Source organism: Herpailurus yagouaroundi, unplaced genomic scaffold (assembly GCF_014898765.1).
Source record: "Herpailurus yagouaroundi ecotype Mexico unplaced genomic scaffold, PumYag 182, whole genome shotgun sequence".
NCBI classification, from domain to species: domain Eukaryota; kingdom Metazoa; phylum Chordata; class Mammalia; order Carnivora; family Felidae; genus Herpailurus; species Herpailurus yagouaroundi.
In genome coordinates, this window is record NW_024412413.1 from 24,961,077 (window position 1) to 25,032,786 (window position 71,710).

At 41.3% G+C, this 71,710-nt stretch overlaps 2 protein-coding genes, 1 non-coding gene and 1 pseudogene across 4 annotated transcripts in view; 3 read left to right on the forward strand and 1 right to left on the reverse strand.

The window, feature by feature from the left end:
* Window positions 1-8,443: 8,443 nt before the first annotated feature.
* On the forward strand, window positions 8,444-12,114 carry LOC121040050 (40S ribosomal protein S24-like; annotated as a pseudogene).
* Window positions 12,115-23,348: 11,234 nt separating this feature from the next.
* On the reverse strand, window positions 23,349-23,420 carry TRNAD-GUC (transfer RNA aspartic acid (anticodon GUC)). The gene has a single exon. It is a non-coding gene; the product is annotated as a tRNA-Asp (tRNA).
* A 422-nt stretch (window positions 23,421-23,842) lies between these two features.
* LTA4H (leukotriene A4 hydrolase) lies at window positions 23,843-59,397 on the forward strand. Of its 2 annotated transcripts, XM_040491165.1 has the most exons (19): window positions 23,847-24,089; window positions 30,735-30,865; window positions 32,826-32,946; window positions 35,877-35,945; window positions 37,575-37,679; window positions 38,953-39,005; window positions 40,886-40,958; window positions 41,475-41,615; window positions 42,396-42,419; window positions 43,114-43,184; window positions 43,860-43,971; window positions 44,521-44,665; window positions 45,773-45,876; window positions 46,231-46,301; window positions 48,437-48,491; window positions 55,329-55,424; window positions 57,368-57,450; window positions 58,129-58,233; window positions 59,169-59,397. In XM_040491165.1, the coding sequence occupies exons 1-19, from the start codon at window positions 23,931-23,933 to the stop codon at window positions 59,284-59,286; spliced, it is 1,836 nt and encodes a 611-aa protein (XP_040347099.1). In that variant the 5' UTR covers window positions 23,847-23,930; the 3' UTR covers window positions 59,287-59,397. The 2 variants fall into 2 exon arrangements, with proteins under 2 accessions (XP_040347100.1, XP_040347099.1); XM_040491166.1 differs by lacking the exon at window positions 57,368-57,450 and having other exon boundaries at window positions 23,843-24,089; window positions 59,169-59,264.
* Window positions 59,398-66,088: 6,691 nt separating this feature from the next.
* Window positions 66,089-71,710, forward strand: part of HAL (histidine ammonia-lyase) — a 27,175-nt gene continuing 21,553 nt past the window's right edge. Inside the window, exons 1-8 of the mRNA XM_040491167.1 lie at window positions 66,089-66,397; window positions 67,000-67,060; window positions 67,168-67,195; window positions 67,530-67,604; window positions 67,698-67,770; window positions 67,863-67,929; window positions 68,238-68,275; window positions 68,870-68,995. Of these exons, the coding sequence (XP_040347101.1) occupies window positions 66,151-66,397; window positions 67,000-67,060; window positions 67,168-67,195; window positions 67,530-67,604; window positions 67,698-67,770; window positions 67,863-67,929; window positions 68,238-68,275; window positions 68,870-68,995 (715 nt within the window). The 5' untranslated portion in view covers window positions 66,089-66,150. The remainder of the gene's footprint in view (window positions 66,398-66,999; window positions 67,061-67,167; window positions 67,196-67,529; window positions 67,605-67,697; window positions 67,771-67,862; window positions 67,930-68,237; window positions 68,276-68,869; window positions 68,996-71,710) is intronic.

Consider the following 71,710-nt stretch of genomic DNA (forward strand, 5'->3'; position numbering starts at 1 on the left):
TGCTGCAGCTCACAGCCTACACAATTCCCCGTGGCAGTCCTACTCTTGACTGCTTGGAAGCTGAGTCTCTTATTCGATTTCATTCTACCTGCTCAAAGTGGCTCTTCTAGTTTCCAACCAGGAAGCATTTTCAGGGGCAATGCTCTCCGTATCCTCATTTCCTCAAGGGACTGACTGGTAGTGTATGTTTTTCCAACATATTCACCTCCAGCAAAGAAATCTCACAGATTCAGATTAACTTGAAAGTGGATAGAAAATAAGGAAGAAGGCCATAGAAGTTAACCAAAAAACATCTGAGTACTTATAATGACATGTAATATCTTTATGCTTGAGTACATAAAGGGAATTAATTAGGACAGGGCTATATTTTTTTTTTAAGTTTAAATAGTTTAAATGATATTGAGAATTTACTATGTTGCTTAACAAGAAGTCTTGTGGTAGGGCAGAAGCGAAGTTAGTTAATTTAATGCTTCAACAATATCTAGAAAGATGGGTTTTTTTTTTTTTACAACCATCCCATACCATTCTCACTTGGAAGGTCAGCTTTGTCCCTCTGGCTACCTTACCTCATGGTAACAAGATGGCATTCATGGTTCCAGACATTCTGCACAAACCCCACATCGTCTTTTGGACAGTCATTTCCTGTGTGTGTGCAGGTGTGTGTGTGCGTGTGTGTAGGTACACGTGTGTCTTTTATCAGAGCGGAAAAGCTTAGTCAGAAGCACTCCATATTAGAATACAAGTCAAGCTGCTAAAACAGAAAGTCTCAAAAACATGATGGTTTGAATAAGAGAGAAGCGTGTTTATCTCTCATGTACCAATCCCAATACGAGTAAGTCTGTCTTACTACTCTTGAAGTCACGCTGTGTCTTCAAGTTGAATCACCAATATCACCTCCCAGTCTGCGGGAAGTGGAAAGGAGAAAAAGTGAAGCACAGCAATCCCCTTTTAAACACACGATCTGGAAATGAGACTCAACACTTCTTCTCATATCCCCTTGGCCAAAACAGCCACATGGCCATACCCTGCAGCAAGGGAGGCTGAGCAGTATGGTTTTGTGGATGGGCATATGCCTAGCTCACACTGAAGGGGTGTTACTACTAAAAAGGAAAAATGAATAAGGGCAGGTAATCAATATTCTCTGCCCCATTCCCCTCATGGATTTCTGCTCATGTCTTATTGACCAGAATTACTTCACATGATCGGATCTAAAGCACTCACTGCGTGAGAAATGGAAACGCCGCGATTGGCTTCGACCAGGGTTTCCCAACCTCAGCACCGCTGACATTTTGGATTTGATGATTCGTTATTGTAGGAAGCTATCCTAGGCTCTGCAAAATGTTTAGCAGAATCTCTGAGCTTTACCCACTAGATGTCAGAAGCACAACCGTCCCCCTATTATGACAACCAAGAGTGTCTCCAGACACTGCCAAACGACAGTTACTTGAAAATCCCTGGCTTAGAGCAGGAATAGGATGCCTCTTCCTTGAGTCATATTTGAGCAAGATGGACACAAAATCAGAGCTATTCCAATGGGAGTGATGGAAGAAATAGCAACTGACAGTGCCTGTGATTATCAGTAACACAACAAATGTCAAACAACATGTTACCAAATGGATGTCCTGTCAGATCATTTTAATTAAATAATTTATTTATACTACATATATATGTTTTAAGAGCATACATGGTGGCAAAGTGTTCCAGGTACATTCTTGGCTCTGGAAATACAGTAATAACAAAGCAAAGTATAAAATCCCTGCCTTTGTGGATCTTGAATTTTAGCACATAGCTACCTAATAGTTACAAGTCAGCTCTGGGGGCAGTATAGGGTAGTATGGCATTGGAATTAAACACTCCTGCACCCAAATTCTGATTCTGCCACTTATCAGATACGTGACCCTGGTCAAGTTACTTTCAGCCCCCTGAGTTTCACTTTAGAAGAGACTTATACTATCACCTCTTAGCATTATTTGGAGGATTAGTTGAGATATACTTTGTAGCCCAGCACCTAACACAAGTCTTAGATGTGTGATAGCAGAAGAGCACTGGACTGGGAGTCAGAAGTGTTTCATTCAACAAACATTTATTGAGCAGCTACTATATGCCAAGCTCAGTTCTAGATACGGGGCATTCTGAGAGTCAGGTAGCTAAGACATACACTCTGTGCTTAAAGGGCCCTCCAGGTTTAGTACCTACTGGGATGACACGGTGGGGGTGGTGGTGGTAAGAGGATGAATATAACCTGTTTATAGGTCCCAGTTTAATCAGACCATTTTCTTTCTAGCACCTGGAGCAATGCTTGGCACATAGGAGGTGCTCAATAAAATATTTATTAAATGAAAAAATGAATGAATGTCTCTATACAGTGAGAACAAAAATTCTTACTCGCAGAAATGTTTTGTAGACTTACAAAGTCCAACGTAAATATCAGTGAAGTCAGGAACCTTGATAATCATTTGTCATTATCAAAGTAAATGACTTACATGCAAATTGAAAATGTCAAAGCTTTTTCAAGTACTTGGAAGCCATTTGACTTCTTAAATAGATTGAAATCATATTTATATTATTTTCCTAGTAAACCCTTTCCCCCAGTAACTGGAAAAGTAAACTTTAAACCAACTCGTATCCAAATCATGGCAAACATGGGCGAAATCCAAATGAATGAGATTTCACTACATAATTTATCTGGATTTGAAAGTTTTAAAAAATGATCATGTTAAATTCATTGACTTCATCTATAAAAATACATTCAAATGTGCTTAGAACTTGTTTTGGCTGGAGATGTGGAAACAGAGAGTAATAACAAATGACACCCTACAAATTCTAAAAATTATTGGTGACAAAATTGAGTCTGTTCTTCCAATTTGCTTATAATTATTTTACTCTGATTTTTATTATTTTTTCTTTAGAGAATCAAGCTGTTTCCACTTAGATTACCTCTAAGTCTTCAAATGTAGGTATATTTAATATAAATCAGGGGGCAATTCCAAAGTTTGAGTGAAAACAGAGGTCCAAATTAATGTCATGCTGTGGGGAAGGGCTGCAGGAACTGTTATCACATGCTTCATTTCTCTAAAACATTGTATTTAAATCTACACAATTAAAAAGGTAAGGTGTTTGTTGGCTGGGGGCAGAGGTGGAAAAAGAAAAGATAAGGTTTACAGAGAACTAAAGTTGGCAGGAAATTGCAAGATGAGATTCAGCTTGAAATATAAATTTATTTACCAAGAAGGAAACTATGAAAAGATCAAAGTACCCACGTCCCCTTGCACATTCCCCCAATTGATTCTAGGTATGACTTGCAAGGTCAGGGTAGCCACTACCTATGCACTATATTAAAACTAGAGACACTTGAAATATTCCCCTTGCTACTTTGCTTGAAATATGGGTCACTGCCCCAAGGTGCACGGAGGTACTCAGCTTACAGCTTTGGCCAATGAGCTAAGCTTTTGCATGCATGGATAACTGCATTTCTTTTTATACCCTATAATCCATTTATATATATATTTTTCCACTAAAAGGATGTATTGAAATAAGAAGCATAAGTCATAATCACTAAAGGCATTTTTACATATGCAAGACAAAGAATAGGCTAGAACAAGAATGAAAGACATAAAAATAAGGGAGTCTAATGGAGAACCTTCCTCATTAACTCTAATATTGTCTGATTTGACCTCAGAGATTGAGGAATTCATTGTGAATCTTTTCTTAGGGACAAAAGAATTCTTTGCCGTCAGAGCTTACTGTACCTAACAGACACCTTTGGGAGATGTGCCCAACCCACAGCCCAGCCCATGTGGCCTCAGCTTCTTCTTGGGTGTCTTCTCCATGGCTCTAGTGCTGCCGGTCTTCAGTGATGCCCTTCTTTCTTCCATGCCCTTCAGGCCTCAGGATGGTACTGGTTTCCTGCTGTTGTTAATCTCTTGGTGCTTCTCCATCACTTTGTGGTGCCCTTGACCTCCATAAAACCATTACTTACAGTCTGTTCATGTGCCACTTGTGTCTCTCAGGGACCCAGACAACCACACTCCTTGTATAAGTAGTTCCTATTGCTAAAAAAGTACCACAAGGTTGGTGGTTTGAAAAAATGTATTATCTCACAGTTCCGGAGGTCAGAAGTCCCAAATGGGCTTGACTTGGCTAAAATCAAGATGTTGGCATGGCTTCATTCTTCTGGAGGCTCTGGGGGAGAATTTTCCTTGGTTCATGGCTCCTTCCTCCCTCTTCAAAGCCACAGTGTACCATCTTCAAATCTCTCTTTTTCTGACCTCTGCTTCTGTCATCCTCTTGGCTTCTCTGACTCTCCCTCTCCTGCCTCCCTCTTTCCCTTATAAGGCCCCCTGAGCCTAGACTGGGTCCACCCAAATAATCCAGGATAATCTCTCTAACTCAAGATCCTTCATTTACCAAATCCCTTTTGTAGTGTAATTTACTCACAGTTCCAGGGATTGGGACATGGATGTCTCTGGAGGGTGGGTGGGTATTACTCTGTCTACCACACCTTCTTTCAAGGCAAAGGATTCTTCTGTTTCCTTCCTGGACTCTCTGTTCTCCCATGCTCTATTTTACCCACCTCCCTTGTGGCATTCCATTAAATTTTGTGTGTCCACTGCTAGGAATTTACCCAAGGGCTACAGGAGTACTGATGCATAGGGGCACTTGTACCCCAATGTTTATAGCAGCACTCTCAACAATAGCCAAATTATGGAAAGAGCCTAAATGTCCATCAACTGATGAATGGATAAAAAAAATTGTGGTTTATATACACAATGGAGTACTATGTGGCAATGAGAAAGAATGAAATATGGCCCTTTGTAGTAAGATGGATGGAACTGGAGAGTGTTATGCTAAGTGAAATAAGCCATACGGAGAAAGAGAGATACCATATGGTTTCACTCTTATGTGGATCCTGAGAAACTTAACAGAAACCCATGGGGGAGGGGAAGGAAAAAAAAAAAAAAGAGGTTAGAGTGGAAGAGAGCCAAAGCATAAGAGACTCTTAAAAACTGAGAACAAACTGAGGGTTGATGGGGGGTGGGAGGGAGGGAAGGGTGGGTGATGGGTATTGAGGAGGGCACCTTTTGGGATGAGCACTGGGTGTTGTATGGAAACCAATTTAACAATAAACTTCATATATTGAAAAAAAAATTTTTGCGTGTCCATTATCCCTTTCTGTCTCAACCTTGAGAGGTCAGATAGCATGAGGAATTACCTAGTACCAAGAGTTCCATGGTTATAATGGATTTTTGTGTTGCCCCTCCCACATTGTGTTTACATTTTAACCAGATCTCTACTGCCCCAAAGAAGGGAATAATCATGGGGTTTCCAGGTATTCAATGAAGAGATTATACAGTTTGTGTTTTACAGCCCATTTGACTGTCCTTCAAAGCCCAATACAAGGGGTGGTCTTGCCTGGAGATTATGGACTTTTGGAGGAATAAGATCTTATTATACAGTTAGTGGTTAAGCTTAGGCTTTGGATTATTGTACAATTAGCTTGGGTTCTAGATTCAAATCATTACCTGAGTTAAAATCCTTTTGCTGTCATTTATTACCTTTGTGATCTTGGGCATGTTACTTAACTTCTCCATTTTAGTGAAAGAACATGCTAAGATGCTGTAATAAAGACACCCAAACTATAGTGATTCAAACAAGACAACTTTACTTCTTATTCACATGATAATCTAAAGATAGATTTAGGGTCAGCATGTACATGGCTTTGTCCCATAAGCTCGTGTACAGACCAGGTTCCTTCTATGTCGTTGCTCTTCTTCATCCTATGGTCCTTGTTTCCATGGTCAAAGCTGGCTCACTACTGTCCAAGCATGGGGACAAGGAAAAGAGGACGAAGAGAGCAAGAAGCTTCCTTTCAAGGATGGAACACTGAAATTGCAGCCTTTTCTATTCACATCCAACTGGCCCAGATTAAGTAATGTGGCCACATCAAACCGCAAGGGAGGCTGAGAAATGTGGCCATTCTTGGGCACCCCTGGGTCTAGCCAAAATCCATCAGCTTCAATTACTTAAAGAAAAATAGAGAAGACAGAAATTAGGGAACAATTAGGAGTCTCTGCCCGTTGTCTACAGCTTAGTTTTCTCATCTAGAAAATGAGAGCATAGTTTTGATGATTAAATGTAATACGCAGAGAGAATTAGAACCGTGTGCAGCGCATGGTAAGTGTTCAATAAATGCTAGTTTGCATTACAATACTACATGTCTCCTCTTCCCTTCCCTGCCTGGGTCCTAATGTCTGTACAAGGGAAAGGCAGACAGTGAGTGATCCAAGGACTGTTGGAGGCTCATTCCATTGGGTGTTGTCCTGCTGGGTGTGGATGGACTGGCTGGTTAAAGGTGCAAGGGTAGGGTGCACCATTTGGTATCCACAAGACAGCCTGGCCCTAAGGTACTGAATAATGTGTGTTGTGATGAATTAATCTCTTTATGAACATGGAGCAGGTTCAGCTTAAAGAGGAGAGTAAGGAAGGAGAGAAGCTGAAGCAACAATGATGAGGATAGGAACACAGTGGAGGGGGCCAGCACCTTTGTGTGAATTTAAAAAAGACTCCTCTTCTTCAAGACATCTTACTGCCATCTGCCTCAATGCTGTCGTAATATGCAAATGTACGCTATGATACGAATGATGCCCCCTAGAGTTGTTCAGCTACAACCTGTACAAGTCCTAGAAAAGCCATATAAAGATTCAAGGATGGGTGAATAACAGGAAGTAAGAAAGAAAAGCTACATTAGTAAGAAGTATGAGAACAGAGTTTATAAATAAAAGTGGTATTATGGACTGAATTGGGTCTCCCCAAACTCATATGCTGAAGTCTTAATACCCAATGTGATTGTACTTGGAGATAGGTCTTTAGGGAAGTATTTAAGGTTAAGTGAAATCATAAGGGTAGGGCCCTAATCTAATATGGACTGGTGACCTTACTAGAAGAGGAAGAAATACCAAAGCGCTCTCTCTGCATGTGCCTAGGGAAGAATCACATTAGGATATAGTGAGAAGGTAGCCATCTACAAGCCAAGAGAGGGGCCTCACCCAAACCAACCCTGAAGATATCTTGATCTTGAACTTCTAGCCTCCAAAACTGTGAGAAAATGTCTGCTGTTTAAGCCATCCAGTCTTTTGTACGGTAGCCCTAGCAGGCTAATACACGGGTGGGGCGGGGGGCAAGGGGAAGGAAAGGTTTATCACAGTAGAGAGAGGGCAGATATTAGAGGAAAAGGAAGGACAGAAGAGGAAAGGGGTTCAGTTCTTCATACCGCATCTGGGACTTCATGAAGGAGGGAGTTTCCCCGACTCCAATGAAGTCTTCTGGTGGTTTGGTTAGTCCTTATAAGTGAGGCACTACTGCCACCTGGTGGCAACACACTTAATCCAGTCCTTACTCTCTCAAACTTCTTTTGAGCACCTGCTCTGTGCAAAGAAGGTTGCCAAGAAGAGGGAATAATATTAGTAAATGTTGATTGACACCTGCTATGTGCTGATCTCTGTCCTATGTGCTTTACACACACACACACACACACACACACACACACACACACACACACAATTTAAGATTCACCACAACCCACCACAATAATATAGCAATATTATTATTGCTATTTTACAGAGGAGGAAACTGAGATACTAAGAAATTCAGTAAGTTGCCTAAGAGCCTACAGCTAATAAGTGAGAGAGTCAGATCTTAAACCAGGAAGTCTGGCTCCAGAACTCTTTACAGGCATCTTTCCTGCTCTTATAGTTTCTCCCTAATAAGAAGTAAATAACCAGCTAAGGGAGTTGTGTAAAATACTAACAATTTGAAATGATAGCATACCATTTTATTTTTTATGTTTCTGAGTCATGATCAAGAATCCTCAGGGTGCCTGGGTGGCTCAGTCGGTTAAGCCTCCGACTTCGGCTCAGGTCATGATCTCGCAGTTTGTGAGTTCAAGCCCCACGTCGGGCTCTGTGCTGACAGCTCGGAGCCTGGAGCCTGCTTCAGATTCTGTGTCTCCCTCTCTCTGGCCCTCCCCCTCTCACGCTCTGTCTCACTCTCTCTCAAAAATAAATAAACATTTAAAAAAAAAGAATCCTCCTCTTTAGCTAAAAGACTGACTGACTCATTGTGCATCCACTGGGTTAGGGCACTGGCCCAGAATGTGAAAGTCCATATCCCACAGAAGCTATTTCAGCAGAAGGGAGAGGGACGGGTGAAGAAATAGGTCGAAGAGGCAAACCAAGAGAGAGGAGAGAGAAAGAAACTATAGAGCTGTGCTATCCAATACGGCAACCACTGGTACTTGTTTAAATTTTCATTTTAAAAATTAAATTAAATTAAAAATTTTAATGCTTCAATTGCACTAGCCATCAATTCATCTCAAGTGCCCAGTAGCCACTGTGGCTGATGCTGTCATAATGTACTGCATACAGAACATTTTCATCATCACAGAATGGACCATCTGTACTGCTATAGATCCTTTATCCCGGAGAATGGAGTCTTCTCCATGGCTGATCTGGGCATAAGTTATCCAGAATCCACCTTGCAGCTGGCAGTCTGCAGGTCAGTGACAAAGTAGGAGGCCAAAAGTACAATAATCCCAGAGCAAAACGGATGGTACCTCCCTTGCCCTCTGGCCTGTCCCGGGGCAGGCTGAGAGTGAAGATGAGGCTAAGTAGGACTTAGCTCCTTTTTTAGGTGAGCTGATGGGAAGCAAAGAGGCGCCTTGTTCCTCCCTTCCGCTGGGTCCTGGAGCTGGCTGTAGGGTGCTGTTGCACATAACTCTCAGGGTCTCTTACTGGATGTCCTCTTAGCTGGTGGTTAGGGAAGGCAAGGACAACTTCACCACCCAGTTTCCATTTTACTCAGGGCCTTTGCTCTCAGCTGACGCTCCATTACATTGTCCAGGAGCTGCCTATCACCACTCGCTGAGTTGTATGGGCCTCTCAACTCCCAATCCTATCCCTAGGAAGACCTGAATGTTGTTTAATAAAGCTCCTTTTTTTGTGATAATCACGGTTATTGGCTCATACGTGAGCCTCTGTCTAACATTATTTTTTCTACTGTGACAAACTGGCAGAGATGGGTAATTTAGACAGGCAATAACCAGCTAGCAATATGAAATTTAATTTAGTTGGCTGCTCAAGAGAAGTCTACTAAAACACACACAGAATGGTACGTAAATACACAGAATGGGGTAGCACGCGAGCTTCAATGTAACTATTGTGCACCCCATTCTGTACCACTGCCTGGTTCATTCTTTGATTCCTGTCCCTTTTCTTCAATCCCACACTCCAGTCCCTTGATTATATTTTGTACCAGCTAAGTTCATCAGCCTCCATACAGGTGTCCCTGCTCTAGGCTCAGTTCCCTCCAAAACACTCCTCAGCTAAATTCATTCAACAAATATTTATTCAGCATCTGCCGCCCCCAAAGAATTATGGTCTAGTTCACATTGGTACAGTCAAATAGTTATAGATACATGGTAGAATACATCTACTGGTTAGTATTCCTCTGGTCGCAAATGACTGAAAATTCCATCTGGAGTAAGCTGAAAAAGGGAAGTCTAGTTCATCAAGTCCAAAGGTGTATCTTGAATTTAGGTGGGGTTTGACCCAGAGGTTCAAACAATGTCTCCAGCAGGCTTTTTCACTCTCCTTCCTTTCTCCCTGTCTTCAGTTTGGCTTCATTCTCGGGCACAGTGTGAAGACAGAAGGCTGCCGGCAGCTCTAGACTTAAAATGGAACCATGTGTTTCTCTCCACCAGCTCCTGTCATGTCCCAGGATTCACTTGGATTAGACCAACCTGGTTGACATGGTTGCCTCTGAATTGTGGCATTAAGGAAAGCCTCAGGTCACACGGACCACCTCCCATGGGGGAGAGGTGCATCACAGAACTGGTAACAGAGAAGGTAGACGAGAAGCCGAGTAGATTAAAAAATAGCCCATGTCTCAATAAAATGATCAAAGCATATTAAGAACACAAAGAAATAGGTGCATAAATCTTTATGACTTCCAAGTCATGGAAGGCTTCATAGTAGAGGGTAAACATGAATTGACTCTTAGGGAAAAAAAAAAGCGTAGAAATTGCTGGTCAGGCAAGAGAAGGGGTGAGAATGGGAGGGAGGGGATGCTAGTGGCAAGAACGACCTATGAGATCACAAAAGAGAATGACCTAGGCATCCATATTTTGTTCCAGGCAAAAAGCTTGACTAAAAGCCAGGCTCTGCAGCTCTAGTGCCTGGTTGGAACCCGGTCTCAATTCTGAAACTTACTAGCTGTGTAATCTTGGCTGGTTACTTAACCTTAGGTTATTTTGTAACTTGTGTAATGTGGAACTTAACCAGGACAGCACTTGTGCCCCAGGTTCCCCGTCTGTAAAATGGGAAAAGTAATCATACCTACCTCTCAGGGTCGTTGTCAGGATTAATAGAAATATGTAAAACAGTAAAGGTCATCTATGATAAGCCCACAGCTAACATCCTACTCAATGGTGAAAAGCTGGAAGCTTTTCATTTAAGATCAGGAATGAGACAAGGATGACCATTCTAACCACTTTTATTCAACATAGTATCAGAATTAAAATCTTTGAAACCTCTGTACTGTCCAAGGCAAGCTACAAATTCAATGCAATCCCCATCAAAATTCCAATTGTATTTTTCATAGAAACAGAACAAACTATTCTAAAATTTGCATGGAACCACAAAAGACTCCACGTTAGCCAAAGCAATCTTCAGAGAGACGAACAAAACTGGGGGCATCATGCTCCCTGATTTCAAACTACATCACAAAGTATAGTAATCAAAATAGTATGGCACTGGCACAAAAACAGACACATAGATCAATGGAACAGAATGAAGACCTAGAAGTGAGCCCAAGTACATATGGTCAATTAATTTGTGGCAAAAGGAGCCAAGAATGTTCAATGAGGAATGGACAGTCTCTTCAATAAATGGTATTGGGAAAACTGAACAGCCACATGCAAAAGAAGGAAACTGGACCACCATCTTATACCATATACAAAAATAAACTCAAAATGGATTAGACTTAAGTGTAGAACCTGAAACCATGAACTCCTAGAAGAAAGCATAGGCGATTAGCTCCTTGACTTCAGTCCTGGTGATGATTTTTTTTTAATTGGACACCAAAAGCAAAGACAACAAAAGCAAAAATAAACAAGTAGGACTATACCAAACAAAAAAGCTCCTGCACAGCAAAGGAAACCATCACCAAGATGAAAAGGCAACCTGCCAGATGGGAGAAAATATTTGCAAATCATGTATCTGATAAGAGGTTAATATCCAAAATATATAAAGAATGTATTCAACTCAATAGCAAAAAAAAAAAAAAAATCTGACTAAAAAAATGGGCAAAGGATCTGAAAATACGTTTTTCCAAGGAAGACATGCTGATGGCCAGCAGACACATGAAAAAACACTTAACATCACTAATCATCAGAGAAATGCAAATCAAAATCAAAATCAAATGCAAATCAAAACCAGAATGAGATATTACCTTACACCTGTTAGAATGGCTATTATCAAAAAGACAAGACATAACAAGTGTTGGTGAGGATGTGAAGAAGAGGGAAACCTTGTGCACCGTTGGTGGGAATATAAATATGATGCAGCCATATGGAACACAGTCTGGAGGATCCTCAAAAAACTAAAGATAGAACTACCATATAGTCATTCTCTTTTCCTCCCTGGCTGCTTGAAGCTCAGCCACCATCAAGAAGGACGCAGTACCTATCTGGGCCAGGAAGTTCATGACCAACCAACTACTTCAGAGGAAACAACTGCTCATTGATGTTCTTCACCCTGGAAAGGCAACAGTACTTAAGACAGAAATTCAGGGAAAACTAGCCAGAACGGACAAGACCACACCAGATGCCATCTTTGTATTTGGATTCAGAACACATTTTGGTGGTGGCGAGACAACTGGCTTAAGCATAATTTATTGTTCCTTGGATGATGCACAGAAAAATGAACCCAGGCATAGACTTGCAAGACATGGCCTGTATGAGAAGAAACAGACCTCCAGAAAATAGGGAAAGGACCATAAGAACAGAATGAAGAAGTCAGGGGGACTGCAGAAGCCAATGTTGGTATGGGCAACAAGTGAGCCGGAGATTGGAAAACAGAAGGAATAAAGGTTCTGCAGTGACTTTATCTGTGGTGATGGTGCAGATTTTTCATGAGAGGATTAATCAGCTAAGAACTTAAAAATATATATGGGGCGCCTGGGTGGCTCAGTCGGTTAAGCACCTGACTTTGGCTCAGGTCATGATCTCATGGTTCAGATAGTAAGTTTGAGCCCCACATCAGGCTCTGTGCTGACAGCTCAGAGCCTGGAGCCTGCTTTGAATTCTGTGCCTCCTTCTCTCTCTGCCCCTCCCCTGCTCTCTCTCTCTCTCTCTCTCTCTCTCAAAAATAAATAAACATTTAAAAAAAAAAAGAACTTAAAAAAAATAGAACTACCATATGATCCAGCAATTCCACTCTGGGTATTTATCTGAAGAAAATGAAAACACTACCTTGAAAAGATATATGTACCCCCATGTGCATTACAGCATTATTTATAATAGCCAGGATATGAAAACAACCCAAATGTCCATCAATGGAAGAATGAAAAAGAAAATATGATGTGTATGTCTGTGTGTGTATATGTATACATACAGTTATACACACATATATACACATATACCTACCTTTACACACACACACACACACACACACACACACACACACACGGTTCAGCCATAAAAACAATCCTGCCATTTGCAACAACAGGAATGGACCTTGAGGGCATTATGATAAGTGAACTAAGTCAGGAAGAGAAAGATAAGTATATACCTACATACCATATGATCTCACTTATATATAGAATTAAAAACAAAACCAACCTGAGAGTTACAGAGAACAGATTGGTGGTTGCCAGAGGTTGGAGGCAGGAGGAGTGGACAGAATACATGAAGAGGGTCAAAAGGTACAAACTTCCAGTCATAAATAAATAAGTCACGGAAATATAATGTGCAGCGTGGTGACTGCAGTTAATAATACTCTTGCATATTTTAAAGTTGCTAAAAGAGCACATCTTAAAAGTTCTCATCACAAGAAAATAAAATCTGTAGGTATGGTGACAGATGTTAACTAGACTTATTGTGGTGATCATTTCGCAATATACACAAATATCAAATCTTTATGCTGTATGCCTCAAACTGTTGTAAAAAAGAAGTTTAAAAATTATGTTAATATGTCTAAAGCACTTAGAATAGGGCCTGACATAGAGAAAATGCTAACATAAATTACTAAATAAAACAAAATGTGTTTATTGATGAATGCCGTGCCATATCTAGTTTAAAATGATGGCCTACAATTTAGCGCAACTACAGATTTGGTTAAGAAAAGATCATAACAAAAGAACAACAAAACTTTACCTTTCTCATGATCATTTATACAGATAACATTAAACATCATATATAGTCCTACTCCTTCTCACACATAGATCGCCCTCTATCCAGTCATACTGTTGGCAAGATGTTATCCAATAGTTCCACTTTTTATAGGAAATGTAGTTTCTCTTTCCAGCTTTTGTTTCCTAAGGTCTAATATTGCAGACTTATTTTAGCAAAATGTTGCTCAATTTAGCCCACCCAGACTCGTGAGACAACCTGACCGAAACAACCAGGAAGGGAGAAATGGAACAGGATGTACACACAACCCACTACCTTGTGATCATTTTGTAAATGTCAGATTCTGAAATCGGGTCAATGGTCTTGTTATTCTCAGTCTCTGGATGACATTTTCTTAGTTAATTAATTAACGTGTACATGTTAGGGACTTTGGCCAGATATTCTCATTGTATTTCCTTCTTTGGAAACCCTCCAACCTCCACCCTTAAGAAACAATGACTTTTGAAATGGTCTAAGCAAAAGGAAATCTATCTCATTTGCAATGTTTCATGCAGTGGGGTGAAGAAAGGAAGTTAGAAAAAGGCCTGCGGTGAGATCAGGCTACAGTGCTGTGCTCAAAAAGGATGTGCTCTGGGGTCACACTCCCTGGTTGGAACCCACAGTCTGCTTTTTCCAAGCTAGTGACTTGAGCAAATTACTTATTTATCAGACCCTCGGTTTTTTCCTTTGTAAAATGGGGATGATAATAATGCCTACCTCGTGGCAGTAGCCAGCTCCAACAAGGCTCCCAATGTCCTCTACCTCCTGGTATTCATGTCTTTGTGTAGTTCCCTCCTATGGTATCAGGGTTGGTCTTGTGTGACCAATCAAATATGGCAGAGGTGATGGTACGTCACTTTTCAAGGCTCAGTGATGCTAGTTTAACCTGGAAAGGTAAGTTTCCAGTGGCTGTGATTTCTTCCGGTTCTAGGGGACAGAAAACCTCAATGAATCCCTGCCCTGATCACTAGGCCAGGGTGGAATGCACAGCCCCAGTGCACATAGGCATCACAAGTAAAATGTGATGGATTCGTCCTTTGGAAATACATCTGGGGGTTCAAGAAGTGTGAGCTATTTTTCTGAATTTGCATTTGGTATCTGACTATGCTCTTAACCATTAATGTCTTAGGAATTACTGTCCCTTTCAATTACCCATCCAAACCTTACACATTCACTCAGGAGAGGTTTCCAAAGCAGGATAGACAATGCATGCAGCAATCATTTGGGTACAGGCAGGAAATACTAAACCTCTAATTTTATTTATGAAAGTGGTCTGCTTCACAGATACAACTTGTGAGATGTAATCATAAACAACTGTATTTTGTTCTTCTACTGTCCCTTTAACTTTTCTCGGTGGGTTGGCATTATTTCTGTTGCCCCTGGCCAAACCCCTATGCAGGCTCATGACTTTTCTGGAGGCTCAGGTAATTGGAAATGCTATGCTTAGGTTTCACAGATTGCAGCCTCAGTGCAGAAGTTACCGTGTAAGTATAAGTAAGCAAACGAAAATGGCAGAACTTATGCTTCTATTCCAAGATAAGGTAGGTTACCTCGATTTAACGAACAAAATGAAACAATGATGATCAAATCAAATCTGACAGGAAGGTAGCTCTATACGATGCAAAGCAAAATTATGAAGATGATTATTTAAAATTAAGGATTTATATTCACTATCATTGACCATGACCCTTCCTCCAATGTATTTTGTGCCATGAGATATTCATTAGTTACATTAGCACATGTAAAGAATTTATAAACAAGCAAAGAAACCCACATTTTTTGAGGGTGTGCCCCCCTAAATTTTTATTGATATTGGTTAGCAATTTAAAAAAAATGAGACCTCTGCTTTATGTTTCCATGCATGCCTCACTGCTTCCAGAAAGATGCCCACAGACCTCTCCACTGAACTCCTACAGCATTTGTGGACTGGTCCACCTGAATACCCTTTAATTATTCAGTCACCCACTCTGTTCTCTAGCGGTTTCATTTTATGGTCTTCATTTGCCCAATAAGGTAATGAACTTCCCAAGGACAAGCCAATATCCATGCTGCTTGCTACCCATGAAAGGTGTCTGGTAATATCTCAGAGTTGTATTTAAGCCTGCCTTGAGTACAGTTCCTTTGGCCTAGAGTTGGGGAATTATAGGGCTTTCCTGCTCCAAGTGAACAACAACGGGTGAAGAGTGGGTAGAAGGAGGAAAAGGAAACATTTTTTTAAAATTCCAAAGAATCTGGAAGATTTGCTCTGTGTGATTCCTTAAAGAGCAGAAATAAAAGCCAAAGCTATCACAAAATAGCACTCAATTTCTAATTTTATGTTATTCTAGTTCAATGATTCCTCTCGGAAATAAAGAGGAAGCATTTGAGGACTGTGAAATTCCGGGAATCCAAGCTCTCTTTGACAAGCAATAATCTCAGCTTCCACTGTTCTTCCCCCCCCCCCCCACCCCCACCCCTCCTTCCTTTGTCCCATCCTCCCTCCCCTCCTTCTTGGATTCCTTTCCCATCTACTGAGGACCCACCTACCACATTGTACTGAGCTGGGTGCTCTGAGAGAGTAAGGTATCCCCAGGGAAAGCTTGCCACCTTAACTGCTTTGGGAACAGAGAGAGGTTGAAAGAAACAAATGTGAACTGACTGGAAGGGCAAGAATATGTACAGTTGACTCTCCTTACTTGCTGTGGTTGTGCTCTATATAAAGTTGCAGTGAGCACTGAATTAGTGAAACCTGAACCACTGCTCCCAGGGGAAACACAGTGGGGTTCTGTGAACTTTTGGTGGCATTTTTCAATCAATACATAACTTGTTTTAATTTTTTTTAATGTTTATTTTTGAGAGAGAGAGGGACGGGGGGAGAGTGCAAGTAGGGGAGGGGCAGAGAGAGAGAGGGAGACACAGGATCTGAAGCAGGCTCCAGGCTCTGAGCTGTCAGCACAGAGCCCGACACGGGGCTCAAACCCATGAACCATGGGATCATGACGTGAGCTGAAGTTGGACGCTTAACTGACTGAGCTACCCAGGAGCGCCTTAATACATAACCTTGTTTTATGTGTGCTTCTGTCCAAAGACACCTTATCTAATACAGGGTTGATTCATTAACATCAAACTCATAGCCCCCAGCAATGTGAGTCAGGCCTGAACGAAGCTTCTCTAACACATGTATGTTCTCCATGGGGCATATCATAGCCTTCCTGTGCTTAGGAAAACAAGACAGCACTTCAGCATTTGCTTGGAGGACATTTAGAACAGTGAAATGACCCCCCCCAAAAGCACAAAAATGTGAAAAACATGACACTAAACACCACAAAAAGGACACTTGTTTACAGTGTAAGTTGTAGGCAGAAACAAGAAGGCTCAGCTTTGCCTTGTTCAGCTTCAGCTGAGAATGTGAGCCTCAGGCAACTCAATTTTTTCCCTGCTCTGCATGTGTCCACAAAGGACCATGAAAGGGCTTCAAGTATTGATTTGGGGTAACAACTAAATTTTAGTGAGTGGATGAACTCACAAATATGAAATCTGCAAATAATGAGGGTTAACTCTGTGTGTGTGTGTGTGTGTGTGTGTGTGTGTGTGTGTATAAAGTTCCTATTCAGAAAACTTCAGGACCAACAAGGGAAGGACAATACATTGGGAAGATATTTCTGGAGAAGGGGGCCAGCAAACAGGGGAGAGAGGAGTGAGCAGGGAATCAGTCCAGCACCTTGGCCTGGGGGAGAACAGTGGGGTGCACCCCTGGGAAAGAGAAGAGTCTGTCTGGAGAAGGGTCTGTGTTGGATGCCCGGAGGAGGCAGCACTTGGAAGGGAAGTGGAAAGCAGGGTGGGGGGAGGTGAGGGGACGTGCATGGCTCAGCTGGAGAAGTACTAAGGCACACACCTGCCGGAGAACATGAGAAGTCAACTATATGAGCCTCTTACTTGGGTTTGCTCAATTCCAAATACAAAGCACAAGAGGCCTTTTATAAGAAATGACAAAATACTAGTTAGTTCTTCAAACACAAATTTGTAAAGGAGAAGAATGTTTAGAAGGAAAGACTTTTAGGTAGGTCTTTGCTGCAAACGTATTTTACAAGCAAATAGCAATCACCCCTGCTCTGCAGGCAAACAAGAGAAACTGGGCTCAACGCCAACCAACCTGAGACAGAAATACTGTTTTTGAAATACTGTTTTGAAATCAAACCCCACACATGCTTTAAGCCATCAGAACAAAAGGTGTAAGTACCTACTTTGATGAAATACCACTGGCTACTTAGCAGGAAAAATGTAAGTAGAGCCGGAATCTCTGAGTCAGAAAAAACCCCAGTGAGGCTGAATCTTGCAATCAGGTGCACCTAGAAAAGAAACAGTAGGGACTGAGAAGAAAATAAAGTATGATTTAGATCAGCATTTGGGAAGAATTTTTTTAAGTTTATTTATTTATTTTTGAGAGGGGGAGAGAGCGAGCAAGAGCACACACTGGGGAGAGGCAGAGAGAGAGGGAGAGACAATCCCAAGCAGGCTCTGTGCTATCAGTGCAGAGCCCCGTGCAGGGCTTGAACTCATGTGAGGCTTAAACTCATGTGAGGCTTGAACTCATGCGGGGCTTGAACCCAAGAACCGTGAGATCATGACCAGAGCTGAAACCAAGAGCCAGCTTAACTGACTAAGCCACCCAGGCGTCCCTGTGAAGAAAATTTTTTTCTCGTAACTTGAAAACAGCCTCCCTTCCTGCTTGATCCACCTTTCCCTACTCCAGCTGGGAGCTTGTTGGGTTTGAGTCCATAATGAGAGAGCCTGGGTTGCTGCAATGAATGAGTTTTGGCTTATTGCAGAGGTCTCAAAGGAATGGGACCTGGCATGGGTCAAAGCAGCACATCCAAACCTGGCTGCAATATGTCCACCAAAAGACATGTTCTGGAATGTGCTATAGCAGCACCATTCACAGTAATGCAGAACTGAAAATTATCCTAATGTCCATCCACACTAGGACAGATAAATATATCGTGGTCTACCCACACATGTAACACTACACAGCAATGAGGACACATAACCCAGAACTATACATAACAATATGGAAGAATCTTACAAATATAAGAGCTAAAGAATCCAGGCATGAGAGTACCTACTGTACATTTCTTTTTAAGTAAAGGAAATATAAATAACAAAACAGGTAGAAATAATATGTTGTTAGCAATCAAGCAGTGATTACCTCCAGGGAGCGAGGCTTATAAAGAATAGGAGAGAATTTGAGGGGGCCATCTAGTGGGGTGGTGGTGATGCTCTGTATCTAATCTGGGTACTGATTGCACTGGTGTGTGTTCAGTTTATAAAGCTCAGTGAGCTATGCACTTATGATATGTGCACTTTTATGAGTAGATACTATGGTTCAATGAAAATGTTTGTAAAGGGTTTACCATTTACAAGAGGACAGTAAGTGCATTTTCTGTTGCAAGCAAACATATTGCCTGGTGACATCAGAGGACAAGAAAGATTTCAAGAAGCAGCTTTTTCTTTGCTTCAAAGCCAACAAAGAGTAAAGCACTGAATAAAAGTATCCCTGGAACCTCATATGAAAGCCTCATTCATTTGTACGTTTATTCATCCATCCAACAAACATGCTCAGAGATGGAAAATATACCACCTGGAAATTCAGGACACTCCATCGAGTGGGGGAAAAGGACAAATAAACTGATATTTATGCTGTATTGGGGATGACATTAGAGTATTAGAGGAGTACCGATTTGAGGATCCAGGGCCAGGACTCCAAGAGAAGGAGTTCTGATATGTTTGATAACTCTTGAACTGAATTTCCTCCAATCCCAAAAGTATCCTTTGAGTCTCTAAGGCAGTGGTTTAATTTAATATTCATAGTGATCCCTGGGAGTATCTTATTAAGATGCAGATTCTGAGCCAGCAAGCTAGGGCCAGGGCCTGAGATCTGTATTTCTGGTGAGGCTTTTAAGAGACACTGATACTACTGGTCTTGGAACCCTACTTGGTGTGGGGGAAACAGAGAAGGTCATGTGACCAGCAGTCCCACCCAGCACAGCTTGACAATCTATCCTGTTCTGGCCAGTCCCTCCTGTGGGCACAAACAGAGAAGCAAATGGCAAATCTGTGTGAGAGGCTCTCCAGACCCAGCCTGCTTTCAACCAGGGATAGGGGCCGGGGAGGGGGAGAGAGGAGGTAGAAGGAGTCAGGGCAGGTGGAGAGGGTCGCTTATGCTATTTTACTAACTGGGAAGAACTTTGTCTTGTGCTCCCTTCATTTCTGGCCTCCCCAGCTGCCCTCACCTTTTCTTGGCATGACCAGACTAGAGATGTGAATATTAAGTATAAAATTCTTGAACACACAAAAACAGATTTCATAGAAAAATGCAGAAATGGGTCAGGGCTGCCTCAACCATTTTGTGAACTAAACATGAAAAAAAAAAGTAGCTAAAATAATTTCTTCCACTTTCTCACCCATTGGAAGGAGAACAGGAAGGGCGTCACGTACACTTCTGTTCTGTCAGGAAAAGAGATTCTGCTAGACTCCTGTCCAGACGAGAGGGACGGGAGAGAGCTCCTGGGAGAGAACTCTTTCTAGGAGCCCTGGGGACTGGGTGGAGGTTAAGTCTTAAGGAAGAGCTCCAGAGAGCTGAGATCTTTCTTGCACAAGCTACTCTGAGCTTGGCTGAAGTTTGGCGTGTGAAGGTGACCCTGAAGAGCTCGACGTGATGGAAATAGGAAGTCATGTGTTAATACACCTATTGCGATTTCCCAAATTTCCTAAATGTAAATATATTTCAAAAACAGGTGATCATCACTAATGTTGGGAACTCTCTTTAGAGGTCTCTTTTAGCACTATCTGCTGATTTCCCATGTCTTGGTTGCTTCTCATTTTCCAGGTCTTCCTAAAAACTCTTGCTAACAAAATAAGGAAAAACACATATTAACATGACCAAAATGGACAAAATAAAAACCACTAAAAATAATAGCAGCAAACATGTAACAAATGATCACTATGCCAAGTACAATGCTTAGCACTTCACATGCATTATTTCATTTCATCCTTCCAACAACCCCATGAGGCACAGGTATCTCAATTTTCCCGAAAGGATTGAGGATTCTAGGGATTAAGTAATTTTTCCAGGTGAGCAGTAGAGCTAAAATACTCCCTGTTCAAATGGCTCTGTAAATATATTTACTACTTCTTTTAATAAAATTTTACATTTCATCCTTAATAAAGTCTCCTTTTGTATATCATTCTTATTGTTATCATTCTTTTATAGAAGCAATGGAAAAGTTCATGTTTTTATTTTTTTAATGTTTATTTATTTTTGAGAGAGAGAGAGAGAGAGCGTGAGTGGGGTAGGGGCAGAAAGAGAAGGAGACACAGAATCCAAAGCAGGCTCCAGGCTCTGAGCTGTCGGCACAGAGCCCAACGCAGGGCCGAAACCCATGAACCATGAGATCGTGACCTGAGCTAAAGCTGGATGCATAACTGACTGAGCCACCCACGTGGCCCAAGCTTCATGTTTTTAAACCTTCCCAATCCACCACTGGATATGAAGAAAACTTCTATTGTTTGTGAATTGCTAATTTTGGACACTGTATTTGGGGTCAGTGGTATCTTAGAAGGTAATTGCGACTGAATATCTATCTTTTGACTAATCTATTAATCAATTTGAGGAATTCATTTGTGGTTGCCTGTGACTCCCTCTTTTTGCACACATTGGCATAAACCCTGTGGGCTCTTGGTAATTGATAATAGAAGATGATGATATTGACATTCTTTTATTAAAACAAACTATCCTTTCTCCATGAGGAAGATCATTTGATCTTCAAATGTATGCAAATGTCAAAAAATGCAAATCTCAAAAAATGTGTGCAAATGTCAACTATGTCACGGATTCTTAGGTCCTATGAAATTCAGACTTTTGCACGTGTAAAATATTGGATTTCATAGTTTTGGATGTTTTTATTTTATTTTGTTTTCCTTTGGCTTGCTTAAGCCAACAACAACCACACTTGGTGGTGTGACTTGCTTAAGCCACAACCTCCCACACTTTTTAAATCTTCAATTTCTTCTTCTCTAGAAACCCGTTCACATCTATATCTAAGCATGTTAAGGAATCTCTTTCCCTAAAAAAATAAAACACGCTCTCAATGCCACATTCTTCTCCATTCCTCTTTTGTCTTCCTTTCTCAACTTGGCCAAACGTCTTGACATGTTCTATCTCCCGGTTCTCTTTTATTGCTCAACCTATTGCTCTCCGGCATCCACCTTCCACGAAATTACAAACCTCAATAAAACCACCATCCTGCCTACTTCCACCCCATTGCTGAATCCAAAGGAGGCTTTTTATTTTTTATTTTAATGGCCCTCCAGGCTGCATTTGACATTGCTGGTTGGCTCTTCCTAGTTTGTTTCCTGAGTTCTTACTGTCCTTGACCCTTTTTTAAAATTTCAGCTTTATTGAGATATAATTGACAAATAAAACTGTAATATATTTAAAGTGTACATTGTGGGGGCGCCTGGGTGGCGCAGTCGGTTAAGCGTCCGACTTCAGCCAGGTCACAATCTCGCGGTCCGTGAGTTCGAGCCCCGCGTCAGGCTCTGGGCTGATGGCTCGGAGCCTGGAGCCTGGAGCCTGTTTCCGATTCTGTGTCTCCCTCTCTCTCTGCCCTTCCCCCGTTCATGCTCTGTCTCTCTCTGTCCCAAAAATAAATAAACGTTGAAAAAAAAAAAAAGTGTACATTGTGGTGATTTGATATATGCATACATTATGAAAGGATTCCCTCCTTCCTTTAGCGTTTTTTTGTTAAAACCTGCTGTTCTCCCAGCTTTCAACCTGTTTTCACTGCTGTTCCCTTTACACACTCTACTTGGACTGAGCTCATTCACTGCCAGAGCTTCACCTGCCACATTCCCGGATGTTCTGATATCTGCTATAAACTTCCCCAGATCTATGGATTTAAATATCCAAGTGATTCACAGACATCTCCACTTTGACTCCTATACATTCTAAAACTCTGAGTGTCCAAAATTAAAATTAGATCATCCCGCCTAAATCTGTCCTCTTAATATGGTTGCTCACCTGAATGATTGCTCACACACTGAAGCCAAAAATCTGAGAAACACTTTAGGCTGCTTCTTAGTCTGTGAATCCGCTTATCTCTTAAGTATTCCTTCTTTTCCATCTTTACTTATTCTCTTTTGTTAGGCCCCCTGCATCCTCTTCCTGGACTATTCTAATAGTTTCCTAACTCACCTGCCTCTGTTTTTGATAACTCATAGCCATTCTCTGAATAACCACCAGCGTTCTCTCCATGACGTGAATCTGACCATGTCCCTCACTTGTTTAAAATTCTTCAATGCCCCGCCTCCCCCACCCCAGCCCCCCACCCCCACCCCGCTCCATGAATTCAGGATTAAAGAACCAGCTATTTAAAGGACTCTGAATCCTGTCCTCTCCCCGTTTTTCCAGCTTCAACTCTGAGGTCCCATCCCAAAGGAAATCATCCTTCAATCTTTCCTCACCTTCTGGAAGAGCCCCAGAGCCGAGCTAGATGTCCCAGCTCCAAATTCCAATCTTGTGGCCAGCACATACTCAACATCACAGAATTCTCTCATTACAGTATATTGAAATGACCTTCCTAAATTTCTAAAACGGGAATATTGGCTTATTCTGTTTTTGCTCTCCAGGGCTTGGAAATGGACCTAAGCACTAAAGAAAATCCTGTTGAACTGATGCAATATTTAGCTCACGTGTATTGGGTTGCCGACACGGCAAGCCAGCAACCAAACAACTCTTAAAAAGTAACGCTTACAGGTAATTCGACATTGGTTATTTCTTCCGTACTAACTTTTAAAATATTTGAAGGTGCACTTTTATCACAGTTGTGTAAAGGGAATAAAAGAAAACGTAAAAACCTCCTTGTGCCTCCCCGTCGGGGAATCGAACCCCGGTCTCCCGCGTGACAGGCGGGGATACTCACCACTATACTAACGAGGAACTGCACGAAGGCAGGCCTTCTAGTAGGCCTCTTATTGCTTCTGACCCTGCCCTGTCTTTACTGCCCGCTACTACTAATAGGTCTGACACTCTTCAATTGCCATTGCAATTTCTACCGAAGTTGGACGAAACTAAAATGGAAGCATTCACTTGATCTCCCCGTTACACTTGGGATCATTTCCGTCGGCCCACCCCTCCACCGGCTGCTCCCACTCCCCTCCTCTTCCTCCTCCTCTCCTTTCAGGAATGTCCCCAGTCCTTTCAGCACCCCCCCCCCCCCCACACACTCCCAGGGAGCATAGCGCACGCCTCCTCGCTCTGCATCACGGAACTTGTAGTTCCAGCCACGGGGCAACCTACTCTTCTCTCACTTTGAGAAACTTCCCTTCCCGGCGGGCGCCACGAGTCCTTCAGCTCTTCTTTACCTCCCTCCCTCCTCTCACTCAGTCGAGTAGTCTGGCAGCTGGGTTTTGGGGTGCAGATCGGCGTGCGGAGGGACTCCCCAGAGCCATGCCCGAGGTAGTGGATACGTGCTCCTTGGCCTCTCCGGCTTCGGTCTGCCGGACCAAGCACCTGCACCTACGCTGCAGCGTCGACTTTACCCGCCGGGTGTTGACCGGCACCGCCGCGCTCACGGTGCAGTCTCAGGAGGACCATCTGCGCAGCCTGGTACGGTGGGACGAGCGCCCAGTGTCCGCCTCTCTCCGGCCGCCCGCGTCGCGTCCCTTTCCCGGCTGCCGCCCCTTCCCAGCCCCGCACCTCGGTCCGTCTGCAGCCCTCAACTCATATTCCACACCTCCCCTTCAGCCCTCACTCATTTCTCAGCCTCCCCTTCTTCAGCCCCCACTCACCCTATATCTCCTCCTCCCAAACCCACTTATGTCTCTGCATCCCTCCGTCAGCCCCTGAATATACCTAAGTGTCTCTTCCTGCGCCTCTCTCCCCAGACTCCTCTTCCCAGTCCCTGGGCACATCCTAGCGCCCCATCCACGCCCTGCTCCTCACCCAGCGCTCAGGCTTCATTTTAGCACGAACCCTCCCTCCCCTGTAATCCTAGTTTCTGGCGCTAACCCCCTTGTGGCCTCCCCATTTCCTCGGCCTGCAGCCCAGAACTCCCTCCTCGGGCCCCAGATTTCTTCCAGTCCCCCAGCGCACCTTCCTCAGTCCACAGTCTCATCTAGGTCTCACACCCAATGTCCTGCGGATGCTGATCCTTTGCTCCCAGGCACCTTATTTCAACCTGCACGTCTGCAGGACGGGACCCATCGACCTATCGTAGTCTTTCCTCAGCCTCCCTACCAGTGTTTCTCAAATCCCTTAGGATTTCCAGCTCCAGACCCGTCTTTCCCTACTGCTTTGGTATTTCCAGTCTCTGCTAACTCTAGATGCAGCTCTTTTTCTCCGGGGTCATGGTCCTTCTACCTTTGATTCTTATTGCCCTTCTCTTCAAATAATTTAAGGACCGTTGGGCCATTCAGGCTTTCCAAGCGTATCTCAATGCAGTGTATTATATAGTTGGTTCCAAGGAGCGAGTAATTATTGCGCTTCTTAGAAAGTAATGTACTTTCACAAGATCGCTAGCCACTTGAGTGATGAAAAGTTTGTTTAGATTTATGGAGCATGATTAAATTATTTTATGTGTACAACATAACTTGTTTTCAGTGTTCTTACTCAAAGTGATAGTATTTGGATTGTACCTTCCACCTGAAGAATTTCATAGGTGAGCATTTTAGAAATAAGAGGGACAGGGGCGCCTGGGTGGCGCAGTTGGTTAAGCGTCCGACTTCAGCCAGGTCACGATCTCGCGGTCTGTGAGTTCGAGCCCCGCGTCAGGCTCTGGGCTGATGGCTCAGAACCTGGAGCCTGTTTCCGATTCTGTGTCTCCCTCTCTCTCTGACCCTCCCCCATTCATGCTCTGTCTCTCTCTGTCCCAAAAATAAATAAACGTTGAAAAAAAAAATTTAAAAAAAAAAGAAATAAGAGGGACAAGGGTTTAAAATGCCAGGCCCAGTGTATTTTGCATAGAGTATTGTGGCATCTACTAAAGCACAGCATTAAGCAACCTGATCACCATACGTTGTAGGCTTGATGGTGGGAAATTAGTGGGGCCAATTAGTTGGGTATAATTATAAGTTTAGATAAGAATTGGTGGTTCTCATGACTCCTGTTTGTGTAATAGGCCTGTGTTTTGAGTTTATTAATATGAACTAATGTAGCAGGTAACCTACTCTTTGCCCTTTACCATCTTGCTAGACTAATTCTGATTTGAAAAGTAGGTGGACTCCTCTATATATTGATATTTAGTCACCAAAAATACTACAAGGAAGAAAATTAATATCACAGGCAAGAAGATATCTATTTCCTTGTAGGTTGTACTTTGTTCTGCCTGAAGTACCATGCTATCTTTTATTGCAGGCAGCTTTGCCCTGGTAGGATTGGCCACTTCAATGCAATCTCTCTTTTTATTAAAAGAAAGTAGATTTTGATAGTTTATCACTGCTTAATACGACCTTGCACTCTCACCTGTTTTGTAAAAATAAAGACTGAACTCTGATCCTTGAGGAAGCACAAGACAGGATGCTTCAATTTGGAAAAGAATGTACATTCAGTGTTCCAATCTAAAAACTTGCCCATTGTTTTCTTCATTCCCCAAATCTTGAGAGAAGTAAGGTTTTTAAATCAGGATGTCTGGCTGGCATGTCTGTTTAGTAAATTAGAGCCGAGAATTATAATGTTAGATTTTATGCAAGGAAGTCTAGTTGTATACAGTGGCATCTGTATGTAATTTGCTTATTTATCACAACAACTTGAGGCCAAGAGTTTGGTTTTATTTATTCAACATTAGCATCTTTCCTCCGCTAGATTACAGGCTCTTGAAGGTAGTTCTGTGTTTCATGGCTCTTTGTATCTCAGGTTCTTAGTATAGCACCTGGCAGGTAGAGGACGTGTTGTTAGTTTGATGAACTAATGGATGAATTCAATTAGAAAGCAGTGCCTAAAGTTTACATGGGCTGCACTAAAAATGTGCTAAGTGTATCTTGAAGGTGAGAGGACCTCAGCCTCACCACCACCAATAGAGAGGACCCAGTGGCAGTGCTGGGTGAGGACATCAAGTGTCCTTTCTCACTTCATTCTCGGAGTCCTTGATGCTGGGAATGTTGAAGGAACCCCGCTAGGACTAAATCCCAGCTTTTCTGAAAGTTCTTCTGAAGTTTTGGGTTATTTGCACTGAAGTGTAATACTCATTTGTGATAACTCCCAAGCATTTGTTTCTTGTATTAAAATTTTCAATTTTTTTAGGTGTTCTGTCAGTTGATGGCTCAAAGAGTTTTTAATGTCTTGACCAAGATCATTCACTAGTAAGTTGCAGAAGCCAGGATGTGAACACAGATCTTTCTGACTGCAAACCCTCCTGTCTTCACTAAGTAAATAGCTGAGCTGGGAATCAAATCAAGGTGTTGTTTTAGTTTTGATTTTAACAATAACCCCATGCTTTTTTCGTTATAGCATCCTGCAAGTAACAAATAGAAAATGTAGAGACATAATACTGAGGCATAAAGCTTTTTAACTTAATTTTTTTCATGTTTATTCATTTTTGAGAGAGAGAAAGAACATGTGCGTGAGCAGGGGAAGGGAAGAGAGAGAGAGAGAGACACAGAATCCAAAGCAGCCTCTGAACTGTTAGCAGAGAGCCTGCTGCGGGGCTCAAATCCACAAACTATGAGATCATGACCTGAGCCAAAGTCCGGTGCTTAACCAACTGAGCCACCCAGGTGCCCCATAAAGCTTTTTAATTTAGAGCCATGCTTTGTTGAAGAAAGAATTTGAGCTTGCTTTAAAAAAACATATACAATATTATAAGATTAAAAATACTTTAAGAATTTGGAGGAAGAGAGGGGCACATGGGTGGCTCAGTTAGTTAAGCATGAGACTTCAGCTCAGGTCATGATCTCGCGGTTTGTAGTTTTGGGCCCCCCCATCGGGCTGTGTGCTGACAGCTCAGAGCCTGAAGCCTGCTTTGGATTCTGTGTCTCCCTCTCTCTCTGCCCCTTCCCCACTCACGCTCTGTCTCTCTCTCTCAAATAAACAAACATTAAAAAAAATTTTTTTTAAAGAATTTGGAGGAAGAGAGAATAAGGGTAGGGAAACCAAATGTATGGCACAAAGTCCTAAAAAAAGAGAAGTGGGTTGCGAGGTTTAACATGGAGCTTCCCAGCAGCCTGTGCAAAAGGGAATTGGTTATATATTCCATGGCATCTAGCCAGCTGGTTTTCGGGGTGTTATTCAAAGAGGATACTGTGAGATATAGTAAATTAGTAACTTCCTAGTAACTTCCTACCATTAGTAGGTCTGTTTCTTACAACTCTATGTGGGTATCTTGGTCTTATACACAGTTGGTGTTCAGTAAGACTTTATTGAAAAGTACTATTTCCAGCTTTTCAACTATCCAGTTTCCTTTTTTTCCCTATTACTATTTTTGATCAATTGTTTAATAACGTTTACTAGTGAAATTTGAAGGGGAATTTCTTAATTTGAGAATGATAGCTGAGGTTAAGACTTGAGATAGATAGCTTAACCGCTGCGTTTTCTGTTGTCTCTTGGCTCAGCACTTGCTTCATGCTGATATCAACTGATACCTACTACTTTTCAGGTACTGTGCTGAACTCTGGGAATGCAAACCTAAGAAGGTTTCTGTCTTTTTAAGAACCCTCAAGCTAGTAGAGAAAACATAGCAATATAATATGGTACAATAAATGCTATAGGAGAGATTTGGACCAACTACTGTATTAAGTTCAGAGGATATGAAAAAGATTAAAAAAATAGTCATAACAGTAATCTGACTCTCTGATTCTGAATAGATTTGAAAAGTTTAGGCGATACAGACAATAGAATATGTTCCTCTGGGAAATGAGCCAGTTGAGTCATCCTTTTGGTTATGAAAGTCGTGTAAACATGAGTAGTTATATACATAGATATTCAAATTAAGTTTTTAAAATAAATCAGATAGCCAGAAATGGGTACTGGAATAGGAAGGCACAAAGGAGTAACCCTCTCATTCTCAATAAGATATAAATCTAATAAAACCAAATATTCTGAATATGCAAGTGCAAGAAGATAAGTCAGTTCTACTAATTTAGAGTAAGAGCGATGGTTGAGGTGCCCCCAGAAGAAAGTAACCCAAAAGGAATAATTACCTATTAGCAGGAAAACAGGTGGCTCCCCTAACAAATATGGCTGCTTTAAAAAAAGATCAAACCAGAATGGAGATTTTTTTCCAACCAAGTATCATTGACTCTAGAGAGGTAGGAGTCAAATTAACGACTGCCCTTGTGACTTTTCCTGAGTTTATAGTTCAGTTAACCAACTTGAAAGCGAAGCAGCTGGTCCTCTAACTCCCCCTGCTACTACTGCAGCCAGATTTCAGTAAAAAGATGCCAGAGGTAGGGAGATCAGACCGCAGGTGGTTCTAAGGCAGGGTCTGGTCTACAGTGGTGGTAGAAGGACAGAGAAGAAAGTATGAGGACGGCATGAAAGAAAAATTTGTTAATTGGCTATGGGGGATTGGGAAGTGGGATCAATTGTGGATTATTTGAATGTCTCAAACCTTAGGTACCTTGAGGATTCTGTTAACAGAACAGAAATAAAGGGAGAGAACTGATTTCAGGGACATCCAGGTAGCTTCATTTTTGGAATTTTGAGAAGCCCACTGAATATGAGGCAATATTTCCCATGGAAATGTCAAGCAGGCAACTAAGAAACCGAGCAGCAGTCCTGGGGAAGAGGTAACAACTGTAGAAATAGACTGTAGTCATCAGCACAGAGGTATTGGTTGATGACACGGGATGAGTGAGAATGAGAGAGTGACGAATATGGTAAGAAAATCTAGGGATCAAAGCTAGAACATTGGGACATATCCATTTTTAGGAGCTAGAAAGGAGGTGGAGGAAATGGCATTAGACAAGGAGGAAAACCATTCATGTTTAAACTCAAAGAAGCCAAGGAAAGGACATCAGACAGATGAGGTGGCCCATAAGGGCTTTGAGTGGATGGGGGTCCAGATTACAGAGCAGAAAAGACCCCTCGATCAGGAGGAGTGTCCTGCCCTCTCAGTAGCAGAGGATGGAGAAGCCAGACTGAAGAGGGAGAAAGGAAAAAAGGAGGAGAGATTGATGAGGAAGAGGAAATAGCAGCCATAGGTTGCCCACAGAGTTTAAGAATGGAAGGAGACAGGGGTGCCTGGGTGGCTCGGTAGGTTGTGTCCAACTCACGATTTCAGCTCAGGTCATGATCTCAGGGTCTGTGAGTTTGAGCCCCATGTCAGGCTGTGTGCTGACAACGCGGAGCCTGCTTAGGATTCTGTCTCTCTCTCTCTGTCTTCCCCTGCTCAGGCTCTCGCCTGTGGGTGTGCATGCTCTTTGCCGATCTCTCTTTCTCTCAAAATAAATAAACTTTAAAAAAAGAAAGGAAGGAGACAAATGAATAGGTATCAGGGCAGATTGATCAAGTGAAGTTTAACAAGTAACATTGGGAGACTTGTTCAGGTTGTTTGGAAACAGTCTTGTGGCATAGGAAGGTTGAAGATTCTAGAGCAAGAGAGAGATGATGAAAGGTATGGTCTCTAGGGCTCGGATGGAGGATTATGGGGATGGAAAGCACTCAGACACCTGCTGCCACTCCTTTCCTGCCCCATGCAGTTGTCCTTGATGGGCCACGGCAAGTAGACACCCTCTCCCAGTCCTCGGTAGGTCATGTGGTAGGAGCTGCCCCCCCTGCCGCCCAGGTTGGGCTTTTTCAAGGTACATAATGGCAAGTATACAGCCTGCGTATTTGCCCAGCAAGTACCAGGGTTTCTTTTAATTTTGGGATAGATGCAAGTACATAGGAGTTGGAATTTCAGGAAGAAATACATGGTGAGATACATCAAGGAGTGGTGATGAAAGAAACTTTTAAGTTCGAGGTGAATGTTTTTCATAACAGGAAAGTTAAGTTTTAGGAGATAGGAACAAAGGCATTTTAAATTAGATTTGACTTCCACTTAAAACCTCAAATTTGTGGGACTATCCCGGAATTACCTAATGATATATATGCAAACTTTAGAACCAAAAATTTTTCAGGAAGCTTAGAGCCCCAACAGACAGGACCTACACTAACTTTTGACTTCTTTAATTCTTGTAATTTCACTCTGTATTTTACTCTCTATGAGCAACTAGTTCTACTCTGTAATCATTATAGTTAACCCATAACTAATATTAGTTTTCTCTGGTGCATATAAAACAATTTTCTTATCACTTAAAAACGCTAATTTAATTCTAGATTTTGGATACAAAGGACCTCACAATAGAAAAAGTGGTCATCAATGGACAAGACGTTAAATATGCTCTTGGAGAAAGACAAAGTTACAGAGGATCACCAATGGAAATCTCTCTTCCTATTGCTCTGAGCAAGTATGAATGTTATTATCTTTCTCTTTTACATAGCTAAATAATAGAGAAAAAGTATTTTTAATGTAAACAATTTTCCTTTCCTATTTCTAGTTTGACTGTAGGTAGTAACTGGTGCTCTTACTGATCTCCTCAGATTGAAGTTTATGGTAAAAGTTATATGTTCTTAAGATACTAAAGAAATTCATTGTACAGGGGTGCCTGGGTGGCGCAGTCGGTTAAGCGTCTGACTTCAGCCAGGTCCGGGAGTTCGAGCCCCGCGTCAGGCTCTGGGCTGATGGCTCAGAGCCTGGAGCCTGTTTCCGATTCTGTGTCTCCCTCTCTCTCTGCCCCTCCCCCGTTCATGCTCTGTCTCTCTCTGTCCCAAAAATAAATAAACGTTGAAAAAAAAAATTAAAAAAAAAAGAAATTCATTGTACAAAATCCTGAAGAATAGGAGATTTGCTAACTGTTACTTCTTTACTGATCATTTTACTAATACCTAGAGTGATGATGGGAGCATGCCATCTTAAGGAGGCATTTCAGGATCACCTGGGAAACTTTTACAAGCTGCACATTTTTCACCTTTTCCCCAGAGGCCAGCCACTTTTATTAGTGGAATAATGGCAATGACAAACATAGAACCATTTCTGTATACCAATCTTGAGATAATGCTTTAAATACATTTATCTAACTTACCGAATTTACATAATTTATCTAATCCTTACAATAACCGTTGTGGTGTGATTTCCATTTTACAAATGAGGAAAGGGAACCTCAGAGAAATAAAATAACTTATTCAAGAAAGTGGCAGCCACAGTTGTCATATCAGGGGTGTATCCCACTCCTTGGTAAATTGGGAAGGGGAGAAAGGGTGGAAAACCATTGGCCTAAAACAAGAATGATCTACCCTCACCTTCCAGTGGCCAGTATTTTCATGCCTCCTCTTCCTGTTTAAGAAAAAGAAACAACCACATGTAACTTGTCAGGTAGATATCATTGACCTCTTTCTGCAGATAAAGAACTATGGCAGGGGGTGGTTGAATAACTTGCCCAAGTTCCCTGAACCAGTAGGTTGTAGATTCAGGATTCACAGGCATGGCTGCCAGTCTCCACAACTCTTGCTATTTCCTCATTATGAGTGCTGCTCAAACTGTCTGAGGTAAAGGGCCAGTTCTTGGTATTTCCAATCTGTCACAGGCTGATTCTTTTATAAAATGCAATAAAAATGAATTGCATTAGAAGCAAGAGATTAGAAGCAAGCACACATTTTTGATTACTAGATTCAGTAGATGTAAAAATGACTACAAGTTTCTTTTTTTTTTTTTCAACGTTTATTTATTTTTGGGACAGAGAGAGACAGAGCATGAACAGGGGAGGGGCAGAGAGAGAGGGAGACACAGAATCAGAAACAGGCTCCAGGCTCTGAGCCATCAGCCCAGAGCCCGACGCGGGGCTCGAACTCACAGACCGCGAGATCGTGACCTGGCTGAAGTCGGACGCTTAACCGACTGCGCCACCCAGGCGCCCCTGACTACAAGTTTCTAAATGCTTCTTAGTGTCGACCTGTCCGGTAAGTTTGCAGGCCAGTACAACTCTGTGTCGTGCTGTGGCATCCACTGCTGGAGTAGTCACGGTTCCAAAATTATTTCTTCCACTTTCCCATTATCATAAAAGATTACATGATACCACAAGCGCAAGTGTGTGACAATCAGTAATGTACTCCACGAATATTAGTTCCTGTTCCTGTTACATCTTCGTAAGCAGTTAGCATGGTGGAGTGAAAAGGACCCGGAAGCTGGCATTCAGGTAAGAACGTGAGAGGCAAACTTGACCTACTTAGGAGGCAGCATTCTAGAGCTACGCTCCATCAGTCACGAGACCTTGTAAAATATTATTTATAGTATATACTCTGTGTATTATGAACGCAAACTTTAGTTAGATTGAATTATATGCTACTAATATATTTGTTTGTTGCATACAGAAATCAAGAAGTCGTTATAGAAATTTCTTTTGAGACATCTCCAAAGTCTTCTGCTCTTCAGTGGCTCACTCCTGAACAAACTTCTGGGAAGGAACACCCATATCTCTTTAGTCAGTGCCAGGTAAAAGAGATCTGGAATGATTCATTATACATAGAATTCCCAGCACATTCAGTTCAATGAAGCAAAGTGGACAGTGGTCTCGGGTCTCACCTAAGATAGCATTTTAATGTATGTTATAACAACAATATGTATCTTCATTGATATCTCTCATTATTAACGCATTCATATATTACTTTTAAAAAGAAACTCCCTTCAGTTTGAAATCATGTCCCTTTGAAGTAGACTATCTAGGTCATATTTATATTTTTGTCCCCAGCACCTGGCATAGAACTTGGCATTCTTTTTTTTTTTTTTTTAATTTTTTTTTTCAAACTTTTATTTATTTTTGGGACAGAGAGAGACAGAGCATGAACGGGGGAGGGGCAGAGAGAGAGGGAGACACAGAATCGGAAACAGGCTCCAGGCTCTGAGCCATCAGCCCAGAGCCCGACGCGGGGCTCGAACTCATCACGGACCGCGAGATCGTGACCTGGCTGAAGTCGGACGCTTAACCGACTGCGCCACCCAGGTGCCCCAGAACTTGGCATTCTTGAGTGGGCACTCAAGAAATGGTAATAAAATAGAAAGGAAAAAATTAATAAGGCAAAAGTGATATGTACTGGTTATGAAAAATGTTAATTATAAATGGAAAGTGAAAGATCAGATTTTTCAGTCTTCTGCAGACATCATTGCCCAGAAGTAACCACCACTGAGTTAGGTTTGCATCTATTCCAGATCTTTCTTACACATTTACAACTGTATATGTTTTGTAAATATATTAAAATACTGTTAAAATGACACGACTTAAACTATTTCTCTTTAAAAACTAAGAATGTGGATGGAACTGGAAGGTATTATACTGAGTGAAATAAATCAGTCAGAGAAGGACAGATATCATATGTTTTCACTCATATGTCGATCTTGAGAAACTTAACAGAAGACCATGGGGGGGAGGGAAGGGGGAAAAAAATAGTTACAAACAGAGAGGGAGGTTAGGCAAACCATAAGAGACCCTTAAATACAGAGAACAAACTGAGGGTTGATGGGGGGGTGCTGGGGAGAGGGAAAAATGGGTGATGGGCATTGAGGAGGGCATTTGTTGGGATTCCCCAAAAACCAAGAGAATCTACCCCGAAAACCAAGAGCACACCTTACACACTGTATGTTAGCCAATTTGACAATAAATTATATTAAAATAAAAATAAATAAAATAAAAACTAAGAATAAAGAATCCTATAATTACACACAATCTGTCACAAGGATAATACATATCAAACTATCTTCTAAAAAGAAAAAAACCTAATTCTGTTAGTAATCAAATAATTTACAATTAAAGGAACTCACTTTGTTAAACACTGTATTTTCTAGCACTGTGTTACGTACTTTGCATACTTAATCCTCTCAGTATTCCTCTGGGATAGATACTATGTTAGGCTCAAATTTGAATACAAGTCTGTTAAAAAAGAAGCAATAGTGGAACACAAAATAGACATGTTTACTTTCTATTGGCAATTGGAATACCTTTTTAATCCAGGAAACCCTTAGTTCAGTAATCTGAAAGAGATACAGCTTTCTAGGCACAAGTGTACAAGTTGTGTGCTCTCTTAGAAACATCTGATTTTCAGTCAGTACTTCTTTTAGAATGTCCATAATCTAAAGTTGGCAACATGTGCAATATTTGAGAGTCACAAGAATGTGAATTTTGAATATGGTATTCCACTTCATATTGGCAACAGTGTTTGAAATACAGGAAAGAGATTGCAGTTAAATTAAGAAATGACTGCGGTTAATGGGGAAGCTGGACGTGATTTTGTTCGACAAGTTTGCTACGGTTGCCCTCCGCACGTGTGCCTGGGTGTGGGCTTTTCCAGTGAGACACTTGTCAAAACCACTTTGGTGCTGCTGAGCCACCAATTAGAGATCGTTAAGGAACTCCAAAGACATGGTCTTAGAGGCGGTGGTTCTTCTAGTCTTACTTAATCCAGGTAGAAGTCATTTAGGATCCCATGTCCTTGGAGAATCTATTAGATAGGAAGTGAAAAGGGCTAGAGTTTGGGGGTTGTAAGGAGCGTGCAGTGGCAGCAAGTATGTCTAGGATCTGTAACAAGTTCAGACAGAGATGTTAGTGTCCGTGCTCCTTTAAGCTCAGGGGACTGTCTCAAGGAGGCTGGGGCTGCTTTGCTCACCAGCAGTCAGTCCAGAGTTGTTTGTCGGCCAGGGTACAAAATCATGGGTACTCTGGCCATTCTTCCTGATGGAACTGGCACTCGTGCCAGATGGATGGGGAAGCAGAAAAACACTGCATCTCATGCGAATGAATCTGTCTAGATGGTATTGAGGAAGATTGTTCTTTCTCCTTTTCATCTGCGTTTTTACTTTCCAAGTTTGCTGCAAAATTGAAATGTCAAGACTCTAGCGACATTCCCCAAGCTGTTTTCCTCAGAACACAGACGTCCCATGAGATGTTAATAACTGACCAGAGAAAAATAGTTCCCCGTCAAAAACAATTGTAAGAATTCAAACAGGTTTCTTTATTCTAGGTCTTTTCAGAGTCTTCAGGAGGCTATGTTCCAAATGACTCATTAAGACAGGGATGTAGAATGCATGGTTTGCCATTTTATTTCACCAACGAGCCTTTTTTTTCTCAGGGTCCCTAACAGCTTCTCACTGGGCACTACTGTTACTCTAAGTAGAGAGTAGGAAACAATGTTTAAGGTTGCTTCCTGCTTCAACTGAAATGTGACGACTGACCATACATTAAAATGGAAAATCAAACTTTTTTGTCCACAAGTCTGTTTTTGCTACTTCAATAGATCTGAGCAAGTGTGAGACATACTTTTTAAAAGAATGTGTCTAAGGACAGTGCTGCAATTTTAACGATTTCTTAATGACTTGATTTATAAGAAATGGGAATAGCTTTCTCTTTCTTCCCCTCCCCCCGCCCCCCCAAGGCCATCCACTGCAGAGCAATTCTTCCTTGCCAGGACACTCCTTCTGTGAAATCAACCTATAGTGCTGAGGTAAGTATCACAAATTATTAACTAAATTAAATGACTCATGTAAGTAAATGTGGGAGAAATGATAAGCAGAGAAAATAGTTGGATTTTTATAGTTAGTAATACTTTACTTAACTAAATTCTATATGAAATATGTACCAAACAAGCTGGGGTCCTCATTTTGCGTCTCTCAAGATTTTATTTTTAAATAATCTCTGCATCCAACATGGGGCTTAAATTTACAGCCCCGAGATCCAGTGTCTCATGCTCTACCGACTGAGCCAACCAGGTGCCCCTGCATCTGTCTTTTAAAGGTAGTTTTGAACATAAGTGTAATAAAAGGAAATGGGTACTATTTTGATTGTAAAAGAAATTCAGAATAAAGGACCTCAAAGCAAGAACTTGGGGACAATGTCTTTTAACTTTTTTTTTTTTTTTTAATTTTTTTTTTCCAACGTTTATTTATTTTTGGGACAGAGAGAGACAGAGCATGAACGGGGGAGGGGCAGAGAGAGAGGGAGACACAGAATCGGAAACAGGCTCCAGGCTCTGAGCCATCAGCCCAGAGCCCGACGCGGGGCTCGAACTCACGGACCGCGAGATCGTGACCTGGCTGAAGTCGGACGCTTAACCGACTGCGCCACCCAGGCGCCCCATTAACTTTTAAAAATTAACATTTGCAGGATTAAAGGCTCTAGAAATGTGCTCTGTAGCCACGTAAACTTCTATCTAGGTATCCTAACAGGCATATATTGCAGATTTACTGAATACATTTCTGTCTTGTTCTTGTCATAGGTACTGCTAATCGTTTTTCAGAAAGGACTATGATAATAAATACATACTAAATAAATAATAAGCACTAAATAATATTAAATACATACATACATTCATACATACATACTAGCTCCCAGGCCAGACCTATTTGGACCAAGCAAATAGAATTGAGGACCAACCTGTCTTAACGGGGCCTTCTTGATTCTGAGATCATCCCACACCAAACCACACCTACTGTGTGTAGGGCTATAGAACACTATATACTTGGAGGCAAAGAATCTCAGCTTCTAGACTCTCCTCTACCACTTAATAACTGCACGACCCGAGGCAAGTCTTATGACCTCACGACCTCAGTTGTCTCATTTGTATAACACATCACTGCCTAAATAGAGGAAGCAGAACCAAATTATTTCCCAAATGCTTTTCAGTGCTAGAATTACGGTTGTTGTAGCACTGGTTCTGGAGCTCCTGCTTCTGTATCTGCCCCAGAGATAGCTTTAAATACTGGGCCACGCGAGAAGAATATGAAAGTCTAGAACTTGGAATGGATGTTTCCTCGATCGTTAATACTGAGGGGATAGTCCTTGACTCCAGCAGCCCAGGCAGTTAGTAAGTAGCACAGCTAGAATTTTAAACTAGTTTCTACCTAATGCTTGTAATATGGATGGATGAATGGATAGATAGATACTTCACCTTTGTTTTGAAAGAAGCCAGTTTTATGTATTGCTAGCTTTATTTATAAACCTGATATGTACAAACTTACCTGGCCAACAGTCTATTGCATAGTTAAGAAGGGGAGAATACATTATTTTACATACAGAGTTTAAGATACATAGCATCTTTTATTTATAACTGGAAATGACTTCTCTTCTTGATTAGGTGTCTGTTCCTAAAGAATTGGTGGCACTTATGAGTGCCATTCGTGATGGAGAAGCACCTGACCCAGAAGACCCGAGCAGGAAAATCTATAGATTCAGCCAAAAAGTAAGTTCTTAGGGTCTAAATTTTTGGTTTAATTGGTGGTGAACTACGAATAGCTTTTACCCATCCAGAGAGAAAATTACATTTGAAATATTTCAGAATTTAGGAAGCAGCTTCTTTTTTCTTCATTTCTTTTTCTTTTGTGCCTATAAAATGGTGTGTTCTACTTACAGAGTTGTACTAAAGAAAGGGGTTGCTGGATAAGCAAAGTGGGGAGCATGGCCTGATCCCATTTTCTCTTATCCCAGTTAGTAGCAGATTTTCTGTTATTTTAAGTTACACTTTTGCCCGCCTTGGTACCACAGTACAGGCATGTGGTTATTTAGTGTTTATAAATGGAAGGGCTATATTAGACCAAAAAAAAGAAAAAAAGAAAAAAGAAAAAAACCAACAACACTGTGTTACAATTCTTAAAGTTAAAATTCCTGTGTAATTTAAGCTGGTAATTTGACTTGCATCTTTGACCTTTGATGAATTGTGTGTGTGTGTGTTTATACATAGTGCTTTTAGTTTGTTTTTTTTTTAATGTTTATTTATTTTTGAGAGAGACAGAGACAGAGCACGAGCAGGGGAGGGGCAGAGAGAGAGGGAGACACAGAATCCAAAGGAGGATCCAGGCTCTGAGCTGTCAGCACAGAACCCAACACGGGACTTGAACCCATGAGCAATGATATCATGACCTGAGCCAAAGTCTCACACTTAACCAACTGAGCCACCCAGGCGGCCCTGTGCATGTTTGTTTTTGTTTTTCTTTTTAATTGACCTCCTTCACAGTACATGTAATTGAGCCACAGCGGACAGTTTTGCTCCTACACCAGCATCTGGGATTCCAGGCTCCCAAACCTTCAGCATCCTCTTACTGCTGGATTCTTTTATATGTCTCTCAAATATACGAGGAGCGGTTTTTAAAAAGAAAGTAAAATATTGTTTTAGATCAAGGAAAACACTGAAAACTTAAGAGAAAAAGCACAGTTCCTTCTTACAGATTACTTTTTGAGAAATGCTTGAAATAGACCTTGTGCAATCATGATTTTCACATTTCAGAATCTGTCCTTCCTAGTAAACTGAAAGAGAAATAGATGTTTTGAAATGTTTTACATCACAATTTTGAACCATTTGACCCCCTAAAAATGAGAACTGTGAAATTTGAAAAGGAATTTATTTACTTTTAAATATGAATTGTCTTATTCTATAACATTTTTAAGCACTAATTTGAGCATGTGTGTGGGTTGTTTTTTATTTTTTTTTCGTTTTTTTTTTTTTTCACTCCCTTTAGGTTCCGATCCCCTGCTACCTGATCGCTTTAGTTGTTGGAGCTTTAGAAAGCAGGTGAGCTTTCGAACAAATCTTGAGGTTTATGAAAAGGTTAAACTTTAGGCATCTTGAATCTCTGGCAGGATTAACTAATAGCTCATTTGTGCATTTCTCAAGATACCAAGCTGACAGCTCTGGAAAAATCAAATCTAATTATAAAATGTAAATAGCAACTAATTTTAAATTAAAGTCTTTACCAGTTGCCCTTCAGATTTTCCAAGTATTATAGGATGAGCATGCTCTTACCTTTTTTTTTTTTTAATTTTTTAATGTTCATTTATTTTTGAGAGAGACAGAGACAGAGATAGAGCATGAGCAGGGGAAGGGCAGAGAGAGAGAAAGACACAGAATCCAAAGCAGGCTCCAGGCTCTGAGCTGTCAGCACAGAGCCCAACGCGGGGCTCGAACTCACAGACCACGAGATCATGACCTGAGCCGAAGTCGGACGCTCAACCGACTGAGCCACCCCGGCGCCCCCCACTTTTTTTAAAATGTGACTACTAGGCAATCTAAAATTAAATAGGCAGCTTATACTTGTGGCTCCCTTTAAATGTATTAGATAGTGTGAGTTACATTTCTACTCAGTGTGGTGTAGAAACCAATAGCTTTGGCATCACCTGGGAGTTGGTTAGAAATGCAAATTCTTGAGCTCTATCCAGACCTACTAAATCAAAGTTTGCAGATGAACAAGCTTCCCAGATCATCTGTATGCACATTATGCAAGTTTGAGAAGCAACAACCTAGAATCCACTGCCTCTCTGGGATGGGACACCGAGGCAAAATCTTGTTGTTCGGGGTTTGGTGGTGCTACATAAAATTTTTAAGATGAAATGTAGATGAAAAAAATATTTTTGAGTTCTAGCCCTATATAAGTGATATATGTAGTTCCATTTGTTTCTTCCTTTAAAAAAAAAATTTTTTTTTTAATGTTTATTTTTTGAGAGAGAGAGACAGAGACAGAGGTACAGCGTGAATGGGGGAGGGGCAGAGAGAGAGAGGGAGACACAGAATCTGAAACAAGCTCCAGTTCCGAGCTGTCAACACAGAGCCTGACGCGGGGCCTGACCTCATGGACCATGAAATCGTGACCTGAGCCGAAGTCAGAAGCTTAACTGACCGAGTCACCCAGGTGTCCTTCTTTTTTTTTAAATTGTGGTTTAAAAAACCCCACAAAATTTACTATCTTCATCATTTTTACATGTACAGCTCAGTAATCAGTAGTGTTCAGTATATCCACATTATTGTGAAACAGATTTTCAAAACTGTTTCATTTTGCAAAACTGAGACTCTATAGCCTTTAGAAAACAACTCCCATTTCTATTTCCCTCCACACCCTGGTAACTACCATTCTACTCTGTTTCTATGAAATTTGACTACTTTAGATGCCTCATGAGTGGAATCCTAGAGTATTCATTCTTTTGTAACTGGCTTGTTTTATTAGGCATAATGTCCTCAAATTTCAGTCATGTTGCAGCATGTGACATGATTTCCTTGTTTTTCTACTTGTTTCTTCTTATATGAGTGTTCAACCCATAAATGCATAACAAAGTTTACATCTGCCCCTGTTCTGGAATAACATCTTCCTGAGCCATGATTGGGTTTCTATAGCTGTGAGATTGTGGGAGGAAACTAGGTCCCCAAAGTTCTTACCAGAGCCAATCAAGGCACTTTATGTCTCAGTTTTCATTTGGCTTAGCCTGTGCCTCCTTCTAGAGCTGCATACACAACAGCAGGTTTGTATCTCAGAGAAGCCATTTAACCTCACCTCCTCCCCATAAGCACATGGTAAATCACACAAGAACTGCAAGGATTTATGTATAGTACTTCAGCTCTCTCCTAGAACCAGGGAGGTAAGTTGTCTTGAATTTCACTTATTAAGCTTTTTAATTTTGCAGGAAGATTGGCCCAAGAACACTGGTTTGGTCTGAGAAAGAGCAGGTGGAAAAGTCTGCTTATGAATTTTCTGAGGTTGGTCATCTAGTGCCCCTTTTTTTTTTTTTTTTTTTTTTAATTTTTTTTTTTCAACGTTTATTTATTTTTGGGACAGAGAGAGACAGAGCATGAATGGGGGAGGGTCAGAGAGAGAGGGAGACACAGAATCGGAAACAGGCTCCAGGCTCTGAGCCATCAGCCCAGAGCCTGACGCGGGGCTCGAACTCACGGACCGCGAGATCGTGACCTGGCTGAAGTCGGACGCTTAACCGACTGCGCCACCCAGGCGCCCCTAGTTCCCCTTTTTAATAATCGTGGTAGACAGATTTAAGGTTTTAAGGATGAAATGTTATGGTGTTAAGTGATGTAGTAAGAGAATCAAATACATCTTATTTTATGTGAATTTGTAGTTGCTGCATTTTTTGTGCCAATATCATTTAAAATGAGCATCATTAACTCATAACCTTCATAGAAAGCAATATACACGTTTAAGAAATCCATCATTGTGATGAATGACTAAGACATACAAATATATGTGCATTAATTTTCCAGACTGAATCTATGCTTAAAATTGCAGAAGATCTGGGAGGACCGTATGTTTGGGGGCAGTATGACCTGTTAGTCCTGCCACCATCCTTCCCTTACGGTGGCATGGAAAATCCTTGCCTCACTTTTGTAACTCCTACTCTGCTGGTAAGTATAAATATTTCTTCCTTTGAAACCGAGTTCTCCCCAAACATAAAGCTAGACACGAAGAGCCTTAGACTCCTAATAATATGTTTTTTAAAAACGTATTTTCTCTTATTTATGTAACTCCTCCTCCTTCCTGATTTTATTGCTTATTATGGTTATTTTCATCATCTTATTTTTCAAAAGAAAATAATATGGCCCTTAGGGAGAAAAGAATATTATGTCCAAGGTGTGCGGAGACGTTGGGGGAGGGAAGGCTGTATAACAATAATCTGTTGATGAATGATGCAGCCAGACAGAGAAACGAGACCATTTACACTTGGTGTAGAGGCACTGGTACAACAAAATAAACAAAAGCTTACTTGACCGTGCATAGGGAAGGATTGGACCTACAGTATATAGCTATAGCTCATATGCCTTTGTAAGCTGCTTTAAATCACTACAGACTTTTCTTAAATGCACTGTGGGCAATAAGGAGAGAATAAGGTACATGAGGGAAATTAGGGCAGATATCAAAAATGGAAGTAGGAGACATGTTTCCCAAAAGTTAGTCAGAGATAAGTATACTGGCCTTCCTGGTCCTGGAAAAATTCCTGAGATGAGGGAGAGAAAGCATTACGCTATTTTTTTAGTCCTGCATTTTTTAATTTTCTCTGTACATACCCTTTGGAGTGCCATAGTAGAAATACAGTGGACTACTGATACCACAATACATCCTGATGCAGGCGGCCTTCTAAATATAGTCTGTAATTTGAATACTAAGATAACTTTCTTCTTTTTTAGGCAGGAGACAAGTCACTCTCCAATGTAAGTTAAAATTTGTTATCAGGGTCTTACCCTCAAGAACTATTAAGTCAACTGATTTTTCTAAAATACCCATTGTATTGTTACATTGAAGATATGGCTATAAAAGATAACTTGGGGATTGTTGTTACATTAACGGTTAGATTTAATAGATTTCATAACTTTATGGTCTGATCTTCATACGTTTATGAAATACGTCTTAATGGAGTGATATCTCCACTTAATATTTTCTAAATAGTTTTTTGTTTCTAATTTATTATTTTTTTAACGTTTATTCATTTTTGAGAGATAGAGATAGTGCGCAAGCAGGGGAGGGGCAGAGAGAGAGAGAGAGAGAGAAGGAGACACAGAATCCAAAGCAGGCTCCGGGCTCTGAGCTGTAAGTACAGAGCCTGACACGGGGCTTGAACCCATGAGCTGTGAGATCATGACCTGAGCCGAAGTTGGACACTTAACCAACTGAGCCACCCAGGCATCCCTGTTTCTAATTTTTTAAACTGTACTTTTGTCCTTGGCCAAATTATGATTCATATGCTGAACTAACTCCCTGAATATCTCAGCTGATGCTAAAAAAAAAAAAAAAAAATTGAACATGGAATTAAAAGACCTAGAGTACCTTCTTTAGGAGTTTAGATTAAAGTGATCCATTTCACTCCTAACCCCTTCCACTATTTACTATGAATCATTTCCATTTTAGGTTATTGCACATGAAATATCTCATAGTTGGACAGGAAATCTAGTGACCAACAAAACTTGGGACCACTTTTGGTAAGATTTTTTTATTATTTCTTTTTATTTTTTTTATTTAGAGAGAGAAAGATGCGGTGGGGGTGGAGGGCAGAGAAAGAGGGAGAGAGAATCCCAAGCAGACTGCATACTGTCAGCGCAGAGCCTGACATGAGGCTCAAACTCACGAACTGTGAGGTCGTGACCTAAGCTGAAACCAAGAGTCAGATGCTTAACCAACTGAGTCACTCAGGCACCCCTAATATTATTATTTCTTTATTGGTCCTTGTTATTAATTTCTTTCCTTACTTCCTGGCCCTCTGAATTGTTTTGTGGAAACATCTTGTTGTTCTTTGTTATCATCTCTTTGATAGACAGTTAAAAAAAAAATTCTGCAATACTTGTCACAATGTTAGGGAGAGTGGAGTATTCAGCTTATGCTTGTTATTTAGTTCCTGGTATGGTCACATTTTAATACACACGTCAAACAAGAACCCAGGCTTAATTTTCCCCTAGGCTATCTGCTGGGCTGGGCTTCCCATTGTTCTGAATGGAATGCAGAATAGCCATTTAGGCAATCTGCTTTGACTGTAGTGTTTGTGCTTTACAATGCTTTACTCTGGAAAAGCCAAAAGGAAATTTTTGTTCATTAAAATGCTCTTTCCTTTCGACTGTGTCACTGTTTTTATTTTATTTACAACAAAAAAATTTTTTCAGGTTAAACGAAGGACATACTGTGTACTTGGAACGCCACATTTGTGGACGACTGTTTGGTGAAAAGTTCAGACATTTTCATGCTCTGGGAGGATGGGGAGAACTACAAAATTCAGTAAGTGAGTCATGATGTGAAAAGCATTCATCCAAGGTTGTACAGGCATTCAAGTATAGTTTGTAAACTAACTTTACTAGGTAGCAACAAGAAAGCCATTTTTACAGGTTTGGAAAATCAAGCAGATCTGGTATAATATTCTATTGATACATACTAATCATTATGCTGTGTAAGGTCATGTTCATGACCAGTAGGACCTCATTGGGTCTTTACAATTAATGTAGTCAGTTACTTAGTTTGAATTTTATTTGGTATATTTATGTCATTTTTCAGTGCTCCCTCCTAAAGGTTGAATTTGCTGACCAGGAATTGAAACATCTTTCTAGTTTTTTATAAGAATAAAACCCACTATTGGGCAGGAAATGTTATGGAACATGACACAAGTAGCCATTCCATTAATAGACTTCCAGAAATTTATGCTAACATACCCTACAATTTCTAGTCTCTCAGTTTAAGCTCTAGACTGTCCTACTAAAGTTATGCCTCTGGGCTTGCATGGTGGTAACCAGTCTTCATATTTGAACATTCATCGAATTCTGTGTCTTGCAGGTAAAGACGTTTGGAGATACACATCCTTACACCAAACTTGTGGTTGATCTGACGAATGTGGACCCTGATGTAGCATATTCTTCAGTTCCGTATGAGAAGGGCTTTGCTTTACTCTTTTACCTTGAACAACTTCTTGGAGGCCCAGGCAAGTAGTTGGCACTTTCTGATTTTTTTTTTTGAGAGCAATTAAATTTTATTTAAAATTAAATAAAATTGTGTTGCTTGTCTTTAAAGAAAACACATCAGTATTTTAAAAATTATGAAAATAGTATGTACTTATTGAAAAAAAATTATGTGGTACAGAAGTTTGTGAGAGTCCCTCAGCCCCTTTCCACTCCCCAGCTAACCACTGTTAGCCATTTGGTGTGCATGGCTCCAGATTCTTTTCTAAGTATAAATGAACAAACAAATATATTTTAACTATAGAAAATGGATCATATTATATATATATATATGTAAAATTTGTTCTACCTTTTTTTTTTAAATTCAGCAGTGTTCCACAGACATCCTTCCATGTCAGAACATACAAATCTGTCTTAATGTTCTTTAATGCCACCATACTCATTCATTATACAGATGTGCTGAGTTTATGTAACCTTCCCCTATCAATGGGTGTTGAGGTATTCTCCTTTGCTCATGGACTTTGAAGGCCCTTCTTCACCCATACGCATTCTGCCAGTCCCAAATTATTCTTCTCCTTTCGGGTCACACCAAGGCCATTGCTTTTAGAATTTGTGTTGTGGGTTCTATGTTTCTTTCTTTTTTTTTTTTAATATTTATTTATTTTTGAGAGAGAGAGAGAGAGCGTGCGCATAAGAGCGTGAGCAGGGGAGGGGCAGAGAGAGAGGGAGACACAGAATCTGAAGCAAGCTCTAGGCTCCGAGCCCCATGTGGGGCTCAAACTCAAAAACCGTGAGATCATGACCTGAGCTGAAGTCAGACACTTAACCGACTGAGCCACCCAGGCGCCCCCTATGTTTCTTCATTGTATCTTCCTCTTAATTGTAATTAGGATTTCTCTTCTCCCTTCCACTAAATTACATTTACTTTTCAAGGCCCAGCTTAAGTCCTACCTCCTTTTTTGAACATTCTTTCACCACTGGAGCCCTTACTGGTTTTGCTATTCTCTGAAAATTCTCTGTTCTCTATGGTTAATAGTACTACACTAAGGACCCCCCAAAATATTAAATAGTTACCTTTCCATTAATCAACTTTTCTTTTTCTCTTTTCTTTTTATTTTTTTAACTCTTAGAGGTTTTCCTAGGATTTCTAAAAGCTTATGTTGAGAAGTTTTCCTATAAGAGCATAACCACTGATGACTGGAAGGATTTCCTGTATTCCCACTTTAAAGATAAGGTTGGCTTTTAAAAACTTCCTTATTTTTCATGCCCAATATATCTTCATCTAATGGCTATTTGTTAGGCTGATTTGAATTACTTAATAGTAGTACTGGTCTAGAATTTAAGATTCAACCTTTCATTGTATTTTTTCCTATTTAAAATGTGATCTCAACAACATGAACTAATGTGTATATATTTCAGAGAGATCTGCAATAGCATGTTTCAGAAATGCATTATAATTTTCTTATTTCAGTTATGTCAGTATAGACAAAATTACAGATTTGAGGACCTAAAAGTCTGTTTTAGATTCTTTTTGTTTCCAATGGAAAAGCCTATTCTGTAGCAAACTGGGTGCCCTTCCTGTTCGCAGGTTGATATTCTCAATCAAGTTGATTGGAATGCCTGGCTGTACTCTCCTGGAATGCCTCCTGTAAAACCCAAGTCAGTACTTACCTGTTAACGCTTTCCTTCTCATTCTCCTAAATCCTCAAGCTCCTCCAAGATACTGGGGAGGGTTTTATGACTTCCTTAAGCTGTAACTAGTTAGCGAGTAGACTTCATAGGTGTTTGAACCTTAACCCTGAGGTCAAAAGAATCATTTCCGTGATATAAATCAATGAATTGCAAGTAATTACGGAATGCCTCCTTTTAGCTGAAGGTTGGTGATACAGAGAAGAGTACGATATTTCCCTTTCCTTCAAAACCTTTGTAATGAGAAATAACTTGTATAAGTATTATGTTAATCGTTACAACAGTGTTATAAGTTGTCATCCCATTTCCAGAGAAGACACATTAGGCTTAGCTAGGTAAAATGTCTTCCCTAAGTTTGCACAGTAGGTAGTAAGACTTGAGATTCAAACCCTGGCAGACTTTACTCCCCAGTATACTGTTGTTGTTCTTGTTGTTTGTTGTTTTCTAAGTTTGTTTATTTAGGGAGAGAGTGCACATGAGTGGGGAAGGGACAGAGAAAATCCCGACCCAGGGCTCGAGCCCACAAACCGTGAGACCATGACCTGAGCCAAAGTCAGACACTGAGCCATCCAAGTGCCACTCCAGGGTGCTGCCTTTTAAACTAAATACCCTCCTGAGATCAGAGACCTGAACTGAGGTTGTTCACTACTATTAGCCCTTCCCGCCACATGGCGTAGTCTTGACCCGGGTAATTACAGTCTCAGCTCAAGAACCACTTGCTCAAAGGAACATTCCTTGACCTCTATGACCAGGTCAAGTCCCCGTATAGGGTTTTCTGGTGCTGTGTATGGCCTCTTCATTGTTGTTACCACAGTATTCATTTTAAATTGGTTTGTGTGATTACCAAAGTCTTTCTCCTTCCCTACACAGAAGCACCATGCAAGCAAGGCTCATATCTGGTTTTGCTCACTACTGTTCTTAGGACCTTGCCATAAGTAAGGGTTGCTTCTCCTCCTGCCATAAGTAAGGGCTAATTCTTACAAGGTTCTTTTTGTGACACAGAGAAGGAAGTTTCAGGGCACAAGAAAGAGATAAGCAGAGGTTTTGTACTGCCCTTTTGTTCCTTAGAAATCAGTGCTAAGAAATATTCTAGCTGAAGGTGATTTACTGCCTGAGCAGTTTACTGCCTCTGATCCCCTTTGGTTTTGGGGACAAACAAGAGGCTTTCCCTGCAGTCCACACTTTATGTGACTTTTTGGAGTCACTTTATGACTACTTTATGGAGATTGACTGGCAGCTGCTTCAAAGGATTTCCCTGCTTTAACCCATTTGTAATTTCCCCTAGGGCACAAACTCTCTTTAAGCAGGTTCAATGGTAACTTCCAATCAAAACTTATTTAATTTAGACCCTCAGGGGCAAGTTCCTTACTGTTCTCTCATGGAAACATTTCACAGCAAGCAAGCATGATTTATGGACAAATAGGGATGTTTTGCAAGAATTTTGCACACATTTTACAGTCTCTTCCGTCGTTGCAAAACATGTGGTTTATCTTCTAAGTTGAGAACTCACAAATTTTAATGCAGTTTGCTTTGCTTTACAATCAGAGTTTATTTCCACTTTCTTCTGAGAAGAAATAAAATCATCACATTGTTTCGGAGTCTCCCAAGGGTCTCCTGGGACACCGTTATTTCCCGGGTGTCTAGAACAGTGCCTGACACGTAGGCACTCACAGATTTGTGGGATGATTAGATAGCTGGAACAACAGAATGTAAAATCCACGAAAGCAGCGTGTTGTCACCTTGTCATGAACACCTAGAACTGTGCCTGCCATACAGCAAACACTAGATCTGCCCAACTGAGTCCCAGCTGCTTCAGCACACGCTACTGAAGCATCTGTCTTTGCGGAGATGTTGGGGTGTTCTCTCTGAAGGATAGTCAGGTGCTTCACTAATTTGGTATCCACGTGGATTTCCAGGTTCTTAGATGATGCCAGAATATTTAAGTCAGGTAGAAGATTTCCTGTTTCCATCACTCTGGTGTTCCTGATCTTTATTTAAAAAGAACTTTGAAAGTTAAGTGCGTTCTGTAGTTTCAACGTCGCATTTATGGAAGAGCATGTACATCTTTATGAAATTTAATCTCCAGTATTTTTTCATCTTCGCAGCTATGATATGACTCTGACAAATGCTTGCATTGCCTTAAGTCAGCGGTGGATGGCGGTGAGTACTGATGTGTGATTTTTGGCTCCTTGTTGAAATGTACAAATATGTCTCTACTCATCAGGGACTTTACTTATAAACTCATGTATTTGGAAACGTTATTCATAAATCAAGTCTGGGGGTGCCTGGCTGGCTCAGTCAGTGGAGTGTGTGACCCTTGATCTCAGGGTTGTGAGTTTGAGCCCCAAGTTGGGTGGAGAGATTGCTTACATAAATCAAATCTTAAACAACAACAGAAAATAAGTCAAGTTTGTCCCAAGTGATACCAGCCCTCAATGTGTGAAGTTAAGTTTGGGGGGAGGGGGGAGCAAATAGATGTTTGGTACTAGTTCTCATTTTTCTTGCTCCTTTTTCAAGTCTTAAAAAAGGTATGCAAAAATATTTGCATTTTCTCTTTCTTCTTTTCCTCACAAATCACTTGTAAGATACTGTTACAAATATAGCCCTTACCCATACCAGGTAGATCTAAACTGGTCTCAGGTGAGTGCTAATGCCAGCTGTTAGGGAAGAACTGAGGCACGTTTGCTCTGTCGGTCGGTGTTGTTCACATCTATGGAGCCTCCTAAAGAAGAGCCTCTCTGTGTATATACTGAAACATAACCCTTAGAGAAACCTGAGTGAAGATGTACCCTGGACAGCGCTTTAATGAAAAATATCAGAAAATGTAGGCGCAATCCTTGTAGGGGAAGAAAAGTACTTTTCCCTCTGCCCTCTGAGTTCTTAGCTGAGAGTCCTGTAATAAAACGCAGATTACCAAGAGAAAAACAAATTTATTAACATGTATATCTCATGCATACATGGGAGAGGCCCATGGAAAAATGACTAGCTCAGATGTGCCTCATTCAGGACTAAACACCATTTCAGTGGGGAAAATAAATGATTTTTAGGAAAGATAAATGGGCCCTCAGGAGAACAGATGGAAGGTATGACAGTTTGTGACAAAGTTTGGCTGTGGTGGTGTCAACTTTTAGTTTCCTTTTCTGTGATAGGAGTCTGTCTTGCCTGATTGATGAAACAGTTGAGCTCCTTTTGGAAGGTCTGTCTTTAGGCAGATGAGCATAGTGCAGAGAAAAACCTCTCCTTGCCCTTCCTATTTTTCAAGAGCCTACAACTGAAATAATCAATATACTAAAGTGGCATATTTGGGAGTAGTGTATTTTGCTACCCTTCATCCTGTTATCTGCAACAAATTTAGATGTTGCCTTTTGACACTTGTTTGTAAAGTTTAGTTATAAGTAACTGATGCTAAGCAGTAAGTGATGAGCAGCATGAAAAAGATACAGGGGCACCTAGGTGGCTCAGTCGGGTAAGCCTCTGCCTCCTGATTTTGGCTCGTGTCATGATCCAAGGGTTGTGGGATGGAGCCCTGTGTCAGGCTCCACTGAGCCGGAGCCTGCTTAAGATTCTTTCTTTCTCTGTGTCCCTGTCCCCTCCACCAACCGCTTGCGTATGCACAGAAACAAATGAAGTCACAAGAGGTCACCAGAAAGAGCCAGTACCTCCACCTGGGGCGGGGGACAGTGGATTGGGGTTAGCTGCAGCATGGAGGACAGCTCTGTCCAGAAGAGGGTATTTCAGCTAGGACTGGATATGGTTTGGGCATGGATGAGGTAGAGGAGGACATTCTGGGTGGAAGGGACAAAGTCCAAACAAAGTTTTTTTTAAGCAGCAACAAAACGTGGAACCTACGCAGATAGGTGAGTTCTGCCTGGTTAGAGCTTAGAGCCTATTCATCTGGTTCATCTCCCAACCCTCCTCTTCCCTTCTGACATGGGGCCATAGCCACGATGACTTCTGTTAAGTTCCATTGGGTTTCATTAAGATAGTGTTTTCCCATTCCTTCCTGCCTTCTATAATGCTGCCCTCTCTGCTTCCTCCCACCCCTCACTCTCTCCTCATCCCAGGCTAAGTAAGGCTTTCCTTCCTTTTCTCCCATAGGATCCTAAACAGCCTTATCACACCATTTCTGGCTTTGTGTGTGTGTGTGCGCGCGCGTGCACGCGTGCGTGCTATCATTAAAGTGCTCTTATCAGATTGGAATGAATCAATTAGCCAGTCCAGTGAACCAGTTAACTGAAAAAATTGGCTAAAGTATGGTGTCATAAAAACTAATCATAAGGAAGACATTTTATTTTAAAACATAAATTACTCAGATTTTTACTATGGGGCCGAAGCTGTGTATCAACTGCATAAACTAAAATTCATGATGCACCTGTAACTTCCAATTTTAGTTTCTTTTATTTTTTATCTATTTTTTTTTAAATGTTTATTTATTTTTGAGAGAGACACAGTGGAAGCAGGAGAGGGGCAGAGAGAGAGGGAGACATAGAATCCGAAGCAGGCTCTGAGCTCTGAGCTGTCAGCCCACAGCCTGACGCAGGGCTTGAACTCACAAACCGTGAGACCATGATCTTAGCCGAAGTCAGACACTTACCCAACTCAGCCGCCCAGGTGCCCCAATTTCGGTTTCTTTTAAAGTGGGAATAGAATTTAAATACACTTGCAAAGCAATTGGTAGCCCCTTCTAGATTTTTCTGTTGTTATTCCCATCTGTTTACAAAGATCTTGTCTACAAATTCTGTAGCAACATTTTTTGTACAGCACTTTTTAAGTTAAAGTTGACTTAGTTTGTCCAGAGCAATAAACTTAATATTTATAGAGACTTCTTCTTTTTTTTTTTTTTTGGCACTCCTCTTTCATCAGTATACCTATTATTTAACAGGATTTCCTGCTTACAACTACAATTGACATAAACACATTTGGAAACAAGTTTATGTAGTTAACACATAAATCAACAGGTGGGAGAAGAAAAGCACAGGGGTGCTTTGCTCTGAAGGGGTGGCCCACCCACTCAGAGCAAAGGGCACACCCTGGACACGAGTCCACTCATTTTACAGAGAGGGTAGAAAGTATCGGTTAATCCAATGAGTGGTTTTAGTGGAGCTCATTGTTTTGTTGTTGTTTTTGAGAGAGAGAGAGAGAGAGAGAGAGAGAGAGCATGAGCAGGGGAGGTGCAGAGAGAGGGAGGGACTGAAGATCTGAAGCGGGCTCTGGGCTGACAGCCGTGAGTCTAATGTGGGGCTCGAACTCACGAGCGACAAGATCACAACCTGAGCCAGAGTCAAATGCTCAACCAACTGAGCCACCCAACTGCCCCAGTGAAGCTCATTTTTAAAAAGCTTTTACTGTATTTGTATTTTCTTACAGTATTGCTTGTATCTGTTTCTTTCACCAGGCGATAAGCTCCTTGAGAGCAGAAATTGTTTTTATTCATCTCTATATCCCCAGTGCCATCCCCATTTATTCACTGTTGGATAAATACATGAATTAGTAGAGGGAAAACAAGGTTGGAAAGATGTATTAGTTTCCTATTATAGAGAATCTTGATTGTCAAACTAAGGAATGTAAAACAATCTGTAAACAGCACTGGATCCTTAAAGGTTTTTGAATAGCAAATGAAATGATCAGAGTTGCTTATTAGGACCATTAATCAAGCTGTGTAATATATAGGATCAATTAATATGGAAAAGTGAGAGTTAGTAAGAAAGCCAGCTAGTAGGTCAGATAAGATGGTAGTTCAGACCAAAAGGCTGGTGGGGTTTGAACTAGAACAGTGCAGGAGGAAATAAAAGATTTGAAGTAAAAGTTCAAAAAATAAAATTGAAATTTACTTCAAATTGAAGTAAAACCTCAAAAAATAAAAGTTTTTGAGGTTTAATATTAAATAGCTAGTTAAGATCTTGAAAACATTAAATGTGGAGAATAAGAAAGAGGAATAGAAAGTTCCAGGTTTTGAGGGAACGCTCTTAGAGCCAGAAGAAGGAAGAAAAACAAATCAGAAGTAAGGCAAATCAGAACAATGGAACAAGAAACCAAGGGAAGGGGCACCTGGGTGGCTCGGGCAGCTAAGTGACCAACTCTTGAGTTCAGCCTGGGTCATGATCTCACAATTGTGAGATAGAGCCCTGCGTGGGGCTCAGTGCTGATGGTGTGGAGCCTGCTTGGGATCCTCTCTGTCCCTTTCTCTCCTCCTCCCTCTCTTGTGTGCATGCACACACACACACTCTCTCTCAAATAAATAAACAAATAAACTTAAACCAAGGGAAAAGATACTGTAATTTAAAATAAAATACAAACATCTTTCTGAAGATTCTGATAACATCATGACCAAGTTAGAACATCACTAACCCTTTAGATCTAGTTCACGATTTTTTTGAGGGGGTAGAAAGTGTCTAGGCAGCTCCTTACCCAGCAGGGTAGTTGTGCACATATGTACGTCCACTGTCAATACTTTGCCTGGAATACTTGCTGCGTTCAGTGTTGTAACAAAAAGGACCAGAGGTGTTGAGTTATGATTGGAAAAGTGGTTTAATCATGTATGCTAAATAATTTAGAAAGGTCTAATTATTCCTATGCAGGGAGGGAAATCTGGTGGCACATCTTGCCACAGATGATGCTTTCGTTCTTCTGTCTGTGTCTTAAATTTATGTTTTGTGTAGTTCACAAACATGTCATGGAGAAAAGTATGAGGGATCCATGCTTGGATGGATCTTCGACAGCAATGTGATATATTAAGACCTCTGGGTTTTGTTTTGTTTTTAATGTTTATTTATTTTTTGAGAGAGAGAAAGAGAGACAGAAAGAGAGGGAGACACAGAATCCAAAGCAGACTCCAGACTCTGAGCTGTCAGCACAGAGCCCAACGCGGGGCTTGAACTCACAGACTACAAGATCATGACCTGAGATGAAGTTGGTCACTGTTAACCAACTGAGCCACCCAGGCACCCAGGACCTCTGTGTTCATTTGAAAAATGTATGCCAGCCCACCTACTAAAACTGCTCCTGCTCTTGATTTCTGCTTAGATATTCCTTTAGGCTCAGCAGCCAACACGGATGATTATAAATAGTTCACTATCAATAGGAGCGGGTCGTGTCAGAGACAGACTGAGGACATTATAATCACTAGTTCTCCCTTTGCCTTGTTTTATTGTTCAATTGTTTTTCTTAAATATTAAAAAAAATGCAAAAGAAAAAACGTATATCACCTATCGGAAGGTATAAAAAGGTGCACCCACCACTAACATAAGAAAGAAAACCTCAGTGGTACTTTTGGAGCAACCCTCCCCATCTCATTCCCCTCTCTATCCACGTTGCCTTCCCAGCAAGGTAACCATTACCTTGAATTTTGGTTTATCATTCCATTGCTTTTAATGTTTTTACCACTTATGACATGGCCTTAATAAATATTTTAAAGTTGCATGTTTTTGAGCAGAGCATGAGATCTGTAAGTTTTGATAACCAAGGTGAGGTTCCAAAGAGAGATAGTAAAGGGGGTTCTGAACAGGGAGGAAGGTGTAAAAGAATGTTTCTTTACAAGGATATATTTATGCATTAAATTTCCTGGAAGGATATACGAGGAACTATTCATATTGGTCACTGGGGAGTAGGACCCAGAGACGTGGCAAAAACAAAGGAATTTTTCATTCAGTCCTATCTGATTTTTTTAAACATTGCATATGTTTCTTTTAAAGTTAAAAGAAACCCTAGTTTATGTGGAAGATAGTATGGAGGTTCCTCAAAAAGTTAAAAATAGAAATACCCTATGATCCAGTAATCACACTACTGGGTATTTACCCAATAAATACAAAAACACTAATTCTAAGGGATACATGCACCCCTGTGTTTATAGCAGCATTAATTTACAATAGCCAAATTATGGAAGCAGCCCAAGTGTTCATCAATAGATTAATGGATAAAGATGATGTACACACACACACACACACACACACACACACACACACTGAGGAATATTATTCAGCCATAAAAAAGAAAGAAATCTTTCCATTTGCAATGACATGGATGGAGCTAGAGAGTATAATGCTAGGTAAAATCTGTTAGAGAAAGACAAATACCATATGATTTCACTCAATGTGGAATACAAGAAACAAAACAAATGAGCAAAGGAAAAAAGACAGAAACAAACCAAGAAACAGACTCTTAACTATACAGAACAAACTGATGGTTACCAGAGGGGAGGTGGATAGGAGGATGGGTTAAATAGGTGATGGGGACTAAGGAGTCCATTTGTCATGATGAGCGCTGGGTAATAACGTGGAATTGTTGAATCTCTATATTGTATACCTGAAACTAATATAACAGTGTAGGTTAACTATACTAGAATTAAAATAAAATAATAATAATAATAATAAAGAAACCCTAGTTGAAAGGAATTCAAAACTACTTAAAGATTTTTTAAATAATTACTTTGATAATCTTCATTTAATATCTCTTAATCATATCTTCAAAGATTTTTGGCAGTGAATCCTAAATTAAAAAGTACAGACTCATTTTTCTTTTTCTAAGATGATTTCCAAGATTAAGTGGGGAAAACAGAATGTGTGGGGTTGGAGGGAAACATCAGTTTGTGGCCTTACTAATTAATTAGTGTAATATTTAAAAGATATTATTATGCAATTTGATCCTTTACCCAAATTTTACAATTAGCCTGTAAATTAGTTGACATGCTGTTTGTAACATTTCTTTACTTTGACAATCTGTACATCTTGAATGGTACAAAGGATGTAAACATTTTTTTACTATTAATAGTCTAATTTCTCTTAAGTAATATAAATTTTAGGAGTCATGTTAGCTCTTTAAGTTACAGTAACATCATCTCAAAATTATGAAAGTAGCCAAGGCTTAAATTTATTTTTTACCATCTTGTACATCCTTGTATTTCTGTCTTTTTCTTAATTTTTACTTTTATGTTAGGTGAACCAATAAATATTATTAACTTGTACATTTTATACAAAATAACCAGGAAACATTTTTTTTTAGGCCAAAGAAGATGATTTAAATTCATTCACCGCAGCAGACCTGAAGGACCTCTCTAGTCATCAGCTGAACGAATTCTTAGCACAGATGCTCCAGAAAGTAAGTACTAGCTCAAAACATGAGACATTACAATGGATATAATAAAAGCACAGCATTTAGGTCAAACCCAACTTGGAAAAAAAATGTTAATGTGAAAACTAATGGGAAAAAAAATTTATAAAATTCATTTGTTTCTTTAAAGACATTTGTTGAATGCTTATTATGTTTAGTGTTATTATAAATATGAAAATATTCAAGAAACAAAGAAACCATGTCCACAGAAGCTTATAATCTAGTAGGAAAGGTCACACATACAAAATCTGGCAATTAAAGGAGACATATTTTAGGTATCATTTGAGAAAAACTTAATCAGTAAAGAAGGACTCCCTTCTAAATGGCATCATCAAGGAAAGGTTTTGTGGGAGTGGAGCTGGCTTTGAGGAGAGCAGCATCATAATGCAGAGGTGGAAATTCAAGTCCGAGGGAGTAGCAAGCCACCGTGTTGCAGAAGTTAATGAAGATCATTCTAGAAAGCCTGGTATAGGATGTGATGAATCTTGAATGCTAAGCTAAGAATCAGATTTTGTAGGTAGGAAGGGATCTAACATTTTTAACAGGAAAGGATGGATTATAAAACAAGCCTGCTGGTGGATCAACATGAGGAACACGGGTGGTGGAGTTATCTGGGAGACAGTACCAGAGGCACTGGTAGGAAAGGAGGGGGCAGGGGTGAAGGGTGAAAGGCATGGGTTTGTGCCTGGCTGGATTTGGCGGTTAACAGGAATGAGTCCAAGCAGATCTTAAGGTTTCAAACCAAGGCAATAAAAAGAATATGTAAAACAGAAAGAGGAGGCTGCATTTTGAGAGGGAGGGAAGGACTGGGTCTTGGCTTTCACATTAAAATGCTCTGTTGGGCCTGAGGACCTTGAGAGGGATAAAGAAGACTGGACAGAGTTTCCTAAGGAATCAACACAAAGGGAGGAATGGATTTTAGGCAACACGGGCTTGGTGAGAATCAATTTTTTAGGGCATAAAGTCGCCATTTTTCATAAATGTCTTTAGCGCTGCCTTGGGGCCAGGGAGAGGGAGGACCTGACGGGATGTTTCCAGAAAAGGCATGGCAAAAATGGGGGAAGATTGGGGGTCCAGGAGGGGACCTTAACCAGTGGACCTACCAGGGCGGACTTGGAGGTTAGCTGAGACCAAACAGTTTGGGAAGGGTCTGGCACTCAGAGCAGAGATGCTTCCGGAGCGAGCATGGGGTGGGTTTTGTAAGAGGAGTCGTGGCAGCAGAGGAGAGTCACCACCCACCTAGCAGCACCTCAGCCTCCCTGCTTGTCCAAACTGAACTTGTCTTCCTTCTTTCCTCACCAGACTTGCTCCCCATTTTAGCTTAAGGTTAAGCCAGGCACAGGAGGTTCATGAACTCCTGAAATTGTATAGAGCATTTGTGTTTGTATGGTAAATGTATCTCTTTTTCCTAAGGAAGGGGTCCATATTACTCATCAGGTTCTCAAAGGACCTGTAATATATAAGTTTTAAAAGCTATTTTGTAGGCATATAGATCATTTAAAAGGGATTTCAGAGGAAATATGCAAAGATAAAGCTCAGGGTAATCTGTGAGGAAACAAAGAACTGTGGTTTAATACAGAGAATGGGATAAATTTAAGATAGATAAAGTATAAGGAAAAACTTGAAGGACTCTGGAAAGAGTTAGAAAGTTAGATTTTATATGTACCAGAAGGTCTGAGGAGAGAAATTCTCATTTAATTCTCTAGGTACCTCACAAATTAAACTATCCCTTCGCTTCTAGCAGAACATCCTTATCCAGAATAAGTTGGCACAAAATTTATTGTAGTGTGCATTTGTTTTCATTTTATCTAACTTATTTCTATATTTGAAAATATTTAGGATTTTAATCTGGCTAAGAATTTCCCTCCAGCTCCTTTCTTCCAAGGAATCCTGTTGAAATGATATGTCATACTTCTTTATTTTGCTCTTAGGCACCTCTTCCATTGGGGCATATAAAGCGAATGCAAGAGGTGTACAAGTTGAATGCCGTTAACAATTCTGAAATACGATTCAGGTACATCATTTTAACTTGTCTCTGTGGAAGAAAGTAGAAACTAGTTTAAAATGTGGAGAAAGGGAAAGCAGAGTCGGAGCCATACATGAGTTTTAAGAAATCCTATGAAATCTTCTGCACTTGTATAAATAATCATAGGAATACTTGCAGTATCTGTAAGATGAGAGTATTAATCTTTTTCTTAGAATTTGTTCGAAGCTTCTCTTGGCCTTAAAACAAAAAGGAGAATTAGGAATCCAGAGGTAAACAGTTCTTCCACAACTAGCCAAATTGACTCTGATAAGGGAATAGTTAGAAATCTCTGATTCTGTTATGTGGCTAATCTTTCTTAATTCTGATTTGTAGTGTGAGTCTTAAACCAAAGTTTAATTTCCTTTAGAAACTGCACAGATAAGGTACATGAACACCAACGTAAGCTAGCCTTTTAAAATGTCTGGTCTTTTTCAAGAACAAACTCCTCTTCCTTCTCTTCTCCAGTTATTGAATTGTATATAAAAGGATTTGAAAAAAAAAAGAAGGATTTGAGATTCTCAGAATAAAGACATAATATAAAGAGGTGTGCAGTAGAATTATAATGGGATTACTTATCACTATGAAAGTAATCTTCAGATGTGACTGTATATCCCGCCCCTTCCTCCTCATTTCCTACCCCACGCCCCCTAAAAATCTTCCTTTCAGATGGTTACGGCTCTGCATTCAATCGAAATGGGAGGAAGCAGTTCCTCTGGCTCTAAAAATGGCAACTGAGCAAGGACGAATGAAATTTACGCGGCCCTTATTCAAGTAAGAACCCACTCAAATGGTGCTTTGAATTTAGATCAGGAATGGGGAAGAACAATCTTAAGTTTTTCCTGTTGTTAAAATACTTTGCAAAATTCCATCTAAAAATAATTTTTAAATTTGTTAAAGATTACAGGTATAATTTTGGAATAGGAATGAACACTTCTAAAATACTTAGAATTTGAGGTAATTGGATTAGCTGTTTTAGAAACCTTATATATCAATTACCTATTATGGGCCAGATAGGTTTAGACACTGGTGAAAAGGAAGTAAATAGAAAGCAATCTTATGTGCACCGAACGGTCTTTAAAAGCAAGTAGGAGATAATTGGTGGATAGGCATGGACAAGAGAAAGAGTCTGAAGTTATTCAAATGCAATAAGAAATGAACAGATAAAGCCAAACCTTTTTGATTCAAATGTCCCAATGAGGTGGAAGAATAGGTTGCTTGACATGTAATAAAGCAATGCGCGGTAGAGGGGAAAAGTTGTATCTTGGCTAAAAGCTAGAACTTAAGAATATCTTTTTTTTTTTAATTTTTTTTTCAACGTTTATTTTTGGGACAGAGAGAGACAGAGCATGAACGGGGGAGGGGCAGAGAGAGAGGGAGACACAGAATCGGAAACAGGCTCCAGGCTCTGAGCCATCAGCCCAGAGCCCGACGCGGGGCTCAAACTCACGGACCGCGAGATCGTGACCTGGCTGAAGTCGGATGCTTAACCGACTGCGCCACCCAGGCGCCCCACGAATATCTTAATGAAGTTATTTTGACTGTGGATTTGGCAGGAATTCTGAAAAATATATAACCATGACATAGACAGTCATAATTAATCTTTTCATTAATTTCACAAGAATAAAATTATACCTGCCAAATAAAACATTCCTTGCCAAAATAATAAGTCATTATCCAACTTTCTTCCTTTTTTCCCACTCCCACAGAGACCTTGCTGCCTTTGACAAATACCATGATCAAGTCGTCCGTACCTACCAGGAGCACAGAGCTAGCATGCACCCCGTGACGGCCATGCTGGTGGGGAAAGATTTAAAAGTGGATTGAGGACCCACCAATGACGATTTCAGACATTTTTCTTTTTTAAACTGAAGTCACAAAGAAATGGAAAAACTTCAGCTCACATTGTAATTAAAATGTTTTTGTTTTCGGTTTTTATTATTTTGTCGGTGATTTTCATAAATAAAGCTGAGCTACCTTTTTTTTCCTCCCTGCCAGTGGCATGTTCTTTGTAAAGTGCATTTTAACAAAGTTTGGTCTTTTAATTTATAAAAGTAAAATTTGTAATTACATATTTATTTTCCCCAGCACGATCACAAAAGTGTCAACATATTATTTACCTGACATTTTAAGTTTCTTAATATGAAGCTGCTACACACCAAACATTCAACATGATTAGGGTTTTGCTCTTTAAAGGTTTCATTTTTTTTAAGTTTGTTTATTTTGAGGGAGAGCAAGGGCAAATGGGGGAGGGGCAGAGAGAGAAAGAGAGAATCCCAAGCAAGCTCTGCACGCTTGGCACAGAGCCTGATGCAGGGCTTGAACTCACGAACCGTGAGATCATGACCTGAGCTGAAATCAAGAGTTAGATGCTTAACCCACTGAGCCACCCTAGCACCCCAGGTTTTGCTTTTTAAATAACATGAACACTCCGTTGGATTTGCTCCCCCACCCGCCCAGTGAACATAGTATAAATGCCCTTTCCAAACTGTATAAACTCTATAGGGAGCATTGTTCCCCCCCACCCTGCATCCACCTGCTGATCCACTGGACTTGTCCTGCTGTCCTGTCTGTCAGGGTCAAATGACCACTCCGAACACCAGTATTTCCCATCAACCTTTCAGAGTCTCTCCTGTCTGTTCAACCTTACTCCTCTCCTTAGTGGTCACCAAACATTCTTCATCCTTGTAGAGCACAAAGCCCATAGAAAGAATACAATTATAGTATATACTGTACATATAATACACACTGGAAGTGATACGACTTGAACCAAATGTAACAAAGCATCCCATGAGTGTAATGTACCCTGGGGCGCCTCAGCACACGGTGTGGGAACCACAGTTGTATTAGAATTCTTTGATTGTAAGGGAGAACGACTCATGACTAGAAGTCAGAAAAGGATAAGGAGGATTATTTTAAGAATACAGGGCAGGGGCAGGTTGTCAGAACCTGTGGACAAACAGAAGGGCACTGACACCCAGAATTGCCAAGCAAGCAATACTCTTTCTTGTCTCTCATTTCTGCTTCTCTCCTCCAAACTGTAGAGTCTGGCTACCCTCCAGCTTTGCTGTTGTAAATAGTTCTTGTCACATGGAAAGACTGTCTCAATTCCAAATTCCGAGAGGTGAGACTCTGACCCAGTTTGGGTCCACCCATGGCCAGATAAACTTTAGCAAGAGGAGTGATGTCTCAGAGTATAAATGTGGGTGGAGGTCTATGATTAAATACACAGAAATAATCCTGAGATTCTCCCTACTCTCTCTCTCTAGCAGTTCCCTGCTTCTGGACACATCTACACCGCAGTGATTCTGTTTCTCAAGGCTCTGCTTTAACATGTCTTCTGTACCAGAAAGTCCATAGGACAGAGTTCAGCTCACATCCCTGGTATGTAATCAGGTTCTGAATGATTAGACTTTAGCAAATCTATGGACCCAAATGATGCTTTTGAAGCCTTCTCCTGCCCCATAAGCTTTCCCACACTCTAAGTTAAGGTCACGTTTCAGTTACCATTGATGAACGAACCTGGAAGGGAATTGGGACAAGGGACACTTCAATTGAAGGGTGGTGGTGAAGGATGAGATGAAGAAGGTAGAGGGCGCTAGAGACAAACATCACAGCTTTACCTGGGCCAGAGCTCAGTGGAGTCCACATTTACACACTTCAGCTAATAAGCATATGTTGAATATATTTGTGCTAGGCTGGATATACACATAATTTCTGGGTGAACAAAGATAATTTCTATACACTGCTAAAGAAGAGATATGCTAAAGCAACCCGGGGAAGGGCTGCTTAACCCATCCAAAGGGTTTAGGAGATGCTTCCGGGGGAAGAGAAGGCCTATACTGAGTCTTCAGGGATAAGAAATATCTAACTTAGCAAAGAAAGTTGGAAATTTGTTCCAGATGGATAAAGAATGACCCAAAGGTCATTGGGAAGTGAAAATAGCTTGACTCTGCTCCATGTTGTCTAGGGCATGAGTTTGAAATCTTCAAATGGCTCAATTTGCTGGGTGGTATCATCCAGATGCTTCCTCCCTCACATGTCTGAAGTCTGACCTGGTATTAGTCACAAGCTGGGCTCAGCTGAGCCTGGCAACTGGAGTGCCCAAGTGGTTTGTGTTTTCTCACCACACAGTGGATGGCTGGACTTCTTGGTAGTCTTCTTTGTAAGTGCATCCATCACCAGAGTAGCACCATGAAGCCAGAGAATGTCCCTTATTTCATTCCCAGCACCTGGCATAGTGCTTGGGATAGAACAGGTATTCAAAAATATTTGTTGGCTGAGTGAATGGAGGAGGGTAGAAGGTTAAGGTGTTTCACCTCTAAGGGCCTCAGTTTTCTCAGAGACGTAAGAAGTAAGGTCTTCCTCTGAAAACTAGAGGAGATGGATGTTGAGAAGTGGGTGAATGTTTTAGAAACCTGCTGAGGGGGAGGGGCAAGTAGAAGGACAGTGCCATGATGTACATCATCACAGAACTTTCTATAGCAGAGCCTTCCACCAGGGTGAACACAGATAGCAGTTTGTTATGATGACCCAGGGGGTGAATTTAACTCAGGGAAGGCATAGGTTTAGGGTGATAAAGGGATTTCAAAGTGCTGAAGAAAGAGTGGCCCAGGTGAGCAACCGGGACACCAGCTTCCTAGGAAAGAAAATGAGGAAGCTGGTGGGAAATGGAGGAAAGGAGGAGCCAACCAGAGGTCAGGTCCAAGGGCAAAGATGACTAAAGTAAGGGGGGAGCTGGAAGGCTAAAAGGGCATGGTCAGAAGACAGGGTACTGGAATTTAAGATTTCTTATGTGCATCAAATTCAGATGGTGACAACAAGAACCATGTGATCGTCTCAATAGATGCAGAGAAAACATTTGACAAAATACAACATCCTTTCTTGATAAAAACCCTCAAGAAAGTAGGGATAGAAAGATCATACCTCAAGATCATAAAAGCCATGTACAAAAGACCCAGTGCTAATATCATCCTCAATGGGGAAAAACTGAGAGCTTTCTCCCTAAGGTCAGGAACAAGACAGGGATGTCCACTCTCTCCACTGTTATTCAACATAGTATTGGAAGTCTTAGTCTCAGCAATCAGACAACACAAAGAAATAAAAGGCATCCAAATTGGCCATGAGGAGGTCAAACTTTCAGTCTTCGCAGATGACATGATACTGTATATGGAAAACCCAAGAGATTCCACCAAAAAACTGCTAGAATTGATTCATGAATTCAGCAAAGCTGCAAGATATAAAATCAATGCACAGAAATCGGTCGCATTCCTATACACCAACAGTGAAGCGACAGAAAGAGAAATCAAGGAATTGATCCCATTTACAATTGCACCAAAAACCTAGGAATAAACCTAGGAATAAAATACCTAGGAATAAATCTAACCAAAGAGGCGAAAAATCTATACACTGAGAACTATAGAAAGCTTATGAAAGAAATGGAAGAAGACACAAAAAAATGGAAAAAGATTCCATGCTCCTGGATAGGAAGAACAAATATTGTTAAAATGTCAATACTACCCAAAGCAATCTACATATTCAATACAATCCCTATCAAAATAACACCAGCATTTTTCACAGTGCTAGAACAAACAATCCTAAAATTTTTATAGAACCAGAAAAGACCCTGAATAGCCAAAGCAATCTTGAAAAAGAAAACCAAAGCAGAAGGCACCACAGTCCAGGACTTCAAGCTATACTACAAAGCTATAATCATCAAGACAGTATGGTACTGGCACAAAAACAGACACCCAGATCAGAGGAACGAATACAGAACCCAGAAATGGACCCACAAACGGATGGCCAACTAATCTTTGACAAAGCAGGAAAGAATATTCAGTGGAATAAAGACGACAGTCTGTTCAGCAAGTGGTGCTGGGAAAACTGGACAGCGACATGCAGAAAAATGAACCTGGACCACTTTCTTACACCATACACAAAAATAAACTCAAAATGGATGAAAGACCTCAATGTAAGATGGGAGGCCATCAAAATCCTCGAGGAGAAAGCAGGCAAAAACCTCTCTGATCTTGGCCGCAGCAACTTCTTACTCAACACGTCTCCAGAGGTAAGGGAAACAAAAGCAAAAATGAACTATTGGGACCTCACCAAAATAAAAAGCTTCTGCACAGCGAAGGAAGCAATCAACAAAACAAAAAGGCAACCGATGGAATGGGAGACAATATTTGCGAACGACACATCAGATAAAGGGTTAGTATCCAAAATCTGTAAAGAACTTATCAAACTCAACACCCAAAAAACAAATAATCCAGGGAAGAAATGGGCAAAAGACATGAATAGACACTTCTCCAAAGAAGACATCCAGATGGCCAGCTGACACATGAAAAAATGCCCCACATCACTCATCACCAGGGAAATACAAATCAAAACCACAATGAGATACCACCTCACACCTGTCAGAAGGGCTAACATTAACAACTCAGGCAACAACAGATGTTGGCGAGGATGCAGAGAAAGAGGATCTCTTTTGCACTGCTGGTGGGAATGCAAACTGGTTCAGCCACTGTGGAAAACAGTATGGGGGTTCCTCAAAAAATCAAAAATAGAACTACCCTATGACCCAGCAATTGCACTACTAGGTATTTATCCAAGGGATACAGGTATGCTGTTTCAAAGGGGCACACGCACCCCCATGTTCATAGCAGCACTATCCACAACAGCCAAAGTATGGAAAGAGCCCAATGTCCATCGATGGATGAATGGATAAAGAAGATGTGGTGTGTGTGTGTGTATATATATATATACACACACACACACACACACACACACACACACACACACACACACACACACAATGGAGTATTACTCAGTGATCAAAAAGAATGAAATCTTGCCATTTGCACCTATGTGGATAGAACCAGAAGATATTATGCTAACCGAAATTAGTCAGAGAGGGGCAAAAATCATATGACTTCACTCATATGAGGATTTTAAGACACAGAACCGTTGAACACAAGGGAAGGGAAGTAAAAATAATATAAAAACAGGGAGCAGGACAAAACATAAGAGACTCTTAAATATGGAGCACAAACAGAGGATTGCTGGGGGGAGTTGTGGGAAGGGGGATGGGCTAAATGGGTAAGGAGCGTTAAGGAATCTACCCCTAAAATCATTGTTGCACTATATGCTAACTAACTTGGATGTAAATTAAATAAAAAATAAAATAAAATAAAATAAAATAAAATAAAATAAAATAAATTCAGGTGGTAACAAATTGCAGGGATGTGGATGGCTAAAGTGCAAGTTTCAATAACACTCAAGGAGCAGTAGCTCTTTCTTTGTACATTCCCCAGGAAGCTGTGGAGGAAAGAGAGATTTGGGGTGTTGGTGTTTTCCATGAACTACTATGTCTCTATTCAGAACACAAATCTGTTTTAGTGGAAACAGTCTTCAGGACCTTTCTGTTGCAATAATCAAACCTCTAGAAACTGGCTTATTACTAAAATGTTGCTTAGTTAAAACAGTGCCCACATTTCTTTGATTCCTTTTTCATTCTCTTTGGAGTTCCTTAATCCACTGGTAATGAATTAGGTGCAGAGAGGAGTTAACTGTGTTGAAGATGCTTAATTGGATTAGGGATATCCATGCACCAAGCTGCAAGAACATTTAGAAGCTAATATAGGTATACAGAGCATTAGAGTCCAAATAATAGTGATTACACACACTTCTGTAACATTTCCAATTTACCATGTGCTGAGCTAAGGGCTTTACATATATGAGCTCATTTAATCCTCCATAAAGCCCTTTGAAATAGGCACAATCATTGTCCCCAGCTTAGAGATGAAGAAACTGAGGCCGTGAAAAAGTCAAATAACTTGCCCAGAGGTCACATCGCTAGCAAATGGCGAAGCCAGGATTTGATCCCAGGTAGACACTGCAAATACAGCAGTGAGGCAGCTCACCCCTCTTCCCTTTTGAAGAGGAAACAGAGGCTAATTAATAATTTACTTGCTCAAAGCTAATACATAGTGGAGCTGGAGTCCCACTGTGGCGTTCTGAGCTGTTAACCTCCCAGCCATGATAGCTCATTCATCCAGACGTGACCTTCAGCTGTGAGAATGATCTCTGGCCTTTGCCATCTCCCTTCGTTGAGGGACAGCATGGGAAAACCTTAGTGGCGGCAGGGGGTGGTTGCTCAACACATGTTTGTGGAATAAACAAGAAAACGAAGATTGCCACACTCCGTGGTGTCACAGTAGGCCAGAAGGTGCATTTTACTGTTGAGTAATTCTAGATAAAGACAGGAACACGGTGTTTATAGGCTGCCCTCGATGGAGAACACAGAAGCCAGAGCAGGGAGAAATCCGGGACCCTGAGAGAGAAGCCAGCAGGAGGGCACCTGGGACCCCCAGCGTGGGAGAAGCCGCGCCTTTCCGCCAGCAGGGCTGTACCCCGGCTGGACGGGCCTCTCGCCTGCCTGCATCCCCCTCTCCCGCCCCTCTCTCGGCTGCGAAAACCCACAGGAACCCCGTGCGGCCCTCAATAAATATTTGTCCAACGTGTGGATGAGTTAAGGCGAGGGAAGGGGCGTGTTTTGAAAGTCCAGCGGTGTCCTCCCCGCGGACCACACCTAGGAAGTCCCTCCCAGATAAAACCGCCCCCGCCAGGCTCCTGCCCAGGCAGAAGAGCAGGCAGCCTGGTGGCAGGGCCTCCTTTGGGTCGCGCGGAGCCATGCCCAGGTACACGGTGCACGTGCGCGGGGAATGGCTGGCCGTGCCCTGCCGGGACGCGCAGCTCACGGTGGGCTGGCTGGGCCGTGAGGCCATCAAGAGGTACGTCAAGAATAAGCCAGACAACGGCGGCTTCGCCTCGGTGGACGACGTGCGCTTCCTCGTGCGCCGATGCAAAGGCCTGGGCCTCCTGGACGACGAGGACCCGCTTCAGGTGGCCCTGGAGGACAACGAGTTCGTGGAAGTGGGTGAGTGGCCGGAGGGCGGCAGCCCAGTCCCCGCATCCCTGGGAAGGAGGTCCTGGTGTCCTCTCTGCCCTCCGGGGGGGGGGGGGGCCGGGTGTCGTGCTGTCTCTTAGGTTCCAACAATAACCTGGAGAGGGCAGGATTCTCATTCCCCTTTTACCACGAGGCAGCAGACCCAGAAATGAGGTGGCTTACCTAGAGTCGAGCGCTAGGAAGTAGCAAAGGCAACATCTGAATGCCTCTGCAGGTACAGAATCATTTTGAAGATCCTTCTGCCCTTCAAAAGCACCTCAGCGGACTGGAGGCCAGTGGCCTAAGCGGTTCGGATTTAATACAAAATACAGCTGGGGGTGAGGATGGGGGTGGGGGTGGGCGTTAGATCTTGAACTTCCATGTAAACCCCGGTCAACGCCTGATACCTGCATCTCTGCATTTCGCTGTCGTTTGTAAAGATGCTAGGAGCACTTGAAGGCCTCTGAAGTGGTTTTAAAGCAGCCATTTCTATAGAAGTCAGAGGCAGTGGAAGAGCCCTTTCTTGGTTTACCAGCAACAATGCGCGTCTCCTTTGCCATCTATAAGGAGCCTGTCTTGCATTCTTGTTTCAGTTATAGAAGGGGATGCCATGTCTCCCGACTTCATTCCATCACAACCAGAAGGAGTTTACCTGTATCCTTTCCTGCAGGCTGGGGGGTCTGCGCTGGGGGGCTGCCCCTGCCAGTGATGGGGTGGGGGCTTTCTCACGCTACCCAGTGTTTTCCTTTACCTGGCTTCAGATACAGCAAATACCGGGAGCCTGAAAAGGTAAACTTCCAGCCACTCTCTGTTTATAAAGAAAATTAAGTCCCCCTCACTTAAGAAGGGGTGGAGCCAGCAAAATTTTTGAGTGAACACTGTCAGGGCGGGGCTTTATCCTGCTCGGTGGAGTAGGCAAATGCATTAATTATGCTCTTCCATTGCTAGCCTTCTTTACTCAGCCTCCTCTTGAGCAAGCGGTCCTTTAAACTAGCACATGAATGTGTCAGAGCAAGGGTAAAATCTCTCGGGTGTCAAAATGTAGTTTTGCTTGAGGCTTCCCTACTCTCTTGTTCAAGCGCCAAGCTGCTCGAGCTCATGGAAGTTCCCTTCTTTTGTGCAGTACATCGCCTTAGATGGGGACAGCCTGACCACAGAGGATCTGGTCAACTTGGGAAAAGGACACTACAAAATAAAGGTATGGGGGAGGGCAGGGGAAGGATGTCCTCTGACCTCTTTCACTGCGTATGGAAGTTTTCCACATGCTCTGCTTTGACCAATGTTTTCCTAGCTCACCCCAACTGCGGAAAAGAAGGTGCAAAAATCCAGGGAAGTCATAGATAGCATCATAAAAGAAAAAACTGGTATTGTGTTCTCTTTGTGTCCTACAATTCTTTTTATTAACCGAACAAAACGGCCTGCATCTAATTGTACAATGTCTGTTTTTTTGTTGTAGTTGTTTACGGTATCACTACAGGTTTTGGGAAATTTGCCAGAACTATAATTCCTGTCAATAAGCTAGAGTAAGTCTGATTCCCACCCTCCTTAGCAAACACAAGCATTCACATGCCACCTGTCCCCATCTTTGAGACTTCTTTCAACAAGAGAAATAATTAACATTTGCCCCAATTTACAGATGAGGAGGATAAGTCTCCTGTTAACTTGTATATGAGTTGGCTTTGAAAACACGGGCTTGCTGGTTTCTTACATTGCATCACGCTGCCTTATCCTGCCTCTCCAAAGATTCAACTGTTCTTTCCTTCATTTTCCCAGCTGAGGAAACGTTTTCACTGCAAGGTATCTAAGAGGGTTTTTTCCTTTTCTCTTCCAGAGAGCTGCAGGTCAACCTAGTACGTTCACATTCTTCAGGTAAATCATTCCAAACAGAGTGAGGCATCCTGTAACAGCCACGAATAGCTAATGCATTCCAAGAACTAGTGCCAATTCTGCTTCAGGGGAGGAGGGGAAAGAGGAAAGCATCAGACAAGACCACCTTTCAGCTGAATCTGAGAAAAAGGAATGGACCAGGTGGAGAGATGGGGTTGGGGCAGGAGCAGCTATACTATCATGTCAAGAGTGGTGTATTTAGGGAATGAAATTAAGGCTGGAACTCAGGGAATGAGTTGGTCAGGATGAGGTGAGATGTCAAGAATCCAGTCCCACCTGATTGCAAGGGAGCTTGCTCTGAGGAGTCTGGATGCTATTCCAAGGGCGTTGGGAAGGGTGGGACTCACTGAAGCATTCTAGGAAAGAGAACTGAGAAGGCAAAACTGGGGCTTCTCCTTTTTCTAGAAGATGGGACTTTAACAAATAGGACAATCAGGAAGGAGAGCAGTGCAAATGCGTCTTGACTGAGTCAAGTCTCTTCTTGACGGTGGTAGGAGACTGGACTGAAATGGAAAAAGATTTGAGAGATGGAGGTAGAAAAGATTTCTAGAAGAAAACATTAATTCCGTTTTGCAGGTGTTGGGAAACCACTAATCCCTGAGAGATGTCGGATGCTCCTGGCTTTAAGGATCAATGTCTTAGCCAAAGGATACAGTGGCATTTCCCTGGAGACCCTCAAGCAAGTTATCGAAGTATTTAATGGTAATGCCATGGATCCACAGACTGACCCTCCCCTAAGGCTGGGCATATACCACAGGTAGACTTGGTTGATGGCAGGGTGACGACTAACAGAGACAAGATGACATAGAACAATGGAGACAAATGGAAATGGGCTTGGTGGGAAGGAGACTACCTGAGGGGACAGGGGTGGGGACAGAGATGCTTACTCCTGTGTACCTTCAACTCACACTTCATCACCCTTCACTTAGTATTTGGTATCTTTAAGTCTGGAACAAACCCCTCAAGTCTGGCCCAAAGCTCAGAGCTGGAAAGAACTTTTAATTCAGCGATGCCCAGATGTGGTTAGAGAAGTTGCATCAAATCATCTGGGAAACACAGTGATTCCTGGATGTCCATCCCAAAGACCAATTCAGTAGTTCTGCTAAGTGCCCGGGAATCTGACATCTTAATGCTCCCCAGATAGTGGAATACCCAGACTTAAATAACTGAAACTTAATTTCTTGCAAAGATAAAACAGAAGCATCAAAGAGATCAAAGACTTGCTTCTGGACCAGGAAGCCATCTCTTGCCAGGATACAATACAGTTCAGCTCTTTGGAGCTTACTTCTCAGGGTAGAAAAACTCCAATGTGGAGACAAGATTTGAAATGCTTAGGAGGCCACCGTCCCTCCTCACAGATAAAGATGAACATCATAGATCAGCGCAGGCTCGGGAAGCTCTTTGGGGTGAAGGTATATGGGGTATCTATGGGTAGATATGGCTGTGCTGAGCAGACCAGTAGTGATTCCACCACCTGTCCCTCCTCCCACCCTGGTCTTCCCTACAATCGCAGATAGTACATCTCTGGCTGTAAACCTACCTATGCTTTATGGGTCAGTCTAGGACCCCCCTGGGTCCCTAGAGTTCTGAGAATTCCCTAGGTGAACTATGATCTGGAAGCTGGCCTGTGGATGGCATTGCTTCATGCCACTAACCTTATCTACAGATGGAAAACACACTGCTATAGGAGTCTGAGTTTACTTTAGAAAGAACAGGACTTTTTTTTTTTTTTAACTGAGAATTTCCTCCAAAACAGTATGTCTGTTTATAAGTGGTGGTGAGGTAGTAGGCTGGGTGCCTAGGAATCTGGGCAAAAGTAGAAACAGAGACTATGCTGTCTATGCTTACCTCCTCAGAGAACCCCTGTGAATACTTTGGTGTGCCTTATCCTTCTAGAACATTTTACAATTCTTTTCTAATGTTAAAATTTACATGTTTCCAAACATTCTCCAATAGTGTTTTTTTCCCCCAATAGCTTTTAATGACTGCACACACTCTTTGGTTATATGAGAGTCTCTTAATTCTTTTTTTTTTAATTTTTTAATGTTTATTTTTACAAGAGAGTGAGAAAGCACACACAGGGGAGGAGCAGAGAGAGAGGGTGACACAGAATCCGAAGCAGGCGCCAGGCTCTGAGCTGTCAGCACAGAGCCCGTGAACCATGAGATCATGATCTGAGCCAAAGTCAGATGCTTAACCAACTGAGCCACCCAAAAGTCTCTTAATTCTATGTTGACATCATTTCTAACTTTTTGTTCTTAGAAGCAAGGCTGTAATGAACAACAGCTAACTCCTGATCTTTAAGATACATTGTTACAATTCCTAAAAATTTCTAGGTCTGATTAGGACATGCACAGTAAAAGCAAAGGGGCAGAGGACCAAGGAGGAGGAAAAACTTAAAGGAATAGATAATCCTTATGGGGATATGGGTTTCAGATCACCTTTCTTCCATGCAGCCTGATCTGTATTAGTCCCCTATGTACCATGTCCCCCAACCAGCTTCACACAGCAAATCTGAGCATGTCCTGGCTAAAATCTGTAATGTCCCTAGGAAAGAGTCTAAACTTAAAAAAAAAAAAAAAAAAAATGTTTCATATGCTGTACCTTTCATCCTTATGCTTTATCCATTCCATAAATGGAAGCTTGTACCTCCCACTCCCCTTCACCCATTTTGCTCCATGCCCCCACCCCCATCAACCATCAGTTTATTCTCTGTATTTATGAGTCTGTTTCTACTTTTTTTATCTTGTTTTTTAGATTCCACGTATAAGTGAACTGGTATTTGTCTCTGTCTCACTACTTTCATTTAGCATAATACCCACTAAGTCCATCTACATTGTCACGAATGGCAAGATCTCATTATTTGCTATGGCTGAGTAGTGTTTCATTGTATATAAATACTACCTCTCCTTTACCCATTTATCTAGCAATGGACATTTGGGCTGCTTCCGTGTCTTGGCTATTGTAAATAATGCTCCAATTAACATAGGAGGGGCATATGTCTTTTCAAGTTAGTGTTTTCATTTTCTTTGGGTAAATAGCTAATAGTACAATTACTGGATTATGTGGTAGTTCTGTTTCTAATCTTTTGAGGAGATTCCATACATTGTCCGCAGGGGCTGCGCCACTAGCCGTACACAAAGTTTCTCTTTTCTCCACATCCTCACCGATACTTGTTGTTTCCTAAGTTTTTTAGTATAGCCATTCTGCCAGGTGTGAGGTGATAGCTCACTGTGGTTTTGATTTGCATTTTCCTTATGGTTATTAATGCTGAGTATCTTTTTATGTGTCTGTCAGCCTTCTGTATGCCTTCTTAAAAAAAAAAAATGGCTATTCAGAGCCTCGGCCCACTTCTTAATTGGATTATCTGGTTTTTCTAATGTTGAGTTCTGTAAGTTGTTTGTATATTTTGGGTAT

What these genes read in the sequence shown, in the direction of transcription:
- LTA4H (XM_040491165.1), top strand. Translation starts at nt 23,931, where the DNA reads ATGCCCGAGGTAGTGGATACGTGCTCCTTGGCCTCTCCGGCTTCGGTC. An exon ending in ACAACTTCTTGGAGGCCCAG is followed by an intron (nt 44,666 to 45,772) that starts GCAAGTAGTTGG and finishes TTTAACTCTTAG; the next exon opens with AGGTTTTCCTAGGATTTCTA. An exon ending in ATGCCTCCTGTAAAACCCAA is followed by an intron (nt 46,302 to 48,436) that starts GTCAGTACTTAC and finishes TCATCTTCGCAG; the next exon opens with CTATGATATGACTCTGACAA.